General features: G+C 30.4%; 2 protein-coding genes across 2 annotated transcripts; one reads left to right on the top strand and one right to left on the bottom strand.

Moving 5' to 3' along the window:
* The first annotated feature begins 25,863 nt into the window (after window positions 1-25,863).
* Window positions 25,864-30,807, top strand: LOC119674813 (uncharacterized protein MAL13P1.304-like). The gene is made up of 3 exons (XM_038085969.1): window positions 25,864-25,897; window positions 25,973-29,760; window positions 29,959-30,807. Exons 1-3 carry the CDS (start codon window positions 25,864-25,866, stop codon window positions 30,805-30,807), a joined length of 4,671 nt encoding a protein of 1,556 aa, XP_037941897.1.
* Window positions 30,808-38,739: 7,932 nt separating this feature from the next.
* Window positions 38,740-45,590, bottom strand: LOC119674812 (uncharacterized threonine-rich GPI-anchored glycoprotein PJ4664.02-like). Its single transcript, XM_038085968.1, has 4 exons — window positions 45,564-45,590; window positions 42,744-44,388; window positions 41,274-42,671; window positions 38,740-41,066 (listed from the first exon to the last, which is right to left on the bottom strand). Exons 1-4 carry the CDS (start codon window positions 45,588-45,590, stop codon window positions 38,740-38,742), a joined length of 5,397 nt encoding a protein of 1,798 aa, XP_037941896.1.
* Between the last annotated feature and the right edge of the window lie 26,499 nt (window positions 45,591-72,089).

The raw sequence follows: 72,089 nt of genomic DNA, 5'->3' as shown, positions 1-72,089 counted from the left end.
AATTGGATCTCGCACCATTTTAATATTGATAATATATATGTAAAATCATATTTACTATAATACAACATTTCAATTCTCATATATTTATATGTCTTAAAAAAGTACTCAGAAATTTGAACTTATTTCTTGTCCAATGTTTAATTGGACAACAAACAGTGACAGTTAATAGCACTTGTGTATTTTTTTTCGAGGATTACGATTAACCAATAAATTTATTCCTTCAATGAGTTTGATCGAATATATATTATATTTTAAAAATTATATTTTTAAAATATAAATTCAATTTATTTTATTAATTGTGATTATTTTAAATAACCAGAACATTTTCTTATAAAAAATTTATACATAATATATGTAAAGAATATATAAAATAAAAATGTTATAAAAAAATATAAAAAAAAAATAATAAAATACTTTTAAAAAAGAAATTTATATTTACAAAAAATAAAATTCTTTTCGCTTTAGAACTTATTAATTATATATCGAATAGATTTCATTAAATTTCATTAGTAAGTAAGGTAGGTAGGTGAAGTAGAATATTGATAAGCTCTTTCTTAAAAAGCTAAGAGAGCAGGTAACATTTCCTGTAATTGTGGGTGGAAAGTTGGGCATATAAGTATTAAAAACCAACCAGACGATTTGATATATGCAAGTATATTGATATATTTGAAATATCGCTGTGTGAATTAATGAAGAGGGCACTCAAAACCATAACTCTGGACCTGGATAAGCCTGGACAGTGTTTAAATCCTATAATAAACAACTACTATATGAAATGGGTTATGGAATTATATGAAGAATTACCATTAAAAATTGGGATGTATGTAGAACTGATTTGTGTTTCGCATAGGTATAAAGGTTGATTGTTTGATGTTCTTTAATGCCTTTGTAAAAATTTGAGATTATCTGAAGTTAAGCAACGACTATTACATGTGATTGAAATACGAGTTGCACAAATTTTATCATAACATTGACATTGGTCAGTAAATTAAGATACGGTATTTCAGAAGGAAAATGTGTTTTAAAAAAGAAAGACATTGAGGAAGACAAAGTCTCTGATGCAGTGCTTAAAGAGAGAGCAAACAATAGTACTTGATGCACATACTGTGCAAAAACGTTTGAAGAGTAGTACATTATTAGGTCAACACCCGAAACATGGTTGTAAGCGTAAGTAACTATGTAAGTAAGTAGGAGTAAAATGTGAACTAATTTTAAGATAAAAATATTGTAATTAATTCTTTAAATAGTGCTTTTAAACAGTACTATTATTTCCGCCATTTTTTCATTGTTCACTATTACGTATTCCGCTAGTAGTTTGTCTGAGTTTTGCTTTTAATGATATTTTATTTTAATTCCATTAAACTTAAATCTATTACTAATGAACAGATTATTACTTTAATAATCAGGAAATTAATGTTTTGCATTTTCTAATTTGCAGAAAATTAATTTTTTTTTTGTAAAATAATAAACACAAAGAAAAAGTTTGCTTTGGCTTCGCCGAATTTGGAATACCATTCATACAGATAGCTGAATATATAATTACTTACTTTGTTAATACTAACCATATGAGTTGTAGACAATTTTTGGAGTCAGCAAAATACATTCATAAGTGTAATCAAAACGGACTTTACGAGAAGGCTCTACTGGGAAGGCTCTAACTGTATAAAACTCTTCTTTCGAACTATATAGAAAAGTGGAATGATAGTATCGGACTTTTAAATAAGTTGTGGTTAGGACTTTCGATAATCTACGAATGCAGTCTATATATGGAAGATACATCTTTATATATACTTGGATGTTTTTATTTAAATATTTATTAAATATAAATTTTTCAAAAACAATAATAAAAAAATATTGTTTATTTCTGCTTAACAAAATTTCTGCTCAATGTGTTTGTTTACAGAACAGCTGTTGTTTGCTTACACTTTATATATAAAACATATGACAAGTATTTCAATTTTGGTTATTTCCCTTAGGGGAAATTTATTTTTAAAAGTTTTGTTCGAGTTTTTTGGTCTAATTTTCCTTACTTTATTTTTAAGTAAGTTAAAAAGCGCTGAAGAATATTGTGTTTTTAATGAAATACAGCTACTTAGAAAGTTACACTAACCTATACTTACTATGCTTAAATCATTATGATTGCTAATTTAATGCATTTTTTTTTAACTGGTCTGAGACTTTAGTTATGACTGTAAAATGAGCTCATAAAATGTTTTAATTGAATATTAGTACCACTTCGAATTTTTCCTGACTTATACCTTAGAGCAGAATGTTTTAATGACTGCACTATGTACTAAATGTAGTCGTTTATAGTATCTGGCCAGATACTTTCGAAAGTAAATTTGAAACATCGAATTTTGCTGCAACAAGTTAAAACCATTTTATATAAAAATACAAGATCCTTTATTTGTCGCTAATCGGTACAGATTTAATGAACCCTGATCTATGTTATAAACATCCTACAAAACTTAGTGTGCTGTTTATTCGGATTTACGTGAAGGGTATAGAAACATAACTGTTAATTATATGCATATATAATATAAAATAAAAAATATAATAAATTGCACTGCTTCTCAACTCAAAACATATTTTCATCATAAATATTTTTTTAATTTCATAATTGCATTTTAGTGCGGTTAATTGATGTTGAACCATTTCCTAATTAAAACTTAGTTTGTGTTGAATTAATTAAATATGATTTGTATGTGAAAGAGCCAAAATCTGCACAAAATTGAAGCTTTAAAAATTAAGTTGAGAATCTACTTGAAATTAAATCATCAGAAAAGTATGCCAACACATTTGCAGCAATGCAAACCCGACCGCATTTTTTGGTTGATAATGGAAAGCACAGATGCACACATCCCACTCCAGAAAGTCCATACGAATGTTTACGGAATGTTGAAAAGCACAATTTAAATAAAATAAAAATTAAATGATATGAGGTAAAATAAAATAAATAAGCCAAAATATATGAGAAATGTGCAAAAAAGTTTTACTGAAGCACATCATAATTCAAATTAATTTCGGAGTGTGAAATCCGGCGCCAAGCATGCATATGTACGATTCTGATATGAGCATGAAAAACAATTGAGCTAAAAAGGATAAAGATACACTGCAAAAAAAAATCGAAAAATAAAACGGAAGCGATGAAACGAACCAAGAGATAGGAGTAGGGGCTGTTGCGAAAATATTGGTCTTAATGCCACCGCAACTACAATCCTAAAAAAAAACTTCATTTGAGTGGCTTTTGGACTTAAATTATTTATAAATGTGGAGCTGTTATTTCTGATTTGATGCATTAAATCGCAAGGATGTGCATATAATGTATTCATTCGAGCCCTCGTGTGGAGAAGTGAGCAAATAATTGGTTTATAAATGGCTTATGTTTCCACTGATTTGGGTTAAGTGCTACTTGCCGAGTGCAAGTTGATTTTAAATGGCTTGTGTTTCGGGCTTCAGAAGATTTTAATAAATTTTAATTAAATGGATTGGATAATTACTCAGAAAATGTTAAACAATTTCTTTTTATTCTTTATATAATTTAATATATATATCAATAATAAAATTAAATATTTTTGTATCTGATACTGCATAAACAACACGTCATTGTTGTACTAATCAGCCATTAAGATTATTTTATTAAACAATTTTCATACTTTTAAACTATTATGAAAAGGAATATGTAGTAGTTTCCTGAATCCCCAGAAAAAAAGAGTTTTTCACAATCTTTCTAAAATCTAACTTTGTTATCAGCAGCCTTATTTCAATCACTCTAAAATTTTCATCGATAGACAAGTGCCATATTAAGACAGGTCCTTCCGATCGTCGTACAGTATGGCAGAATAAAAAGTAACAATTAAAGTTTTGCTATTTATGGGAATCGGATTTCATCTACGTCATTGTCCCTTGCTTTCTGGCTTAGATGAATCCAGTCCACTAGATATTAAGTCTATCTACTTTCTCTCTCGCCTGATTACTGGAAAGAAGTTTCCATATTGCTGTGGGAATATTCTCCATTCATTCCTAAGAGGTGGTTTTAGTGGGTTCAAGTCTCACACTGTGTCTTTTGATGCTTTCTACCTACTGCAAAAAAAAAAACTGCGTTTGACCCACCTATTTCTTTTTCTTAATTTCTTCTGATTACACGTTTTTGATCGTAATGAAAGAGCTGAAGATTTTGTCGAATAACAGAAACAGATGGAAATGCTTTATTGAGACCCTATGCTCCAGAGGGAGATACAGGAACTGGTGATTATGATGATTTGTTTCTGATTTGTCATTTCTTCTTGCTACTATATTACAAAAGATTTTTTGACCATCCATACGAAGTAGATAACTATTCCACTAAAGTGCACAGCTTAATTTTAGCGGATTTTAGATTGATTGCGTGTAGTTCGTGATTGCAGCATTTCCAGAATCGCTTTTGCATGTCCAAAGTAGTACTTTTGTTACGTTGAAATTAAAAAATGCATTATTCCCTTTAGTGTTTGGAGTGGCTCATCATACTTATAACAAGTTTACCATAAACTGCGTTTTCAATATGAATTATGATATCTTCTTTAATTCCGATACAACAGTCAATGCCAATTTCGAGATAAATAAATCTTATATTTTAAAACTTTCAATGGAAACATATCATCACTGCATTGAAGAAAACTTTAATGTTATCTACAGATCTGATATATTTATTATTAAATTCCAATAAAATCACTAAATAGTTCTACGTCGTCATTTTCTATGATTCTTTTATTATATCTCAGAACATGATTTGTATTCTACGTGGAAGACAGTATTTGGTTATAAAGTTGATAACGAAATATTAAAATAATATATTAAGTACGATCATAGGTATATTTACACAATTCTTATATATATAATTTTACAAAGAATTAAATTGTAAATTTTAATAGCTCACAATAGCTCTTTTACAGCACTATTTTTATAAACTGTCTAAATGTTTTTCTAAATGTATTACTTATTATCATATTAAATTAAAATATTGTTAATACTTGGTCAGTTAATACCGGTTTCACTTCGTAAGTTACAGGTCTTGTCATCAATCCCTCTACTATAAATTAGAATACTGAGAGCGCTATGGCTAATGCAGAAGTTACTCATCTTATAATTAAGAAATCCTAATACGAAACAGGTTGTGCAGTGGAAAGATACAACTGTTGAAGGTGGTAATAGCGAAAATTATACGAAGAATATTAAGTGTAAACTTTTTTGCTCACGATTACAAAAATCGTGGTTGTGGGTACTGATAAAAATGGATTGAACACCGCAGTTGATGTCAAATGAAAGGGATGCGTGCTAGTGAAAAAAAAAATTAGCAGCTTCCGTCTTACCGGCAGGAGAGTAAAAGAGGGTTTTTAAGAAAATATATATATATATATATTATATACTGTAGTGGGGGAATAGGTTCAACTGGTTTGAAGAGTTTGGGATAATAGTCAATATCAAACGAAGTATATTGGGGCTAAACTCTGTGACAGAGGCACAAAAATTGCTGTAAAGGATATTGATTATTGACATATAATCGAAGAGGAATGACAGGCAATGCGTTATTTTAATATCCATAATTAAGATCAAATTAGAAAAATTCGTGCTTGTGTAAAGAAAGTCTGCAGGATTCTTCAAATAACCATATAGCAGCGGTTACCGGCGGACGAGTGCCAATCTTTTTTGTGTAGCATAAGCCAGAGAATGTGAAATTACTAACGATAGTTAATAAAGTTGTGAAGGACTTTGTGAGCCAATAGTCCCTATTTTTTCATTTAAGAAAACTAATTGCCATCTGTATGTTAAGTTGCTTATAGTAACTGAGTTTAAAATAACCAAATCACCTCAATTTTGACTGAGTAGTGCATTGATAAGTTCGTCATGCTTCAAAGTACTGTTTAAATTAATGATGCTAAGTTTCATTTGTTCTTAAGAGCATAACAGAGAGGTCTCGAATTTGCTTGCAATCTAAATTGAGGTGTTTTTGACCTCGAGATTGTCGTTGGGGTATGAAACCCTGACTACGATTTCAGCATTGGCTACTGGCTATTTCTGAGGTAATTAATTTAAACCTAGAAAGAAAGCTGAAGTGTGGGATGGCTATACGATAGGAATTAAAAGATTTTATAGAAGTAAGATGATTGTCAGTAAAGTAAATTTTTTTGACAGGATGAATTAGATTGTTTAAAGTGAGAGAGAAAAAAACCGACTTAAACCTGAAATTATTAGTCACACAGAAACAGTTTCACAACACCGCAAAGTGCCACGGGAACACCGAATTAGTGGAATTTGTTAGAAAGATCATCTTGCAAAATAATATCGAATATTGGTCCTATGGCCCTTTAAATACCAAAGCCAGTGTTAAAAGTCAATGCTAGTTATGGAAACCAAATAAACCTTATTTTCATAATATATCTTTTGATCAAAAAAATGTTTGAGATATAATATTGTAGTAAAAGAGATATTATATCATTTAAATATTAATGTTATTAAATATTATTTTAATAAATAATGTATAATTTATATTATTTTATTTCATTTATTATAATGAGTTTGTTTTAAAAATTACTTTTATTTTATTATATTATTATTAATATTGTTTTTTGTTTTTGTTTTGAGTTTATTTATATGTAATTAATTATTTATTAATTAACGGCTATTAATGTAAACTTTTGAAATACTAAATTGGGTATTTTTATAAATTTTTTATGTTTTTTTAAATTATATTTATATTTTTATATATTGTTTTAGTCGTTTTCTATATTAAATATTAGGTTATGAATGCAGTCCTACCTAAAAGATCTATTGTGCCCTTAGGCCCAACTAAAATAATTCTAGACTATTTATAAATCTCAAAATTGCTGTGCGATTTTTTTTCCATATTTTCTATATAAAGTTGCCATTGCTTGGAAATTTATATAGATTGGTGTTTGATATATGATTGTCACTGTTCTGCAAACGATAGTTGAGCAATTAGTCCAAAACAATTATATTTTTAATAAAATAAAATAATAAATATTTTAATAATGAAAATATATTAATACAAAATTATATTTTTTTTTTACAATAATTTTTAATTCGAATGTTGTTAATTCAAGGATTTTCACTTTAGGTTTTTTTATGGCTCAAATTTAAATATAAATGACAAACACATAATTTAAGGGTTTATGCTGTCAATTTCACTCAGTTATCACTCATTTAAATAAATTCAATAATTGTATGAACGTTCATAAAAAAAAAGAAATTGAAGTAAACAGCATTACTAAAATATCAAATGCTTGCCGTAACATACACACACACACTTGTAAGTTCATACATAATTGCAAGCAAACTATATTATTTTAGCATTAAATTTCATGGAATCAGAACTAATAATTATTATTGTCCAATTTATGCTTAAGGCTTGATATTGCAGTTTAAGTAAAACTACGTTTCATTTTCAATTTAGTTTAGTTTTTTGTTGTTTTATTTTATTGTCTGTGACACCTAACTGGACTCTGGTTAGGTAATTATTATGTTTAAATTGAGCTTAAGCTTTTGTAATTACTATTGCATATAAATACTATGTTTCATTTTTCATTTAGTTTTGTTTATCTATTTTTTGTTTTTTGTTGTTTTTGACACTTAACTGCTCTGAAGTGGGTGATTGGTTTGTTTTGCTTAAATTTCATTCAGTACTGGAGTGTGTTAAGTGTGATAAAAAGTGCGGAGGTATTAAATTTGATTTAAATGTTAATTTGAAATAAATATGTAGTCAATTAAGTAAATATGCAAGTTTAGTTTAAAATTAAATTTATTATTAAAATTTAAAATAGCGATTTACGAAAAGTGAATATTTTAATAATATATACGGCTTACGGTAAAAAGTTTTAAAAATATACATGCATATATCAGTGTCTTTTGTGTGAAATGAAAATCGTAGCGGTTTTGAAACGAAACAAGAACCTTTTGTAAGCAAGTAAGTCATATAATAGTCATATTACTATATTACCAAATTGTATATAATATAATAATTTAATATTAAGCATTCCCTTAAATATTAATTAATTAAATTGAAAAATACTTTTGATTTAAAAAAACATGTTATTTCCACAGAATGTTTCCACAGAATTTATTTCATCACGCAATTTCTATTTTTTTTCTTTGTTTCTTCTTTTACTGTTAGTGCTTTTTTATTGTTGTTATTATTGCTTTTGTTGTTGTTGAATAAAGTATGTTCAGTATGTTCAGTATGTATGCTTAAGTATAGACTACGTTCTATTGTTGTTGGTATGTTTCCTTAGGCACAGGTGTTGTTGCTATCGCTGTTGTTGTTGTAGTGTAATGAAGTGTGTACTTGATTTTTCAATAAGTTTACTGAATGGAGACGAAATAACAGATTTTAGTTTGTAAAAATAATTTTGTTATTTAGTATAAACTCCCTCAACTTTAATACACATATTCTAGCTTCGGTTATGTTAAAGTACCCGTCTTATACATTAAAGCCCACGTAATCAATAATAATGGACCACACGTTACTTATAATAATAAAAGAACAACCACCAAAAAATATATAAAGTCTAATATAGTTAGACAATGTCAGTTAGGACAATTTAGGCTTTACACTCTAATTTAATAAAAGTGCACCAATCTAATCACGCTACAAACTTGACTAAGTCCATATTAAGAAAAGCTGAGAAAAAAGAAGCACCAACAATTTTTAATCTTCTACTGGCTAAAACTGGACACTAATACGAAAAGTAATATGTGGTTCTCTTGTTCTTAACATTACACCCTAAAAGTCATTATAGTATAAACCAAGTCAATTTGTATGTCTGTGTATTACCGTGAACTGTCAGTGCCGATATTCCGGTACTAAATAGGTTGCGATTTAGTTACAGCAGCTCATTAGAGAGATTGTTGTTCAATTTGGACTAAGCCAATCATAGCAAGGGGGTTTATCTATCTATTTTTTACATATTCTTTAATACATTTATTCCAGAAATTCTTTAATTAATGGATTGCATATATATTTTGGTTTTTCGGAAAATTTATATAGTACTCTCCCACAGTAGCAGTAGTATTACATATGCATACTTGGCCTACTTCTAAACAGGAATTGACTTTAAACTCGAAATGTTTACATTATTGCTTAGCCCTGTATTGACTCGAGAATTCTTTTTGTCCCATTTGTTTAATCCTTTTGTTATATAATATGAAAAGAACTACAAATACGTTTACTTTGATTGGGATGTGGGTAGATAATGGTAGTGCGAGAGTGGAGAAATTTATGTAGGAGTAAAAATGGAGTGGGGGTGAACAGAATTTTAATTGAAGTTAATCTGGATCAAAGCGGAAATAGATAGTCACTTCTATGTGTCAGATCCAAAGATCGATTGAACACAAATTTGTGTATGCATTGCGATATAAAATGAAATGTGCGATATCATACTGGGTAAAGTTACAATTAGGGAACACATTGGGAATCGACTCATTTATGAGTGATAAGTAATTGTTTAGCACATGGCTATATCCTAATCTGAATTGAGCTAGATCAGTTTTTGTTGCAGATGGAAGGTATTGTTAAGCCCAAGCGATATTTGGCGAAGGTCTATTGAGGCGGATCCAAAGATCGATTGAGCACAAGTTTCTGTATGCATTGGAATATGAAAAGAAAAATGCGATATCTTACTGGGTAGAGCAGCAATTAGAGAAGACATTGGAAATCGACCCATTTATGCGTGCTAAGTAATTGTTTAGCACATGGCTATATCCTAATCTGAATTGAGTTAGATCAGTTTTTGTTGCAGATGGAAGGTATTGTTCATCGCAGGCGATTTTTGGCGAAGGCCTATTGAGAACTTTATGGCAGTGCAACTGTGGTCTCGAAGATAATATTATAGTTTTTTATGTGAAGGACAACGTATATCTCAAGAGCAGCCGGATTTACGTTTCAGATCTACTCTTTCAATTATACGACCGAATAGTGTTCAAAATTGCTAAAAGAGACTGGTACGTGTTTTGTCTTATTTAATAAAAAATTTTCTATTTGAATGCTCGTTTTGTATTGTAAATTAATACAACCTTAGTTTTTTAAAAACTAAATTTATTTCTTAATATTTTGGTTAGTGTACCCCACTAACAGTACAATGACTAATTTAATAGAGTTTTTTTGAAAATTATTTATATGAAACAATAGACCTAACCTAAGATATTTTAGTGGGAAGTGGAGTTGTTTGAACTTCAAAACCTTCTCTTCTTTAGTGTATCCTACTGGTTCTCGGCAGCTTATACCTTACTCTTTTTTTGTATGGCTCACTTATTCACTGTCTCTAATATAGTACCTAATATCAATCGTCGATCCTTGAATGCCTATTTAAAATTTATTTGAGTTCCAAATTCCCATGCATAGACCATTCTCTTTACTGTACTGTCTTTTTGCTCGGTCAATCGACGATCTTTCAATGAGTATTTATTTATTTGAATCCCAAAATCTCATGCATAAGCCATTGTGTTTACTGTAGTGTCTAATACTAAATATCTCTTGGTCAATTATTGATCTTCCAGTACCATATTTAATACTTTTGAGGCGATTTCTGATACTGACATAATTTTCGAATATTTTGTGTGGATCGTTGTAAGGCTTCACTTTTAAACAAAGGCGCTGGCTAATAATCTACTATGTTCATATAATATTATCATATATTATTAAAAAAAATAGAAATGTATTTAAGAACTCCCTTAGCACATGTAAACGCATAAAATTATCTTACTTGGGTTGTAAGAATCGCTTTAGAAAATTTTTTTAAGTAATTCTAAAATGCAAATTATATGTTGGGAAGATATTTGAGTATTTATTTTTTATTTAATATAAAATTAAAATACTTTCGCTGTTGTTGTTGCAACAGCTTGACTGTATTGTGTCCTGGCTGTTAATGTGGTTGTTTCTGCTTATAATTTCACGGCAACTCATTTAACGCGAATGCATTTTATTCACACTTAATTTAAATTTGACAATTTTTGGCTTTCACTGGAAGTGGCAGCCAATGTATGTGTGTATTTGTATATGAATGAGTGTGAATGTGTTTGTAAGTGCTTTGGCTTCCCCAAGCCGTCACAGCTATTTTGCATATTTGTGTGCATAAAATAAACTTCCGGTTAAGTATTGTACTCTCGCATAAGTATAATGGCTGCAATACGAGCGATGTCATCCCTGCATTATGAGTGTGTGTGTATGTGCGTGTGGGTGTCGCATCAGTTGGTGGTACTTGGTGCAGTGTGTAGTGTTGTGAAGTGGTTCATTAGTTTGGTTTTTCCTTCTATTTCAAATAAATTCCACATTAAATACTTTTGTCGCGTTGAATTTAATTTGTTTAGCAATAAATTAACTTGAACACATAATTTACGGAAATAAGCGCACATCTCATTTGCCGCCATTGCAGTGCAGCAGTGGAACAATGTTGCCTTGTTGTTGGGCTGATGTGTGAAATGTTGCATGTTAGTTATTTTGTATGCACATTGGCAACCCACTCATTGTTCGTTGGCTTGCTTGCTGCCTGTTTGTTGGAATGATTTTTATGTTTTTTGTTGTTATTGTTATTGTAATTGTAATTGTAATTGTTATTATGTGTTTAGGAATTATAAAATAGACAAATATTTTGTTAGTTCTCTTGTTTATGTTTTTAAAATAATTGTTGTTCAAATTGTTACTATTAGGTTTTTTATGCTTTAGTTGAGCCATACAAAATTTCAATTTTACTGTTTTCTATAGCTGAAGCGTGAATAATTACGCTTATTCACTCCACTAAACGCTATTATTATCCTTGCAGTTTTGTGCGAAATCCTGTGATATTTTTGTATTATTGATTTTAATGATAATTTTATTGTTCCAATTTGTTTATAAATAGTTCAATTGAATTGAGTATTTCGCTTCAGTTAACAATTTTCAATGAAAACAAAAACATTTCATGTGATATAATAACAATTAGTAATATTAAATTGAATACAATTAAATATACAAATATATGAAACCATAATAATAATGTATAAAATAAAATATAAAATACTTTTTTTATTTGTTTAAAAACATTTGGTATATATGTAAATTCCCAAAATTTTTTATAGTAAATACTTATAACACTAGCACCAAGTTACTTCCCTCAAAGTATTTGTTATTAATATATAAAGTGGAGCAGTTAAACTCTAACTAATCTTAAACTAATGGCAACACTGTCTATATTTCGTCTATCATAAGATCATTGGATATTTTAATTCTGTCATCCGATGTATGATCATGGTAGTTTCTTGCTCTATTTGGTCTATTTTAGTACATTTTTAGGACCCTAAATATAAAAAAATTTTCACTTCTGTGTGGATATGCCAATAAAATCATACAAAAATATACATATTACTTTTAATCGACGGAAATTTTTATATTATTGCTAAACAACCTTGTTTTAACCATCATGACTAGGCATCATGACACTAAGCCTCGTCATTTTTCTTTCTCGCGTTCTAAAGTTTTTAATTTATATTGAAAATGACAATTTCATATTCGACGTCACTATAACTTTTTGTATAACAGGGAGAGAAGCGCCTCTCCCTGAATAACAAGGAGAGACGCCGAACAATCTGTTTTTAGGGATCGGCTTGCTGTTCTTAACTGTCGGCTTACTTTACGTGACGGGTGCCAACGTGACGGGTACCAACGTGATGGGTGCCAACGTGACGGGTGCCAAACCCGTGGCACAACCCAAACTGGGGAGAGAACTCGCTGTATACACTACATATAAGTTACGTATGCTGGGTAACCATGCAAGGGTCTCAGGGCTGTGAGATAACTTGAGTTGAGAACAACAAGAATTGCGGTAGCTGTTTTCCAAGTTAAATAGAATCATATACGTTGCGTTATGTATGCGCGTTCAGCGGTTCGGGTCATAGGAAAAATTCAGGCAAATTGGATGTGATAAGGTCAAGAACCGTTTCGTTATGATCCATACTATGAATGAATGATCCATACAAACTAATGCACATTGGATTAGTGAAAATACACACCATTTCACTATTACTTGAAAGTAAAAGTTTGTTGTTGATAGTACAACCGATATACCAAAAAGTCCAAACTGCAGCTCTATCCCTCATGATGTCATCCATCTATTCTTTTATCCCTGTGCACACACTAATCTTTGTCTAATCGACCTTTGGATTTATCCCACTTGAGGTAACTAGGTTTCTATGGCTGGGCCCTGGTTGATTTCAGTTATATTCTCCCTTTCTCTTCCCATTACCCCTCAACTCTAACTCCACCTATTTACTTCCCTACTCATGTATTCATCTTGTAATTCTGATCTTGCATTTTAGATCCAGACGGGCTACAACAACAACAATATATAAAAAAGAATTTCAATTACTAATCCCAATAGAATACATTTATTTCAAAAATGTTCACACCTCACCGGCACAATTTCGAAAATGTTCTTTTAAAGATATTACATAAATTATCTGTGAATTATAAATATATATATGGTAATATAACTAAGTGAAGATTATTGAGAGTGTGACATATGAGGAGAAAATTTTTAAAAATTTTTTTGTTAATATATTCAGTTACTTGATAGTTTATACTTCTTTCGTTATTGTAATATTTATTTTAATTGTCTTTATTTTTAATGATCTGACCATATTGTAAACTATTCTAATTACTCAAAGGAATAAATTTTATTTGGCAATTCAAAATATTTTTACACAGTTAATTTACCAACTGAATAAATACATTTTCCTTTTAGCTTATTTAATTGCTTTACCCCAGTAAATATTCTTTGCATTGTGTTTTCGTATGCAATCCTTGAGGTTAGCTTTAACATATTTACTTTGCATATACACACATATTGTTGTAATTTCTTTTATAAATTTAAGTTTATATGTGTTATAGCTTATATGTATTTATGGCACACATAACTATTTACTTAGTTCCATTAACACTCCAAGTTTTGCCATTATTGCCCTTTGCGCTGTACACATATCAGCAATAAATCACACATTACAAATTGGGGTCAATTGTCAAGAATCGCCATTAAAATTAATATTTCAATTTAATGCTATGGATACATTTAACTTACATCTGCACATACATATGTACAAATTGATTTAAACATACAAGTATAAACAGTTAAAATTAATTGTGTTATGTACACAAGTGTATTGGGGGTAAGAGGCTTCCCATAATACCAACTTAAATTGCTAAAAAATTAATTGAGCGAAAACTCGCAGTTTCATTAAGAAACGAATTTTATATCCTGCGGTTTTATATAAACACTTTGAATTAATTCTGTAAGGAATTTTCTTAGCCAAAATTACGCTGAAATTAACTGGAGGCGTAAGCTGTGGTTATTTTGTTACATTAATTGGGCTTATGAAATTTTATCAGATTGATAACCTGATAGATTTACATTGTATTTGAAACTTTCAATTATAGAAATAAATTTAATGCTTTATACCTAATAATTATTTATTGTTTTCGAACACTGGTCTTCCGGTACACAAACAGTTTTTTTTTGACATATATTTAAAACTAAACAAAACTATTATTACTAATATATAAATAATATTTATATTTTATTATTGGTGTTAAGTAAATGCATTTCAAATTATTATTTTTAATTTTGCAGATTTTTTTTTACTTCTTTCTATTAAAGTATTTTAGTATAATTGATTTAAAGTTATTCCTCGTCTCGCCGAAAAGTATGCTATAATATTTAAGCATACTTGTCAAGGCAATATTCATGCCATTCAATCGCTGGCGACGTGTTATTCTTGCTTTTTTATGATCTAAATGGTTCCTCCTTTTATGATTGTCATAAAATTGTCCCAAATATTTTTGCGTTGTTTATCATTTTAATGCCTTTTTCCTTTTGTCATTACCGCACTCCTTACCACTGCTGCTTTTCTCGTCATAAATCAAAATATGTTGCCGACTTCAATGCGGATACTCATAAAATTTAAATGTGCTTGGCGTTTGGGTTAAAATGTATCTTGGACACACAAGTGCTAAGCATCAACAGCTTATTTTTATTATCAACCTTAAAGATCTAAAAGGCTTGACGGTTTATATTTAAATTTTAAGTGCACAACTACTTAGCAATCCAAACAATTACAACAGATTGTTAAACAGAAGGTAATTCCATTATGTCTCTTGCCTCTAATTTCTAATATAAGAAATATGGAGTTAGAAACAGAATTGATAAACATAATAATATTTATTTTAATTAGCTGATATTTGTATCTCACGCATACTCTACACTCACCAATATTAGCGTTACAATCAGTGTTCGGTATAGGCTCCGTGCTCTGTGTCTATATTCATCTCTCTTAAGGATGGCGTAAGTCCAAACATTCTGCGTAACGACATTCTTTTCGAACAGGTATAGGTACTTTCTATACCTATACCTGTTTAGTTGCCTTGTCCATCAAAGTCAATAGCTTTCACTTTTTTTCGAACCAGCTTCAAAATATAATTTGGATCACTATAGTGTTTATAAGACTCCAAAGAGTATATAACTAGAATATAAATATGTTTTTACTCTAGAAGTGGCAAGTGAAAACCGGGAGCAAACTATTGTAATATAGCATGAAAGATGGAATAATATAATGAAATAAAGAAAGAAATGTAAGGTTATATTGATACCTAATATAATCATTTGGCTCAAACGGAAATTGGAAAACACAAATCACTATCTGACTCAGGTGCTGAGTGAATATGTTACTTATGCAAGTACCTGTACTGCATGTAAAAAGCTGTAAAAAAAGCTGTTTGACTGCATATCAAACTTGAAGAAAAGATACAAGTCCATATTGGACCACTTAATCCCGAGAATATGGTTGAAAAGATTATAGTGAACCCAGAGAATTAGAGAATAATAGAGTCATATGTCATTAAAGTCATCAAATCGAATAGATTAGATCTAGAAAGAAGACATAGAAACTAGTCCAATAAATAGCGCTAAAAAATGAAGCTCTGAATGCAGATTGTAAATGCAAAGAGCATGGCTTGAATACCAATATAGAAAATATACTTTCTGAAGATATGCGAAAATGGTTCGGGGAAGGAATAATTTTCTCCGAAGAGTGGTTGTTTTTATCCGTATATTATACATTAATATATATAATATATTATACTATATTTATATATTTAGCATATTAATAGATATTAATATGCTAAAGAGTTGAGCACATGATTTGGACGACGGTCAATTTTACGCTAAATAGAATGTTTCATTTCTTTACCTATAAAAAAAAATATATATTATATTACATTACATATATATATGTGTAAGAAATAATAATAATACGCTTATTATTAAGTTCTAAATATTGTTTATTAAATGCTAAGTGATTATTGTTTGTTAAATGTTCAGTGATTATTGCAATACACTCTCCGACCAATCACACACGATCGACTCCCTACACCAACTATCAACAACTGCTTCGTTTCTCTTCTGTCACTATTGCTATCTGTCATGATTATAGTGATGCCACCCTGTTGCATATATATATATATTTAAACCCGGAGCTTAAAAGAGGTGCATGAGGTTTAAATATTACATCGAAATATCATTTATCGATAGTGGGCACTGTAGATAGAATTAAGTTTGATATTATCCATAATATGAGTAACTATATATCATATGTGATATATGTAAGATAATTAATTATATGGATGCATACGTTGAGAATATCGCGCAAAGATATTCCCAAATCGAATTGTGGAAACGATTACTAGTAGTAGTAGCATTATTGGTGTTGTCAATAATATTAATTCCAGTCATATCTCATATATAATTAATTATCGTATGTGGTGTATGCATAGTAATCATATAAATATATTAGTAGAATATCGTATAAAGCCATACCCAAAACGAATTATTTCAAAACGCTTGCTTAGGATTGATATAGTTTTTATAGCCTTTGACATTTTATTTGCTTTGTCAAAAAGATCACGTCAAGGCATGATTTTAATTTATCTAATTTCGTAAAATAAATCAAAAAAAAAAAAAACGAAGACTATTTAAGTTAAAAATATACACAAAAAAGTTAGTATCGTCGTTAAAAAAAAAAATAAAAAAATAAAAATAAATTAAAAGCATTCAGCAATAAAATAAGGGTTTTCATTACTAAAACAAAGACCAAGACAAGGTTAAGTAGTTTCATTTTCTTTATCAATGCAAATGCTTGAAAATTGACAATAATTTTGCACATTGTGTGAAAAAACAAAAGGAAAACTGATGTCAAATAGCTGACATTACAAATAAATAAAAATAAATTAGAAACATTCCCAACTTGCACAGACAAATTAATGTGAACAAGTACCAGGAGCTGCAGGATAAGAAAAACTGAAAATAATCAAACAAATGAATTGCAAATGGTGTCCTTGTTTGACATGAAAATAAAAAAAAAATAAAAAAAATATTGAAAAAAAGTGTCAAAAAGAATTACTGAGCAAATATAGCTGAGAGGCATAAATATTTTTGTTTTAAAGGACACAGGACTATCACGTTCATGTGCTTTAATTAAAATTGAACAATCCTGTGTTTGAAAATGAAATTTTTCAGAGTTTTACTAAAATTTTTTTTTGATCTTTAATTGTTTTTCATTTACATATGCTTTACTGTGCTTCATTGACTATTATGGTAGTTGGTTTTTAAAGAACAACGTTGTACATCATTTGCCTCTTGATGCAGAAATCCTTAAAACAAAAAGATGGTTTTCTCTACGAATTTGTCTACTCAAGTCGATGAAATTTATTATGCTTCAAGATTCTTTATCACATAGAGTTGCTAAAAAAGATGTTAGTATATATGTGTTAAGTATATGTACTAATTAATATATGTGTTAATTGAAAGTTAAGTTCTCGATAATCTTAGCCTCGAGTTCTATATACCTTTTGATCAAAAAAGAGCGAGAGGCCTACTTTTGAATTCTCGTGCTTATCCAATCGGTAAATTTTTATTATTTTCACGCTGGCAACACTATTATACACATTCTGCCATTTTGTTTGGCGTCCATACAAAAAGTAGAAAAATTTTGGTGTGTTATGTTATTAATGATCGCTATTTTATTATTTGGTTATTTAACTAATGCGTAAAATATTATTTGAGCTTTAGAAGTTTCGGGTATTCTCATATTCCAGTAAGTTCGTTGGGACTTATTTACCTAAATCATAGCTACCCATTTAAAAGTATTTGAAAACCATATTATGTATAAGCGTTTGCTGTTATTATGTCTTCTCTTTTCTTTGCTTAATGAAATCCGAGTTAGTGCCTAAGGTACTTGTGATCACTTTTGTGATCTACTAAAATAAGCACTCCGTTGAGTTCTGATATCCAGTATTCTTTTTAAGGTCAATTTACTATACAAAAGTATAGCTTAAAGCCCAGCATATCTTCCTGACAGAATATATTACATATTGAATTTGATTTAAGAGAGTGCAGTTTTGAATTAATGAGGTATTATTCTTTGAGTAATTCGAATATATTCATATGGCTTGATTATTTTCCAATATTTAAAGCAAAACAGATCTGCTTTCATTTAAAGTATTCGATTGCATAGTTCAAATACGAATATGGGTCATTCTTTTACAAACCGGACGGATTTTGGCAAAAAATGACCTCATGATCTCTGATTTGACCTTGACTTGAGCTTTTTTTTATGAGCTTGAGATATAGCCATTTGAAAATGTGTCTACTATGCCAATTCTCAAAACCCCATGGGTCCATATCTCCTAGGAAAAAAATTACAAAATTTTTTCCCGAGGTACGGGTCTTCTTATTGTATGAAAGGATCTCATAAAAAAAATTGAGTGACAAAATTTGAGAGATCGAGAGTAAATCTAGATTGAATTTAAATTCAACAATCGAAAACGTCATTACTTTTCAACTAATATATTCAAATTTTTTTTGCAGGTACAATCTGAAAATAAAACATATATTTATTCAAATATGAAAATCTCTCCAAAATCTAGAAAAGGTTCTAAAAAAGGTTCTGAAATTGGAATTTAAGAAGAACTTTTAGAAATTGTGTAAATATTTGGCTTAATATTAATTTAGTTTAATTAAATAGGTTGATATTATACAAAAACCCATTGGTGTTTTTTTATGAACTAATAATTAGTTCCTAGAAGTATCTTCTACTCTATTGTGTTTGATATAGAAATTTATAGAAATTGTTCAGTTAAATTCAGTAAAATTAATGTATAATTTTTTCAACAACACTGACTAGACTTTTGCTATTACATTTAAATTATATTCTCATTATATTCTTATTGTATTCTTCTTCTATTCTTATTATATTCTCCTTGCTTGGAAGTTAACTCTCATCATGATGTTTTTATTTTACATACAAAATGCATTTTAACACACAATTTTCTTGCTTTTATTTAAAAAAACTTTTATTGTATTTAGTTTCGTTTGTTTTGTATGCAATTTTATTTACATTTCATGTAAACGAGATGCATCTTTTTCTTTTCTTCTTCTTTTGCAATAATGAAGTAAATAAGCCATTTACACTCCATAGAACTTTAGTGCATTCCTTGAATAGAACAAGGAACGTCCTTTCTCCATCTTTAATGCACAATTTAAGAATTTAAATTGTTGAATCTGTTGACAACTGAACTGTCAATTGTGCATGACAATAAGAGTTGTAGATACCAAAAAGATACCAAAAAAATATTAAAACCGTTCAAAAACATCAAAAATAAAGATAACATAGTAGAGAAAAACTTTAGTAATGAGTGAAAGAAATATTGAAATAAAATCTTAGCAAAAAATGGTTATCCTGGAGTATTAATGACATAGCAAAACGACCCTTAGATATGTTAATATCACAAACCCTGCCACTTCACAGATTTTCCATGATTCATCCCAACGTGGCAGCACAATGACACTGCATACGAACTTTCACAAATGATCAAATGTCCAGACTTAAGTACAGGCATGCAGTCAAAAGGACTGGACTCGTTTTGTTGGAGTGAACATTTCATTTGTCGAAATTTGGAAGAGAAAGCAAAAAAAAGTTTACTTAGCATATCATTTGCAGAAAAAAAGTAACTTCGTTAAAACACGTCAGGAGATAAGAGGATAAGAGTAATGTATGCAATCATTATAATCGTCTCGGGTTGACTTTGGCATATTGCAGTGTGGACAAAGCACTTTAATTTGCAATGTCAGTGTCATTTTACTCTGGCATTCTCTATTTGGGCTACAAGCAAAAGCAAAAGTTGCTACTGTCGGATTGCCGCCTTTCATATATTTTATTCAACAGTTTTACATTAGGTGTTGACCTTTGTTTCGACTAAGGGGTACGAATTAAGAAGAGCAAAGCAAATGTAGTTGAAGGACTACACATTTGCATTGACAGTTAATTAACCAAATAAGCAGGCAAATATATTCTGTTAAGGAATCCATTTATTTAGAGCTTAGGAATATTAAATATCACATATAAGAGAAAACATATCAGCGGACACATAAGCTTCAGAGTGTATATGTTATTTATTAATTAATTAATTTAATTTAAGGAATATTGGTCTTATATTAAATTAATATTTAACGTCCGTTTTGATGTATGAAAACAAATACTTAATAAAAAATATTAATTATATCGAACATTAGGTTAGGTTAGGCTAGGTTACTGGGGCGTCCGAAGACTCACTTAGACCATGAGGTCCATTGTGATACCCTAAGAATTTGACACCTGTCCCTATAACCACTTGGTATTGGCTACAAAGCCATTGACACGAGCTATGGAAATAGAATCTAGCTCTCTTAATGAATAGAAAAAGTGTGACCCTAAGTAGGATAGTCTATGTCTTGCGAAGGCAGGATATCGAACATTATAACAACAACTTTTTATTATTTTTAGTAATATGTATGGTATTTTTGAGTGTTGTCTAGGAGTTATCTTGGAATTAATTATTATATTTATTTATTCGTAAGTAAATTTTTGAGACTGCAAGTAAGAAGGGTTGAACTCAGAGTCAGTGTTCATAATACAACTGACTCAAATCTATACTTGACTTATATGATTGAATTTAGAATTTTGGTAACATTCTGTAGAAGCTCACTAATTAATATGCTTGCTGTATTATATTAGAGCAAAATCATAAACCAGCTGTAGAATAATTGAATTAATTAATTATATATTTATTTGTTAAATTTCAATACTATTTTCTTGTAGAGGCATAATTTATCGCATGCTTTTATTACTCCTTCTTGAGTGACTCTTTCTTACCTTTTGTTGAGTATGATTTTAATAAAATTTTTTAAATTTTGATCTATTGTTTTTTCCACTTTGCAAAAAGTACCCGAAATTTATAATTCGAAAAACGCATGTCGAAAATACTGCAATAATTTTTTTTTTTTTAAGTTGGTAGTACTGTATGGTATTGATAATAACATCCCAGAAGTTGGTACCCGTTTCTAAAGTTCTATTAAGCAATATCTTCATATCAGTCTATTTTGCAAGGCATTCGTAGTGGAAGACTTTTTGTTAAAAAAAGCAACGAAAGCATTCGATGATGTGCCATAACCACTTCACATGATACAATATCATGTGAAGTGATACTGTTTTCTTTCAGAATCTAGTATGCCTTCCTTCCATATACCTGGACGCCTTCCCTATAGTTGGTAACTTTAAAGTAGTTGCAATCTATAAAAGAAGATTTGTTGAAGAAGTTGAACACTTAATTTGAATACGACAAAATATATTTATGGGTACATTGATTTATCTAAGAGAGACTTTTTACATATGCTATGGTTATTTGTGGATCTTCATTGTCACTGATGTAAGGCTTGTAATCACAAATTTACTTGAAGAGTGAGGAGTTAATTTTCAGATAAGGGCAGAAATATCATAAATGGAAAAAAATTGTTTTCGTTATTAAATAGTCCTAATGCATGATTAATAATTAATATAAATATAATATATGTAAATGTAATAAACTAGTATATGGGTATAAATATAATATTTTGATACCTTTTGAGTGAGACTTTTAGAGAGTTCTTCAAACTCTTTTCTCCTTTCTGGCTACTAACTAACGCGCCGGAGGCAATACTATTTGCATCTTTAAAGTTTGATCAAGATATAATCAAGAATCAATTAGAGTATTAGAAAAAATTTCTTGGTTTAGCTATTTCGGTATACTAAAATCTATTGTTGCACAACATCCGCTTATGAAACTGTAATCGTAATACAAACATCTTAGCTGTACAGAATTTGTTATCATAACAATTTATAGTTTACTATAGTTTCAGATTTTATAGATATGAAAATAATTCAATCTGTAAAGCTGATACATCTACAGAATTCATTTGAAAGCTGTTTCTTTTTTTCGAATATATTACTTCGGTACTCACATTAATAATGAAAAAGTAATTATTAATGCTAAAAAAGTGGATCACCACTTTCCTTCACTCTCTACAACATTTATACAACTGATATTCCAATATTAGGTTCCGATAGATTCCGATGACTCTGGGCTCTGAAAAGACTTTTCTAAGTTCCATGCTACATTGGGATGAATGACATCCTCAGGGACATCAAGATTGATCCCATCAAAAAATACAGAAAGGATAGAGCCCTAAAATTATTTACGAAAACTGACAGACTTACCAACACCGCTTTAACAAATCTCAGAATGGTTACAGGCTCCTCGGGGAGGTATGCAGATCTGAGGTCAATTATTGTTTAGTCTGATGAAGTGATAAACATAAATCCAGTCAAGGCGTAAAGAGCGGTTTTGAAAATACCTCGAGTTAAGAAAAAGTAGAAGTGCTTAAGTGCACTGGCTGAAATAGCTTCGACATAAAATGATATTAAAAGGTAGTCCATAAATGAAAAGAAGAGAAAATGGTCCTCTATAAATTTTAGTATTGATTTATTTAAATATTTTATTCTACTTTATTATTGTATATTATTAGAAAATAGAATATTCTAGGGTATTCTATTTATAAAAATATTTAATTTTATAGAAACTATTTTTGACTATATAAGTAATATATAGAACATAGAAGAACTTGTAGGTGAATTATTTTTTTAATTAGGGAAGATATTAAGTATAATAAAATACACATACATATATTCTGAAATGTAACTGTGCTTTTCTACTTCAAAAATAGAACCTTTCAGAATAGAACCTTTTTATAAAAAATGTATAATTTATTTAGAACATATTATATTTAATTTAATTTTGTTAAAAATATTTTGTTATACATATATTAAATGTTATAGATTTTTTGGATTTTCTATTTGCAAATATTTTTAACAAATATTTTAAATGAATTCCATTGTCTTGTATTTAAATTTGGACCAAATTTTTATCTATAAATATTATTCAACAACAACAACAATACTTATTATGAATACAAAATTTTGACAGAAAAAAGTTGAATAAAGTTACAGATTAAAAACAATGTTATTAAGATGAAATTATTCATTGGTCATCTTCTCCCTAAAGCACGAATATTTCTAAACATGAACTCATAAATAATTACGAAATACAGATGAAATGCTGAGAATATGGTGCATAGGAGAAGAAGTATCTCTTGGCCACAAATGGAAATTCATTTGACTTTACAAAAAAAAAAATGTTACGGAATATCTGAAGAATGGGATTTATTTAATTAGCATAATAAAAGGAATTAAAGTAAAGCTGTATAAATGTAAATATTTAACAATCTGAATGTACAACGAAATGAAAACAAATTCTATTGTTTAATGTTTGGATTTAATATTTATGATATCTCACATACAATAAAATATGTTCTCATTTTACACCAGTTAACAAAATAAATATTAAAGTATTTTTACTTTCGTTGGTACATTGCACTAGTAACAGATCGGAAAAAGAAAAACACCTTCAAAAAGTAACAGAGAGAGAGAGGAAGATTTAAGCAAGCAGTTAGTGTTGAACCAATCGATGTGGCATAAGATTGACTTCAATCATAAGAAGTCATTGTAGTAACAATGAATAAACCTAAAGAACATTAACTGGCTTTTGAGATTTTTAAGTATAGGGTCTCTTATTATAGCTTGGTAAATCTATTTGGCGCTTTTCTTAAGCAGACAATATATTACATGTCTGTATAAGTAATACCGGATAGGCACTTTAAGGGTCAACGAAATAAAGTTGTATTCTGACAAATGCAGTGATAAGATAGATCTGATAAGTAGCATTTTTCTTCTTATGGCTCACAACCATACATGTACGTAGTCGTCATGTTTGCACATATGATATAGTTAGTGCAGTTAACTATATTTCATTTGGAGCAGATATCTTAATCATTAGGTTATTTTGTTGCCATTTAATTGTGTGCACTTTATTTTATATTTAAAGATAGTATTTACATTCTCTTAGTGTTATTTCCAATATATATTTTTTGAATGTATTCTGTTTATATTCCTAGCTTTACTGATACCTAACTGATAAAATGGATAGCTAAATTCATGAGTTCAAAATTATACTATTTTTAACAACAAACGTATATTGTGCTAGAACCAATGTAAACTATAAACACACAGGGATACAATGCAATATACCTATTCAGATGACAGTACATCCTTCCTTAACATCAAACTTTATTTCTAATAAAATTCAGATAATCATTTATAGTCTATATCTATATCTACCAGATGAAATCTGTAAAATTAATATTCAAAGACTAATCAAAATTTTAGGGTTATGTTACGCAGGCGATAAAATAATCATCAATCACCACATTTTTAGTTTCTTGCCTTCAATGCCTTTAAGTTATCATTATATAGCAATCTTATTATTTCTACTCTTTTTACAGCGAATAATGTATATGAGTCAGAAGTACTAAATATCAGAAAAATCTTAAATATTATCTGAAATAAAAATTGAATAATTTTTATTTAATATATTGAATATAAAAACTTACTAAATCTTACTTAGTCGAAAATTAGCCCAAGGACGAGTTTGAAACTGTCAATGGTACCAAAGTGAAAAGAACCGAGAGCATAGCCAGAGAACGAGGTTACAATATCCTTATACAATATACAAACTTTGTTAAAATGAAGCAATAAAACTTAATAAATAAATATTTAAAATTAATACATAAATATTGTTTCCTGATTTTTTAAAAATTTATTGCAACAACTCAGGACCAACTATTGTAAAAAGGGACGAACATTCTGCGTCGTTACTATATATGAAAAAAATATTGTTGTACTAATCATCTGAAAACTGAAATACTTTTTATCATTTTATAAAAATGGGATTTATAAACATTATGTTTAGTATTATGCGACTGCTGTTATAAATATTTGTATTAATATCAAGATCAAGAAAACTAAAACCGGTGCTAGGTTTAAGTCTTCTTCAAAGCATCTCTCCATTGATCCCAATGTCAGTGTTTAGATAACACGTAAATATCTTTGGTGATATATATTTAACAATGAGTTTATTCTTCATTTATTATTTATGAATTTATTTATTACTCTTTATGGTGTTTTATTAATTTATTGTTTATTTCTTTGTGTTAAAAGTAGAAATGTGTTAACTAGTGTAGCTTAAGAACTGTTATTATTAGACTTTGAATTTCTGTGCTTTCTAAGAATTTTATTGAAACTTTTTGTGCTAAATACAGTTTAAATGTGTCAAATTCCACTATTTTGGTTGAGTATTGTTCAGACGACTTAACCTAATTAAAAGGTCTTTGTGTAACAGGCCATAAAATTGGTTGAATAACTAAGAATCGGTTTAGTCTGTAGTGGCCTTTACCTTTGAGTTATCAATGTGCAAGTGATTTTTTTTTTTTTTTTGAAACTATAAAAATGTTATTTTGTCACAAAAGTTTAGTGTATCTCGTTTTAATGATTATTTTCGTCTGTACGACACAGACATTGCGTAAGTAATATTTTTAATAAGTTAGTGAATTCATGGCACTAATAAACTTATGTCAATAAAATTGTTACTTCGCAGAAAAATCGCTGAACGCACAGCATGAGAAGTACCGAAAAGCTCATACGAAGTTCGCACAGAAGAAGCATTGGCGTCCAAATTTTGAGACGCAAACGGCGGCGCATCAGTTTAGTAACCTCGCAAATGTGGCGGCAGCGAACGATGTACAGTTTTACGCATTTAATAGACCAGTGAAGCGCAGATATAATCTACAAAGTTTACTAACTAGAAAGCCGCAAAACAGCGAAATTTATGCGGAGCATGATTTTGAGCGAAATGCGTCAATTACTGGGACTAAGGATATTGACTTGCACTCAGAATCCAATTACAATAGCGCCATGGAAAATGAAATACGTATACTACGTCTCATGGAAGAGCTTGTCAAAATGAGTAGCCTGGTGGACAAAGAGGTGACACCGCCCGAGGTTGTAGTAGTGAAAACTACTGCAGAAATTGGTTCAGAAATAAAGGATGAAGGCGCACCAAAAGTTGACAAAAACAATTCATTAAATGACAGCACAGCAAAAACTACGAGTGAAAATTTGAACAAAAGCACAACAAATTTAATTAGGGAAAGCACAGTTGAGTTTGTGAATGAAGTGCAAAATTATACAGAAAATGCAAACAGGACAATAGAAATGAACAATTTGATTAATGAAGCACAAAATGCAACAACATCAGAAGCAACTAACAATGCAGCTAAGAAGGGAACAACCGCACTGGAAGATAACTTGGAAGTATTGTTGGACTCGCGACAGGACTTGGATGAGAGTAAAAGGAAGGTGTATACTAAACATGAAGTTAGTAGTCATCCTTTAAATAATACAAGTACATTGCAGAAGGAAACGAATAGTGCTGAAGAACAAGAAATGTCAAAAGTTATTAATTATGCTAATGTAAATGACAATAAAAATAGAATCAACAATGACTTCGATAAAAAAGTGGAACTGGATAAAACATTAGTTAATGAAGAAAATGCAATAAATTTAATTTATACGAAACCAATTAAACAGACAGTAAAAGTGGGATTGGAAGATTTAATTGATGAATTGGAAGCAATTATTGATAATACGAGCGAAGAAGTGCAGAACGAAACTGTTAATGAAACAGATACTAATAAGTCACTAGAGGTACTACAAAATCCTGAGTTGGTTATAAAGAAAGAATTAGATAAGGTTAAGCTAAAGCATCAATTGGATTATTTGCAGTTGAATGGTCCACAAATAAAGGAGCAAAAGGATGTTATGGATAGGAACACAGATCAAATTGATGGAGAAATTTTAAATACTTCTGAGGAAAGTACACAGACCATGTTAGAAAATGGTTTTACTTTGGAATCAAATACAACGGATCAAGAAGTAGATAAGTTTTTGAATGAAGCATTAGAAAACTATCAGAAACAAACGAAGCAAAAAGTGTTGGAAAGTGCAATGAATTCAAGTAATGTGGAAAAGGATGAGTTTGTAGGAATGCAAAGTGCAGTAAATGCAAGTAGTGTGTTGGATAACGAGTTAGTTTTTATAAATAAGAACGTTGAAGAAATTGAAGAAGCAATAAGCAGTGACAGTGAAAGAAATAAATTTAAAAATAAATATACAAATACAATTCTTTATAATCCTTTAGCAGAAGTAAAAAAAATAGATGGTTATTTACATGGAAACGAAACGGATGGAAGTCTTGGAAAAATAAGTGCGAAGGACACTTTTATAAATATGGCAAATTCAACTACAGGATATTTAAGCGAAAATATTGGGATTAATGGAACAAATGTTAAAGAAACATTTACGGCTAATTCAACTATAGGATATTTAATTGAAAATATTGGAAGTAATGAAACAAATGTTAATGAAAAGATACTTAAAGAAGACCCTAAGACTGAAATGCTTTCAAATGATAATTTCAATGTACAGAAAATTATTCTAAATACACCACTAACAAATAAAGTAATCAAAATGGGAGATTATTTAGTTGACAATAAAGCAGTTCCTACTGTTAATATAAATGCATCTATACAAAATACTCAAATGTCTAATAATTCTGATTTAGGATTATCAAAAACTGTCAAGCAGCCAATGAACTCAATGGATTTTGCCATTAAAGCAATTGAAAAAAATCTTACAGCAATTGACATTGTAAATGGTACAAATCTCATTACAGATAAGAGTAGCAATAATTTCATGAAAATCAGTAATTTAACAATAAATTCCCTTTCAGACAAAAACAATTTGTTGCATGCAGCGAACTACGAAGACAACATAAATTCAACAAAAATGAATGCTGCTGTCATGGCGAACGATTTTAAGGGTATCTCTAGTAATAAAAATAGCGCGACAGCAAATCTTGAAGTCAATAACTTCGACATTAAATCAAATACAAGTGAGAAAATGGAAGATTTATTTACAACTATTGCAACACCTACAGCAAACGGTACGACATTGTTTGGAAATGTGACTTGGTCAAGCGCAACAAATCCAATTGTGAAAGTAATCGATGAAACAAGTGTTAAGATATTAGAAGGGAACACAAAGTATGTTGCAGGTGTTGACAATTCAAGCACAAAGTTGGAGGAAGAAATAGTAGCTATAAGTTATTCACCTACTTTAGAGAATAACAATCAAACGAGTAGTCAACTTAATCCAAGTGAAAAAGGAACTGGATATAATAAGTTAAAATTCAATAATATTACTAATAATGCACAATATCAACACGATTCTATATATCATAACTTTAACATAAGCGCAGATATCGATGTGGATATGACTGCTATACATAAAATATCTGCAATGCTAGATACAACTGCTGCTATACCAATTCCTAATGTTCTAAATTTAAGCTCCATAATCGAAGACTTAAAGCAAATTGAAACAACTACACAAATAAACTCGAATGAGCAGTTGCAAATACCAAATATTGCAGTAACTGATAACATAAGCAGCACAAATGGCCCCACAACCGATACAATGTTATCAAATAAGCCAGTTATCCAGAAAAATGGTACTTTCTATCCGGTGGTAAGAGATGAACAACAAAATCATTTGGAACATGTAACAACAGAACGCACTGTTACATTGCCCATAAATTCCATTGCACCTACAGCAAGTATTGTAGTTGGTAGCCACATACAGTACGCTAAAAACAACAGTGAATCTACTGAATTGTTGTCTCCCGTAGGGAATCCACTAAAATTACCTGTAACATATGCAACAGTCGGTATAGAACAAACAAACGAAAATGGAACATTCGTCACCAACACATCAGTTACACCAGTTACACCAGACACATCATCCACAACAGTCATATCAACTACAGAGAAGGAACTGGAGCACTTGGCTAGTTTAATAGAAAAGTACATAATGCAAGAGACTAGCAATATTGAGAGTTCAGAACTTATTGAACAACAACAATCAACAGCCAGTGCAAATGACAAGGCTGCGGCTAGCAAAATCCACTTGAAAAATGATGGCAATGCAAATATTAATACTACTTCTGCTCCATCTCTTTCTACTGTTGACAAAAATAATAAAAATATTATTATGACAGCTGCAATTAAAGCTGAAAATAGAAATGACACTGAAAAACATAATAAAACCATTTTAAAAACGCTACGAGAAGAGGTGACCTCCACTGTAAATTGCTATACCAACACAGACGTGACCGATTTGGCAGCGGCAAGTGACAGTGCTGCAACAATTAAAGATGAAAAAAGTTCCATTGAAACTATTAAAGACAATGACACTGTGGGTAACGACAATGTTGAAAACGATAACAGTCACACACTTCAGCAGGAGCATAAAGTGGACTACATTGATGTTGCTAATGATAATAATGATAATGATAATACTCATGATAATAATAATGATAATGATGATAATGATAATGATACTGTTGATATTGTTGCTGTTGAGGATGAAGAAGATGACGATGACGATGGCGATGACGATGACGATGACGAAGTGGACCATTTTAGAGACTACACATATAACATTAATACTGAATACAAACATGAGCCAGCAAATGTCAAAGAAATGCCCTATAAGGACATCAACGTGCAAGTGCATAAAAAAAATAGTGACAGCATAACACGTACAAGTGGTAAAGAAATGGAAACAAATAAAATGTCAACAATTGAAAATGAAAAAGAATCAATAGACATTTCCAGTGAGGATAACAAACAAACATATGACACTCAAAACGATAAAAATCAGAAAAATAATGATGATAATGCTTTTAGCAATAATCCTGAGCAGCCTAATATGTCACATGACATTAATCAAGATGATACAGAATTTGGTAGTGGTGACGATAGTGATGATAGTGACGATGAGGATGATAATAAGAAATCTTATTATACTCTAACTTTTGACAACACTGTTGCACGGAACTCTTATGGTCATTTGTTGAGTAGTGCAAAAAATACAGAAACTGAACTGCCAAATATCAGCGTTAATAGTGCGAAAAACACTAATAACAAATCCTTTGAGTTAAAGAAAAATCAAAACCAATTCAATACCGACAACGATACCACAACAGCTCAGTTGCATATAGAAAGCAGTAGTCCAATATCAGATAGTGTTGCTACTACACCGTATAGCAGTGGTGACAAACGCATAAAAAGTCAAGCGGAAATTGCACCGACAAATTGGTGGCGTACGTTACCATATGCGGAAATTAGAAAATTTTTGAATACCATATTCGATAGTGCAGCCGAAGAATTGTATGAGGAAATCGCACGGAAATCAAAGGAAATACGAAAGGGACACAAACTTAACAATCAAGAAGATTCGCTGGATGCAACATTGACACATAAGACGAATAGTGAGAATGGTGGTTACTGGTCATATTTGTTTAGTAGGTGATTTCCGTTTTTATATACTTTTCAAATGCACATAAAACGAAAAGGGACTGATTTTTAGTTTAAATATTAAGATAAGAATAGCAACAATTTTATAAAAATTTATATTAAAATAAAATGTATTCATAGATATTTTCGTTTTTTTTTTTGTATTATAAAAAAATTTTTTTTAAATTATTATTTTAAAAGAAAAAAATAGAGGTTAACTAAAATATGCTTTGAGACAAATATTGGAAATAAGTAACTGAAATAGAAATAGTAGGTTTTTAAAATATATGAAGTGGACGTGGATGGTAAAAAATACAGTTCTGTTAAGACTTGCTTAGGAAAACATTTTAGTAATAAATAAATTGAATGAATGCAGTATATTTTTAAACAATTATTAAATTAAATTTATCAATTTATTTAACAAAAATACTCATTCTAATTATATCCCATACATTCACAATTAGAGATGTGGTATTAGCCCAGATTGAAGCAATAAGTCCCTAAAATATAATGAAAAAGATGAGAGCGAACGCACAGAATTGGCGAACGATAGAGTGATAATCTCAGGACAGATACCAAAATATGCAGTGAAATAGTGAAGGTCTGAACACAGGTCGAAAATTTTAGTAATAAATAAATTGAATGAATGTAGTATATTTTTAAACAATTATTAAATTAAATTTATCAATTTATTTAACAAAAATACGCATTCCAATTATATCCCATACATTCACAATTAAAGAAGTGGTATTAGTCTGGATTGAACCAATAAGTCCCGAAAATATAGTGAAAAAAATAAAAGCGAACGCACAGAATTGGCGAACGATAGCGTGATAATCAGGGCAGATACCAAAATATGCAGTGAAATAGTGAAGGTCTGAACGCAGATCGAAAATTAATATCATATAATTTTTGCAAACAACTAAAAATTAGATTAAACTATGTTTAATATGCTATAAATATGTTAAGAGTATTGTACATAGAATGACTACTTTTAACTCCAGAGATGTAGTCATTTTCATGACTGCATGATGTTCCAGATATATCTTATGTATATATCAGGTATATCCCTTGGTACTTTATACAGTGATGAATATTGAAAATAAAAGTAAGTCTAATTTAATCAGTTATGGTAAACAATAACGATGTCCATTTGTAGATCAGATGAATAATCACCATTACTAATAGATGCTACTATGGAGCATAGTAGGTAGTTGGGATGTAGAGCTCTCTCTCAACAAACAAAACTTACGCTCAATAGGTCGTTCATCCTACTTGTGCTTCTGTATGGCTCAATAGCATGAACGTTATCGCAGAATGATGAAGCAGCACTGGGAGTTTTCATGAGAAAAGTTTTATATAAGATCTTTGGTCCTCTACAAATTGATGCATGAGCTTTATCACGACATTGATATAATTCAGTGAATTAACATCTAGCTGCTTCAGTGGCTAGGTCATGTCGTAAGAATTGTTAAAGAAGATATATTTTGTCCAGTGAAAAAGTTATTTGAAGCAGTAGTTGGGGAAGAAGGTGATCACTTCTATATCTGGTGAAGTGATCAACATCAAGAAAAATGCTGCGTCGGGCTGAATACCGTTAAGGGTTATTAAAGCCAAATTAGTAAGTAATTAAATATACTTCACATCTACGTTCCTCCAAATTTTTACTACTTAATCTACTGAGCTCATATTTAGATATTTTATTAGTTTTGTATCCTTAACGTCTTAAGCTAACTATGAGATCCAAATACTTGTAGATGCTGGTTAAAATTTTGAGTTTTTCTTGAAAAATTCAGTTAAGCTTCTGTTTCTTTAGATTATTTAGAATCGTTTTGAATATTTAGAGGTATTTTGTAAAAGTTCGTTCTATTTTCATTAGTTTTGTATTGTTTATTTAATTGGATAATTTATTTTGCCCAAAAAAAAATTCTTTTCCTTTTATCATTTCGGAAATAATCGCTTGTTTTGTATGAAAGACGTTTTTTGAAAATTCCTTAAGTAAATGGGTACGTGTAGAAAACAGTAAGTCGACTAAGTATTTGGGATATTTTTTTCAATGTTTGATCTTATTATTTTTCTTAATATTATTGACGATTTCTATTTTATAATTTTATTATAATTAAAAAATAGACGTATAGAAATGAGCTAAAATACAGAATAAAATATATGTTCATATGTGTGAATTATTTTAACTAAATTTGCTATACTAAATAGATTTCTTTAAAAAATTTTACAAACATACATATATCTAAATGAGCTTGTCTTAATAAAATATATAACTCTAGATATGATTAAATGCTAAGAGAAATTAATTTGCATAAATTTATTAAGAAAATTTATTTATTATAACAGTTTCTTCTCCAACGGGTCAACGATTTCTGCACACAAGACTGTATTCCACACATAAAGTCTGTTGTTATTGAAAAATTATAGATACGAGTCTGTCTTTTGTTTAAAATTTTTGGTTTCTTTTTTTATATCTCAACAATTTAAATATTTTAATCTTGTTCTTCATCTGTCGAGCATAAAAATTCTTCTTGCGGATGAGTCTCGGCTTTCGCTTTGCTGAGTTGAAAATTGTTATTGCCGGCTTTGTAAGCGTCAACAAAGCCGATATTGGCAGCAGCCCGGCTAAAACCTGATCGACATGAACCCATGTAAAATTTCTATTCCAGTGTAGAGATGAAGTGGTGGCTTCTGTCAACTTTTTATTGCTTCTAACTTTGTAAATGAGTTGAGCATTTGTTTTATTTGTTTTTGCTGCTGAGTGTGGATTTAGATGAAGTGGCCGTTCTGTGCTCAAACTCAGTTGTGGTGCTGCTACATTTGACGCCATAGTTACATCTTTATTAGATTTTATTATTGTTGTAATATTTGCTATTGCATTGTTGGATTCCGTCAAAGTTGCTGCAGTTACCGCTGAGTTCAGTGCTGAAGTTTGATTTGACGTTACATTTACTGCAGCGGTGGTTTGTTTGTCTATTGAAAGCTGCTTCATATGTTGAAATGGATATGGTAAAATGAGTGGCGGATATATAAGGATTTCATATTGACTCGGAATTGCAAATAAGCCATTTATGCCACTCATATTGGAATAGTTTCCATATTCAAAGTTTCTTTTTGCTGTCAAGTTTTTTAGTAGCAGTAAATAGAGCAAAAATTTAAGTATCATTGCCTTAGATTCTAATATTAATAGAAATATTATTACGTTATTTTTTTTATACTTGGTTTAATTTAATTTTTATAATCATTTTTTATGTGAATTGATATACAATTTTAAAAATTTCATGTAAAATTCTTTTGTTTATTAAATTTGAAAAATTTTTGCTGACAACTTAAAGAACATGATTATTACACAAAATGCTTTAGAAAACTAACAAGATTTGATAGCTTGACAAAATTACTATATATAAAACAAACATTTTTATTATATTTTCATTTATAGTTAAATTTGATTCAACATAGTGTTTGTATTGTTTTTTTCTCATCATATAAGCAATTTCAATACATTTTTGTAAATGGAAGCAGATTTAAATAACAATAAAAATTGCCGTTGGCACGCACCAAAGAAACTTTTATTATTTGTGAGTTTGTAAATATAAAATTCCACACATTTCAAGAGAAATACTTAAGTTGTGTAAAAAACATACTTTACATCTCAAGAACTTGTTTTCTGAACTCGCCTTGGGCTCTTGTCAATATATTGACCTTTTCCTAAGCCGAAAATTGCGTGCACTTTAAAATCTTCTACTAGCCCGGATTATAAAAAGATATAAACAGAAGTTTAAAGAGCAAAGTTTATATTTTATGTTAGGTAAGTGCATTGAACTTTAAACAAATATTAAAAACTATTAAATATATTGTTTAAATATACGTTTTTATATCCATTGAGTAAACGAAAAACTTATAGCCACTTTATAGATAAATTCGGAAAATGATTCTTCAATCCAAAATATAAAAATATTTTAATTGGTGGTGTATTTATAGCATTAATTTAGATACAGAATACCAAAGACGATTAAAAATATTTTTTAAAAAATTAAATTTGAACCACCAAAATTCAAAAAAAAGCATCAACCGTAGGGATAAATGATCTTAATAGGTAATTTTAAGTTATTTGCATGAATTGTAATTGAGATATTTGATTATTTTTGCGTTTTTGTGCAACTCCTTGATATTTTGTATCTCAAGACTAGCTATAGTAGCTGGCTATAGTAGCTGGCTATAGTGGGTGACTATAGTGGCTGACTATAGTGGCTGACTATAGTGGCTGACTATAGTGGCTGACTATAGTGGCTGACTATAGTGGCTGACTATAGTGGCTGACTATAGTGGCTGACTAACTATATAGGCTGACTATGGGCTGACTATAGGCTGACTATAGTGGCTGACTATAGTTGGTGACTATAGTGGCTGACTATAGTGGCTGACTATAGTGGCTGACTATAGTGGCTGACTATAGTGGCTGACCTATAGTGCTGACTTAGTGTGGCTGACTATAGTGGCTGACTATAGTGGCTGACTATAGTGGCTGACTATAGTGGCTGACTATAGTGGCTGACTATAGTGGCTGACTATAGTGGCTGACTATAGTGGCTGGCTATAGTGGCTGGCTATAGTAGCTGGCTATAGTAGCTGGCTATAGTAGCTGGCTATAGTAGCTGGCTATAGTAGCTGGCTGTAGTACCTGGCTATATTAGCTGGCTATAGTAGCTAGCTGTAGTAGCTGGCTATAGTAGCTGGCTATAGTACTTATTAACAGTAATCACATTAAATCATTACTCAGCTGGAAAAATCAAATTATATCCAGTGAACCTATTAAGCGATGCCTTCTTCCACAATGCCACATTTTCTGTATTTCTAACTATTCTAACCAGCAGATTAAATAACTGCAGCTGCAGGCTTTGGACATAATATCCGGTTATAATATGGATTTGAGCACATAGGGATTTTAAAATTAGGAAGAATCATATTTGAACCAGTAGCAGAAGAAAAAAGCAAACTACATACAAATTGAACGCAAATGTGAAATTTAGGCAAAGTGTGTCAGCTCGCAGTTTAATAAGCGGATGGCCACATTTACCTACTTTTACGCACCTCTTGCTCTAAAGGCAACAAGGCATGAACAAATCCAGATACAGATTTCTCATATTTCAGTATAACTCCTTTAAGACTGGCATAAAATACCCAAAAAACGTTGTTTTTCCCAATTGCTAAGGAATATCTACCTCTTTCATGGGGATGTCATAAGAAATTAAATATGTTCTATTTTTCAATAATAAGAGAAAAACGCAGTGAGATGAAAGAGATATATACGCAGTTTGTGGAGAAGAAATTTTACGACATGAAACAATCAAAAATGATTCCTTTTCTTTTGCTTTGGAAATATGTCTATGTTGGACACCTAGAAAACAGCTGTGTGAGTAGTTACAATTTCGACCTGTGCAATACCGAGGGAATATTTCATAGTCGTTAATTAAGTCTTATATCTGACTTAAGTATGTATTAATTGAGTTAAGTTGATGACTTTAGTTATATTAAAGTCTGCAAGTCTAAAAAAGGCGTTTGTATATGATAAAGTAGTATGAAATTTGATTGATAAACTTAATATGATATCTGATTTTTTCTGGAATTATTTAGTCTTAATGCAATAGCAGAAAGAAATTTAATATAAGTGGTCATAAACAATTAAATTTGGTACACATGGTACACATTTTTTGTACTCCGTAGAAAATTATTGCTGTGATTGAAAAGATTTGATATATTCTCCAGCCATTAGATTAGCAGTTTATTACTTATTCTCATTTATTACTTATTACTTCTCTATTCTTAAAATACTCTTTCTGTTGTAAAATTTATTTAATCTTAAAAATAAGGACTAAGGAAAGCTACTGTGCTAATTTTTTACATATAATCACAAAATTCTGAAATTCTACTATAAATGGATATAGATTTCAAATGTCTGAAGTGGATAAAAAAAGTTGATTATTTGAATAGTTAATTCATATTTAATATTTAAGAGCTAATTACTTCTTCATCTTTATATTACTTTATATCCATCATTGCAAAAATCTATCGTCTCCGCATTCCTTCTCTAATATAAAAAGCGGGCTTCTTACGTATGTACCTGTCTAAGAGCTTGCAATTTATTCAAAATCAGTTCTTCTTTAAAAATGTAGAACTAATAATTTATTTTAATAATTGTTTATTTTAATAAAAATAATTTAATATAAATTTTACAAAAATTAATAAATACAATTATATTTTATTTGATTTTATTTCAACGATTATAGTTATAAACTCTAAGTCATATAGCTTAAGAGCTTTCCGTAGTCTTTTTACTTGAGTCTATGACAACTTTACTGTCTTCAGCGACACGCAGTGAAGCTGAATTTTTACGCTTATTAATCACTGGAACAACATTGAATTGTACTTCTGGAGTGTCTTTATTCGCATCGATCACAATATCCGTTTGTTCTGCATCTTCAGTAGATTCTACAGTCTCTTTAATTGGCGTTACTGGTTGCATATTACCGATATTACCACCTAATAAAAAGTTTGTGTTATTTGCTTCGGCAGTAGGATTTTGCAGAGCAGATAATAAACCCTTCAAGAATTCAATGGTTAATTGTGGGTTTGCTTGTATCTGATCAAGTTGTGTCATCATTGGTGCATAAGTCAAAGAATTAAAAACTGGATTTGGTAATGTAAGGGTTATTGTGCCCGGTTGTGCGGGTTGACATAATGTTGGCACTGCTGGAAGATTTAATGGCCATTGTTGTAGTGTTGGCTTGGCTTCTGGTTGTTCAATTGGTTTTAATTGTTGTTTCTTCTGAGCGGTTTGTTTTTTATTGATTCTCTTACGATTGATTTTGGTAATTCTTTTATTTGGTAAGACATCTAAGTGTTCACCTCTTTTACTATTATATTGATCTCTATATGGACGTCTAGTTGGGCTCACACGATTTTGTGGATTTCTAATATTTTTTCTATTGTTATTATTTCTTTTTTGATTTTTGTTAACATAGCGAATTCTTTGAGGACGCAAATGGTTAATTAAATTACTATTACTCAAAGGTCGAAAGTCATCATTTTCAACATCGCTAACATCATCTTCATCGTCGAATTGTAGCACATAGGATGCGACAACTTCTGGTTGATAATTGATTAAGGAGTTTCGATTCACAGTTTGCGTTGCTGGTTTGATCAAACGATTTCTGACAATTTTTAAAGGTTTGGGTTCGCGTTTAACATGTTTTTTTACGATAACCGGGGGATTTGATTGGGGCACTTGTGGCGTTTCTTCACTTTTCACTTCAAATGTTGGTTTATTTGTTGTGCTAGGACTTGCAGTTTGATGATTTACATTAGATACTGTAACTGTTATAGTTTGTACACCGGCTGTACTTGAATTACTTAGTTGTATACTATCAGTTTTCGTTAAAGTTACGGCACTTATGTTAACTACTGAGCATATAATTAGTAAAAATCCCAAGTGTATGATATACATTTTGTGTGATTCTTTATTTATATTAAAAACGAAACATTAAAATGCACGAAAGCGAAGTGAATTTATGCTGAACGAGTTCAAAGTAAAACTAACCAACAAAAATGATGATTTTTGCATATTTATATGTTCGGTATCTATTTTTGAAATAAAATTTCACATCTTTGACCTCTTACACCCGTAACGAATGCGATAATAGAGAAGTATCTATAAACAACTCAAATTTAACCCATTTGGCAGCGTCGAGCAAATCGAAAATAAATAGCAAAGACATTTGAGTGGAGCTTGAAGAGCTGGAAGAGCTTGAAGCAGTTGACCAGTTGAAGATAGCAATATTTCTGTCAAAATGTATGTCTGTGTGTTGGTTCTTATATTCGCATATTAACCAAATATTTGATGCTGAATTAGCCGGTATTTTTGATTGAAGTTAAACTGAAATATTTAAACAAAAACGTTCTGGTTGGGAGTTCGCAAGAAGAAAACGAAGTATGCCGCTGGCTGTTTGTAAGTTTTGCGTTGTGCTAGCAAAATCATTAAGTTCTCGTCGCATTGGGAAGGTGCTTCCAAGCAACGGCGGTTTGATGTAGCAACGCTAGTTGAATCAGTTTGTACCGGAGTTGACACATGCTGAGTTTTGGTTCCTTTAATGGGCTTCTCTTTTTTGCTGACTTTTTGTTGGTTTGCTTCAGATACCAGTAAACTATCTTCGGGAGTGGTGATATTTCCATCAGCTTTTGTATTTTGTTCTGAGTTGCTATTTGTGCTGTTAGTGTTAGATGAGATTTTAGTACCTGTAAGCGTTTGATGAAGCTTCGAAATATTTTCATTTAGAATAGAGTTTGTCGTTGATGCTATTAAGTTTTCAAAATGTGTAATTGGCATAGTTTGTCTCATTGATGTTCCTGAAACAGCAATGGATTCAGTATCTGAATTGGTAGCAGTTTTATTTTCACTTGAAATATTTTCAAATAATTCATTGAAATTCTTATTTGCTTTGATGTTTGAAAGTAACTGACTATTATTGCTATTATTACTTATAAGAGATAAATTTGTGCTCATTAAGTCAGCAGAAGATTTAATATCCATGCAAGGTGTAGTTGATGTATTAATATCAACTATTTCAGAATGATGTTTTGAGTTATTTAAATCGCCAAAAGATTTAATATATGTATCTGATTTTATATCTAACCATATTATGTTCGAATCTTTATTAGCTAAATTGGATGTGGTTTGATTACTTAAACTGCTGTCTTCTTCATTAGTTGGTATTGTAATTTTAGTATGTATTCCTCTATCAACATCTGCAACTTTCTCGTAGTCAACTTTGTCTGAAGAAAAGCTAACTTGTGCTAGAGGATTTGGTGTTTCTGTATTCGAATTTTGTTCAGCTTTATCATTATTGTTATTGTAATCATTTGTTTCATTTACATTTTCATGAGAATTGTAAGTTGCATCCATTTCATCAGATTTTAAAGTAACCATGGTTGAACTGTCAAGAATGCTTACGTTTTGACTACTATAGTTCATCATATCGTTCTTCTCTGTAGTTATTTGGTTTTTCTCAGTTAAGGTATTTAGTTCTGTTTGAGTTTCTATTTGAGAGTTTTTCGTGGTACCAGTTTTACTGTCTGGTAAAATTGTAGTGATCCAGCCATTCATTGAATATTCATTTTCATCTGGCAATATGGTGGTTTGGGTATTTTTATCAGGTAATGTTGTAGTTGTAGTATATTCAGCAGGTAATGTGGTAGTTGTAGTATATTCAGCAGCTAAAGTGGTAGTTGTAGTATTTTCATCAGACAATGTGTCAGGTGTTGTGTCTTCAGCGTATAACATATCAGCTTTATTTAAAGTTACTACATTAGTTTCGATGATTGTAGATAAGTCTAAGGATTTATTTTCAGTAGAATCCATATCTGTTACTTTTTCATCATCATTCGGTTTCTTTGATAGTGGTTTCATTTTCTGCAACATCAGAGTAACAGAAGGGTTACTCACTTCTGTTGTTGTAAACTGCTCTGTTGGTGTATCAGTTGTTGTTGTATGCATGCTTTCTGTTTCATGATCCACGATTGTAGAAGATAACTCTATAACCTCAGCTGGTTTAGGTGTAATTGGCACTAGTAACATAAAATTATCTTCTTTATTGCTATTATCTGATACAGCTGTTGTTATAGTTTCATTTTCAGTGAAAGTATTCTCATCTTCAATAGGATTTATTGTAGAATTCGCAATAATGTGCTCCAAATTAACAGTAATTGATAGGTTAGGATTTTCTTCAGTAATAGGTTCTATGGTTGAAACGTCAACACTATCTTCCATTCCAGTACTAAGTAGAGGTGTAGTTATAGTTTTATCTTCTTCTAGTTCACCTAATGTTGTAGTTATATTTCCTGTTAGTGCAGTTTCTATAAGATTAGCGGTTTTATTTGACTTATCAACATTGCTCTCCAAATTTTTATCAACTTTTGATACAAATTCATTAAGATCTGATTGTATACTAGTAACATTTTCTAAGTCATATGTTTCATTAGGCTCTGTGGTTGTAAATACGTCGGTAGTTGTGGCTTCACTCTCTAGTTGTTGTAAAGCTACTGTAGTCATATCAGTTATATCCTCTTCTGTTATAGGTGCTTTGTTTGGGTTCAAAGTGCTTGTTGAATTTTTATTATTGTTATGTTTTGGTGTTGCTATTAATTTGTCTCTGACATCGTCTGTTTTAGTAAATATTGTAGATGTGAATATATTCCTATCTTCTGTGCTATTATCTGTTAGCAATAAATTTATACTTTCATTTCGATTATGATCGCTAATAACTGGGCTGGAATTGTCTTCATATACATTTATTTCCGAAAATATTATTGGTTTTAAGATATTTGAATTGAAATTATTTCCTATCGTAGAAACTGTGGGCTGGACGGTTGTTATCATAGTATTGTGTACTGCTTCATTGTTTAAAGTAGTAGAACTTTCACTCTCAGTTTGAGCCAAAATTAAATTTTCTGCTGCAAAAATTTCTGTTGTCAAGTCAGGTTTTATGCTGGATATATGCATATTGAAATCAATATCTTCATTAAATGAAGTTGGGCTTGTATCCTTATTTCCACTTTGTTGAAATAGTGTGAATGAGTATTTTACTGTTGTCACATCTGTAGGTTCTGTTGACCCTTTATCATTTGGTAAATCCATATTGTCATTCTGATCAAATGCTGTGATAATTATATTTGCTGGTGTGATACCTTCAACAGATTCCAATATTGGTTCTGTAGATATTCTCATATTTAAGTCACTTTTTGGATTAAGTAAAATTGAATTTGGAATTTCATTCTTGTTTTGTTCTAATAGTACTGAAGTTAAAAGTATTGAGTTACTAGTTTGGTCTTCATTAGGTGTTAAAGTTGTAGTATAATGTACTTCTTTTACGTCTTCTACTGAGGGATTGTCAGTGGTTTCTATAATATTTCCAATAATTTCAGTTGTAAGATTTGAAATTCCAGGTACTGTACTTTTATCTTCGTTGTATGTTAATGTTGGTTTTTCTTCCACTTTTTCACCACTATCTTCCATGAGTTTTGTAATAGATTCTGTAGTGAATAACCTATCAGCTTCCTCGGTTCCAATATCAAATAAATCAGATGTAGTTTTTTTTTTGTTATATTCTAATACTGTTGATGTTTCTGTTTTATTGACCGGCTGTTCCGCTGTTAGTACTCTCTTAGATAATATAGGATTATGGTTAACATCCGTGGTTCTCATAGTTGTTGTTAGATTTTCAGATATATATTGCTCTAAAATAGTAGTTGTTTCTGTAATTGGCTTTGTTGTAGCTTCTTGAGGAAATAGATGATAAACTTTTTGACTTACATTATTGAACTTGGGTGATGAAGTTGTTTCGTTTTCAATATTCTCCAATGTTATAGTAGATATAGGTTCATGTATTGGCTGAGTGATTACTAATGTGGTCACACTGTTATCATTGATTGATAAAGGATTCTCATTATTGTTATGTGTTAATATAGCTGAAGTGTCAGAATTTAAGTAACGGTTGGATGTAGTTTCATATGTATTAGTTTCTAATCTTGGAACAGTTGTGAAATCATCTATGTCAGCTTCAATTAATTTTGTTATACTCTCTGGCTCTGAAATGCTTACATTGGTGGTAGTATTTGATGTATTTGATAGAGTAACTTTGTTTATATTTTGCATCAATATGGTTGTAGATTCAACTGATTCTGCTGTGGTATAAGATAAATCATCATTAGTTTCTTTTTCAAGCTTTACTAAAGATGACAAAGTAGGTTTACTTTCATTAGGTGCCAATGTGGTAATTAATGTGGAAAAATCTTCTTCATATTCAGGTACATCCATTTGCACTTTTCTGTTAGGCATAATATTGTTAATATTAGATATACTGGTATCTAATAAAATATTTTCGCTTCCATTGCTTTCCCATAAAAATGTGGTATCAACAGGCTTTATAGTATTCTCTGTGGTAAATAACATAAGTAAAGGTGAATTTGTAGTTTTAGGTGAATTTAGTGGTTTTGTACTCTCTGTGGTGAATAACATAGCTTGAGATGAACTTGCCGATTCAATTGCTTTTGTCGTACTCTCTGTGGTGAATGCAATAGGTAAATTTGTATTTTCATTTTCTTTGATATCCGATTCAGCTTCGATATCTGGTGTTATTGTAGTTTTAAGATTCATTGCAGTTAACATAAGAAAAGATGAAGTGATTGTTTCAACTGGCTTTGCCGTGCTTTCTGTGATGAATGTCGTAGACAGAGGTGAAGTTTTATTTTCATTTTCATTGGAATTTAAATATGTCACCATTGTGGATTCAGCTTCGATATCTGGCATTGATGTAGTTTCATTCATCAAAAACAAATTGTTCATTACGGAACTGGTATTCATTATAGTTGAGATAGGAAGAGGTGAAGTTGTGTTTGTCGTGCTTTCTGTGGTGAATGATATAGACAGAGGTGAAGTTTTATTTTCATTTTCATTGGAATCGAAATCAATAATCATTGTGGAATCAGCTTCGGCATCTGGTCCTATTGTAGTTTCAGTATTCGATAATAAATTATTAAATTCAGAGCTAGTATTCATTGTAGTTAACATAAGAAAAGGTGAAGTTGTAATATCAACTGGCTTTGTCATACTCTCTGTGGTGAATGACGTAGGTAAAGGTGAAGGTTTGTTTGCATTTTCATTAAGTTCCAATTCTGCAACCATTGTTGATTCAGCTTCAGTTTCAGTATCTGGTATTGTTGTGGCTTCAATAATCAATAATAAATTATTAACTTCATTGCTAGTATTCATTGTAGTTGATAAATTATTTTTATTCGCATTAAGTTCCAGTATGACTGTAGTGTCAAGAGTTGGTGTTGTTGTTGGCATATTATTTAAGTCAGTTCCTATATTAGGTAATATTGTACTTTCAGTTTTATTTAATACTAAGCTTGATACTGTTGTAATTCCTTCTTTAATTGGATTGATTGTACTTTCTGTGGTTGCTATGGGATTACTGGTAGTAGTGTTTGGTGTAAAGTGTGGAATATTTTCATTATTATTATGTTCCATTATGTTAGTGATTGCAATTGGTTTGTCTGTAGTTTCAGGCGTTTCCATGGAACTACTAACGTTGGTGCTAGTGTTCGTAATATTTGATGACACATCTATCGGCAAGATTGCAGTCGCTGCAGTAGTAGATTCTGTGGTGTTTGTTATGATATTAGCAGCTGTCGTTGAAGATACATGAATAGGTTTATTTAATGTTTCCGCTGAAGGTTTGATATTTTCAATCAAATTAGATGTATTAATGGTTGATATGGTTGGGTGTGGTTTTTGATTTATATTTGGAGTTAAAGTAGTAGAAGGAAATTGATTGTATATATTATTTGGATTATAATACCAATATATTGGATAATAGTTTGGTAAGTAATAAGGATTGTTAGTGAATGGATAATTGCTTGGTATATATTGTAACACTGGGCCTTGTTTCACAGCATGTTTTTTCTTAATATTGAGTTGTCTTCTTTTAGCAGGTTTCTTAACTCGAACATGACGATACGGATTTTGATTTTGTTTCTGTTTTTGTTTATTGTAATTATTTGGTGTATATATTTGTTTAGGTGAATCATAATTTAATATCAGAAATGTTTTACGAGGCGTTCTTTCTGGCCAATACTGACTGTCTGTTTGTTGCACTGGTTGTGCACTAATAAATGCAATGATGATGCTTAAAATATATATAACACTGGTATAAAGCATAATTATTTAATTTTTTTGTAGTTATTAATTTAATTTAAATAAATGTAGAAACGAAATTTTTGGTGTACTAGTAAAATTGTCACTGATCACTATTTATTGGTCACTTGAATACATTTTCACTTTAACCATAAATTATAGTTTTTCGTACTCGTAGTTTTGACAAAAAAAAATATGTTTTATGATTCTTTTCAGAATTCATCAATAAACTGAATTTTAAGCTAAGCTCGACATGTGTTTTATACACTTCATTTTTATTATTTTGCTGTTTATTTGCCTACGGTTTCAAATAGTTCATTCACATTTTAAATTTACTAAATTCTTTAATAATTCTTTTGAACTTGCTTTAAGCAACAAAATTTAGAAAAAAAAGTTGTCTATTATGTATTCCGAGATCCATTGTTCTCTATTCGAATTAAAAACTGTAACTTTTTGTATGGTATGTTCGAAGTTGACCAGACAATCAGTTTATAATTTTTTTTTTTTTAATATGAAAATTTAGTTTATTATGGCAATAAAGCAAAATTATTAAAAATATTTTTATTTAATATTAATTTCATCATTGTGCAAATCTAACGAATTTTACATAGTCAATTTTGTTCTAAACTATTCACATTATTATCGAAAAATAACGCTTTTAAGTTGGAAGAACTGTTCTATATTAACAAGTGTATTAGAGGTTTGTTTCATTCATATACCAAATGTAATCCATCAATAAATTTTTAGTTTTTTATTCAACCTATAGAGAAGAGAGAGAGAAAGAGAGTATGCGGTTTATGCATACCAAGTGCTATGAGAGTGCCCGGCACTGTTGCATAAACGAAAGAAACACCTAGGAGGGTATTTCATGGAACATAGGGATTCAAGACTAGGAAAAATAGAGTCTACACTGAGAAATCGGACTTTGAGAAACATACCAATCCGACTAAGGGGCACAATAGTTCTTTTAGGTCGCAGTGTACTAACTCTTTTTTTCACAACAAAATAAATTCAACCTGGAATTTATAATTAACTTTGATCATTTATTTGGACTAATAACCAATATTGGTTTAAGTAATGGTCTCAGATGTGGGGCCAAATAAAACTCCCACACATATTCTAAGTAAAATATACCTATAAAGCTGACTTTAAAAACAGAAAATTTAATTACCTTTAATCTATCATTTGATTTGAATAATAAAATATATTATAGCTTTTCGCTAAAATATTTTTTCTATTTACGAGAGAGAAATCATAATATAGTTGATAACTAATATCAGATAAGCTTGCGGATTGATTATTCTTTGGTTAATTCAAAAACACTGCGCTCTCTGCTCTTGGTCGGTTCTTTCCTATAAAAACTTGATCAATGTAAATCACAAAAATTGTTAAAAAATATTCCATAATGACTAAACCAAATTATAGTGCTATTAACAACAATTTTTAAACAAAATTTAAACTATTAAAGTTTTTTCTCACACCATTGACTTAAAAAATAGTAGAAACTTGTTAAAGATTTTTTTCTGAGTAAATTAATTTACATCTTTTTAGTGGGAATAGTATCTTGTCATGTAATGCAAAAAATATTCAAATGAGGTAAATAATTAGGCCAATTAGGCTAATAAGGCTAAAAAGACACATCGGACAGACCAGTTTTCAATATCTTAACATAAAATCTTAGCAAAAATAAGTGGGACAAAGAAATAAAAAATTGATTTAATTAGACTTAATCACAAAAAACTAGAACTAAGAATAAATTAACAGATTGGCGGAGTTTATATACAAATGAATTTTACGAAATTCGCATAGTATTGTAAAGTGTAGTAAAGTGTTTCAAACAAGAGCAACAGCAACTAAAAGGATATATAACTAACAAAATCAATTAAAAAATAATAATAAAATGTGTTCAAAATACTTAAGTTATTTGTTTCTGACAATTTTCCTAACATGTGTGCTAGCGGAGGAACAACCATTGGAAAGAGAAGAAGTGATTGTCAAAGCAGTACCAGTGACTTTAAATGATTTGCAGAAACTATTTGCAAGTCAATTAGCAGCGAATGAACTGACTGATAAAAACAAAACTCCACAAATTAATGTGGATAAGGAAGCAAATCCAATTTTCCCACTTAACGGTTATCCATCCATGCCACCATTACCATTTCTAAATTCCTATCCATACCCACAACCACAATTGTATCCAAATTTCTACCCATACATTCGACCACAATCATATCCACAATTTAATCCCTCTTCATTCCCATTTTATCCTTACTCCTATCCATTGTCACAATTTTCTGCATCACCGTACGCACTACCATTAGCGCCACAATATAATATGCCATCCCCATTTTGGTCATCATTTAATTTACCTTTGACACCTTCGTTCAGTATGAACAGACCGAATAAAATGGAAACAACTGTACCAACAACAACCAATCCTGCACAATTGTTGCCACTGCTGCCACCTTGGTCACCGGTCAACTTACTATTCGCACCATACGGTATGCAAAAGCCAATGAGTGAGCAATCTCCAAGAGCTGCTGGACCAGCTGTAAGCGTTGCTGAAGACATGGGAATGTATGGATTGGAAGAAAATAAATAATTTTCGCTTAATTAAGTCATTTAGAGAATCTGTGTAATGAATATAAATTAACTTATAACGATATTATTTAAGAGTGTTTACTTTTTATTCGGTAGTTTTTTTAAGTACTATGATTTGAGTACTATGATCCGTTTCTCACAGAAAATTGAAACTTCTGCATTAATTCTTAACGCCATAGCACGCTATACATCCAGACGGGTTTCAATATTTGATCATGTATTATACATTTGGAGTGAATTGAAGGAAATTAGTATTTTCCTATGGCATTCTGGCTTTCGTTTCGCGAAACCACTGATTTACATCGTGTGTATGAGTGTCTTTGAGTTCTCCATACCATAGAAAATAATTTGCTAATGGAGTTGTAGATCATATTTCATTCAATCAGTTAATGAAAAGAAATAGGTCAAACGCTATTATAGTTGTGTTGCATATAGAAAGCTGCTAGCCCTACTATCCAGAAGCTGTAAGTTGCTCAAAGTCAGGTTCTCCAAAGACTCTACAAAGTTTCATGGTATAGCCCCACGAATGACATGCTAAGAGACCTTAAAATAGATCCGGTCAAAAGATACATAAGGGACAGAGCCCTGAAGCTATTTGCGAAAACCGACAGTCTGCCTTATTTAGCACTATCTAATCTCAGAGTAATCACTAATCAGTCATGGCGGTACGCAGATCTTAGATTAGTTATTGAATAATCACGAAGCTTATAAGGAATGCACAAATAAGTCAATGAGATAAGTGGGACTCTGCAGAAACCTCTCAGTTATCAAAGAATAAAGGTGCTCAGATGCTCTAACTCAGAAAAGGCTCAACATTAGACTTTGGATGCAAAATAATATATTTTGATTAAAATTTTAATAAAATTTTATATATTAATTATAAATTTTTTTTATATATCCATAATTTGTGTTGTATGTACTTCAGTAACAATAACAAGATATAATGAAATTGTGTGATGTACTTAGTTGATTCTTAATTTATATTGTTTAGTTGAAACTAAACTGTTTTGATATGAATTAAAAAAAGTATTACACTGACATACTTAAAATTTCAATAGCATCAAACATAAATGAAATTTATCAATCCTTACTGTTTTTGTTGGGAGTTAAGAGCTGACTCCTTCTCTAATATTATTTCAGAAAAGGATTTCCTTCTAGTTGTTAAACTTTCTCACATTTTTTATATAATCTTAATACACTATTTATTACAACATCCATTAAAAATATTTTACTTTAGGTCAAATAATTATAATAATAATTTTTTGTCGTAACTCACGTTAGCCTAAATCATCTCACAAAGCCCAGATGTCAGTAAACAAAATTTCAATTAACAATAGTTACTTTAAAAGCAAATAAAAAAGAAAACCTTAGAAAATAGTCGAATAATAAAAATTTCAACCAAAAAAAGTTAGGACCGACACCCACCGACTCCGACCGACACAGAGAAAAACAGAAAACTTCAACAGCAAACTTTAATTTTGCAAAAATGCATTTTATGTTGATTTTAGTTAAATGTACGGAGTTAAAGCTTTCCGAACTGCCATCAGGGAAGAATGGTTTTTTCTTTCCAAAACTAGTAACTGAAATTCAACCATAAAGTAGAACAAAGCAATTTTGTAAAAAGTTTTGAAATGTAATTATTAAGTAATATGCGAAACCTTGTTTTCTCTGTTTTTCAGTGCTCTAAGTCTCGGAGGATGCATTCCATTTTCGCGTTATGTTGTGGTAACTTTTAATAGAAGTAGTACAAAGATATGTATAAACATTTTAGAAATTCATAAAAATGGCTACTGAAATGTTAGCATGCTAAGTACCTAACTACATTTTGCGAATTTAATATTTTTTTATATTAAATGCGGACAACGACGAAATTTGTTGTTACCACATTAGGCATATAATTATAAAGAGTTTTATATGAAAGTAGTTTGACCATAAAAGGAATTCTCCAACTTTTTCTTAGATTTATCGATCCTCCAGCATATTTTTATATTGATTTTGTATGGATTTTGTATGAAAAATTGAACATATGAAATGGACTGCATTATGATGAGTTGAGTATAATAATCTACACATATAAAAATTTAATTCTGTTAAAAAACTAAAAATTGTAGACCTATGACAACACAGACGACTCATAAGATGAGACTGATATCAATGTGATAATTTTCCGTTTATGAAACTAATACAATTGACATGGTTTGAAAGTTTAAATCTAAAAAATCTGTTATATTTCTCCAGAGTAGAGAACTTTATTATTACAGGAAGTTGATAATTTACTCTTATGTATATTGTGTGGCCCCAAGTAGCCCTACTAAAATGAATGATTAGCCGAAGTAGACCACGAAACAACTTGGATCCTTTTTCGTCCATCGATTCTTGAATGTTGTTATTGAGTTAAAGCTAAAATAGCTTCCGTTCGCATAATTATATCTCTTTTTATTGCAAGCAGCTCACTTAGCTTGAGGTTGGCAGACAAGTCATCACCAACTCAATGGTGTTCCAAGACAGTCATCGTCCTGCTTGCCAGTACTGAACATCGGCACAATATATGCATCTTTGTTTGCTTTTCTTCTAGACATAGTCTGCTCTAGTCATGTTGTAGCTTAATGGCATTCTGGGTTCTGGGCCGCAGAAGTTATAGCTTGATATTTTTATACACTCTTAATTCACCTCTAATTTAATTTAATTCTCATTTGCTTTAGTCAAAAACGTTTAAATATATATGCTTGCATAACATATAGATTGATTTTTGTTAATGGTTTAATAGTATAAGATTTAAATGAAATTCAAGTACTTCATCTCCTGGTTTGCATGACATTGTTGCGATTGTTATGCTATATCTTATTATTTTTAGTTAAAACTTATAGAGTACTTAAAAATATGACCTTTTAAAGTTTGAATGTATGTTAAAAGTCTTAAAAGGGAAAGGAGACTAATTTGATTGGGTTTGGATGACTGTCACTCATGGGCAATAGTTGGACATGGATGAGGTTAAATATGTTCAACCTTATAATTCTCATTAACTTTAGTTAAAAGAGTTTAAAATTTTTTAAAAATATATTGCAGACTCGTTATCATTTAATGTTTAATATAAAATATTTAAATGTAAGTGATTCATATTGCTTTGTTCTTCATTCTGTGATTTTTATTATTGAAACGATTATTAAAATAAAAAAAAAAGTGTCCAGTAATTTGTTGGCTTCTTCACTTGTATTCTGGTGAAGTCTTTGATGATGAGACACAGCCAATTTATTAATTTTTATAGTGACGGTTGTTACATTGATCGATCGTTTACTATTGATCGAAGTACTTTATTCCGGAAGCGCTACGTTACTTCTATATTAGTTTTGTTTGTACAAACCCATAACTCTGCGTCATACATCTAGACTGGCTTTAATACTTGTTTGTATATGGTTAACTTGTATTGAACTGACAGAAACTGACTACGTTTCTGCCATTGATGGTTTCGAAGTTTCATTTAAATTTTTTTTTTTTATTTAAGCTTCATGTCTAGAGTCATTTCGATGTACTTTGCTCTATTTGAATATGGTATTTGTTTGCCATTAAAACTAATTTATTGATTTTTTGATATCGACTAATGTACTTAATATACATTTTTAATAATATACGTAGGGCAATTTGTACTTTCTTTTAAAGATTTTTTCATTCATATTCGACTATGTGGACTTTTTAACTTTTTAAATCCACAACGATGAATAATTCGTAGTCACTTAACATCTCTTATCAAACGCTTTTAGAACATTTCACTCTCATGTGTTATAAGGACTTTTATACTATTAACTTAAGTTTACTTCATAAATTACAGTTCTTCAATTTGAAATATTTCTTAACAAGTTTTTCTATTCCTTACTAAAAAGTGATTGAATATAAGTTGTCTATGGAAATCAAATAGAGTATGCAATTTATATATATTAGTACATGACAAAATTTTATTTATTTCTATAATTATTTATTGAGTGTCAGGTGTATTGACAGATTGACTTTCTTCAATAGTTTTCAACCATTATTTATGAAGTTGGTGTAAGTCTATTAATTACATGTTGTAATAATTAATATTGTCATATAAATATTACACTAAACCACAGAATTTTTAAAACTAATAGATTTAAGTCAGTTTAACTCACTTCTGTATCTATTCTTAAGTATTACTTATGTCTTTATGTCTCACTTTTTTCCCTTAATTTTCTGTTCAGATGCCTATAATCTCAGAATAACTTATTTGTAAACAACTTTTCTTTCTAAATTTAATCAGCCCAGTCCTATTTAATTGAAGACCGTTGTTATTGATACATATTTGACAGAAATTGTTATATAATTGTATGTAATTAGTGGATCAGTTATTATTGTAAGTCTTTTCTTAAAAAAGGGCTCAATTAATAAAAGAAATATTATACAAAAACACAACTAATCCAAAGACTTCAAAAGTAATATTATTAGATTTGTGCACAATTACTTCCTTTACATATAAAAAAATTCAATTTTAGTTGTAATAAAATACTTAATATACGAGCTTCTATTAAATACACTTCGTAGCTGTAATAAAATAACTCAATAAATATTGAAATTGATAGTTAAAAGTTATATATCTAACATAAGAAGATAATAAATTTCTTTGCTTTAAAGATACTGTAGATATTTTATTACCAATTGAACATTGCTCATCCATCTTTAAATATAGATTTCTCTCCAACCATTTTATGTTATTAAAGCCAACCCATAATTTACAATTAATCAATTTTGTTTTTTTTTTTCGGGACAGGAATGTTATTAAAATGTTTTCGGTTATCAAAAATACATCAAACCGCCTTAAATTATACTCAAATAAGCACATTTCTTGTTCGCCCATTAAACTTTTTAACTAAATTTTCTTATTTCATGTTCCTTTTAACAAACCCATCTGTACGCCTTTCACCCTTCATTTGTCATACCATTTTTATTAGTATTATTTTTTTATTTTATATTTGCATAAAAGACGTAATTTTTTGCCATTTGTAGGCAAAATAAAAATCCGCCTTAGGCTCTGTAGATTTTTTAAAGCATTTATTTCATGTTGTAGACTTTTAGGCGCTGTTAATTAAATATCGATGCCTTGATTCTTATATTGCTGTATGATTTTCCTAGTACAATTCTGTTACAATGTTAAATTTGTAATTTTTGTTAGTCGAAAAAACTTTTAGCTACAAATAATTTGACTAAACATGAATTTGTACGCCTATAAATATGCTAGAATATTGTACATTAAAGCAGTTGACCATGACAGAAAAAAATACAATAGTTGTTTGGTTGTCAGTTGTTTTTTAGAGCAGAAATGATTTTGATTAAATTGATTGCTTTTTTTTAGTTGGATATTAATATTATTAAAAAGGAAGCTGTTTTCTAATAAAAATTATAAAAAAATCTATAAACATAAATTTTATCAGAAGTTTTATTTGCATGGGAAATATGAAAAAGAGAAGAATATGTAGTAGTGAAATATATTTCGCTTAAGAAATGTCAATATAATGAAATAACATACAAATACTTATAGTCTGATAGTTTAATAAGTAGTGTATAAGTTTTCTCTGGTGCAGCGAAATGTTGACATATTAGGTACCGATCAAGAAACTCTGAATTTAAAAAAAAAACCATGAAAAAAACGTAACAATAAATCAATGTCATTAAACTTTTCGAATTGTTGGTTAGTTTCTCAAACTACGTTCCTTATCAGAATCGTTACTGTTCATGATATGGTATTGAGTGAAGAAAACTGGCTGAAGGCGACAGTGACAGTATATATAAGTGAGGTCTCTGTTTTATCTGACTCCTCTCCAATAAACCAAAAACCAATAATAACTGCCATCCAGGAATAAAAACTTTGCCTCTATTCCTGTTTACAATGATAATATTTGCTCAAGACTACATACTCGTCCACTATGAATGTACTGTCAATGGTCAATATGTAGTATTATAGGAACAGATTCTTTTTCCCTTTTAAGATGTAATTTTTGCCATATGAATTGATGACTAAATGAAGTGCCTGAAACGATTTTAGCATTACTCATACTATTTTTTGGAATTGTGTTCTTTGGAACCATTATGTATGAAACCATACATAATGGTATATATATATAATTATGTATGGAACCAATATATTCGTTGCATCGTTTTATTTTTTAAAAGCTATTGTACTATCAATTAATTGATTGAGAAAAGAGAATGCAAGTTCTTCTTGTAATTATTATTATGGTTAAACTAATTTGTTGGAACGGCACTTATGTGTTAGAACTATGGCATACAGGATCAGTGTTCAAACCCCAATAAGATCTGCTTTAAAAAATTATTAAACTCGAGTTTAAGAAAATCGTCAAGTTATATATCTGAATTAGAGTACCGAATAATTTTTTAAAGCATGTTTTCAAGCAAATGTTTTCTCAAAAAATCTACGGTTAACTTCAACTGCTACAGTCAGATTCTAATAGATCTATACTTGGTGCACTGTCAGTCAAATCAACGTAATAGTGCTTGAAGATCTTGTTCGAAATGATTACTTAAGGTAAGTGAGGAATAAATATAGTATGCCTATCAGATTACTGGGAATAAGTAACAGATAAAGTTTCTTGAACTGATTATTGACGTAAGGTATGAAATGCTTATATTGGGAGTTTTTTTAGCTTCATGAGAACTTATAATGATAACACAAAACAGAAATTTTGTTGGAATGAAATTATTTTATTATAATCCGGTAGATAATTTAATGGTATTAATTTTGTGAATATAATTTCCGGCATATATCCGCCGCGTCTACGAGTTACATGGTCCATTCGATCAGTTTAATTTGTTGCTATTTCTTGCAATAAATATGGCTTCCAGGAGTTTTTGGTTTGTCGGCATAAACTTAACCTGATAATGATTTGACATCGCCCATAAAAAGTAATCGTTAAAAAGAGCCATTATCGCGAGAACGAGGGGGCCAGTTAATAGGATCAGTTCTGGTCTTAAATAAAATGTTTACCAAACTGATTTCGTAATAAATCGATTGTTAAGTGTGTTGTATGGCAAGTTGCACTATCTTGTTGGAGCCAAATCTCGTCGATGTTTGATGATTAAATTCTGTAAACAATTAGCGAAATTCAGACAGCATGACTCCTCATAATGTTGATTTGTTAACGGCTTGAGGACTATCTTATTGACGTAGTAGTATGTTGACTGTAAAATGGAGGAAGAGCTCCATGAACTTTGCGAACAGATTTATTTTTCTCAAATCAAATTTTAATCAAGCTTGGAAGCTTTGTTCTACCATTAAACGATTAATGATGAATTGTCAAATCTTACTGTACGCAGATCTTAGATCAATCATGGAAAAATAAAGAGGATTATGAGGAATACTCAAATTAGTCAGTGAGATGGGTGGGACTCTGCAGAAACCCCCTATCCATCATAGAGTAAAAGTGCCCAGATGCACTAAGTCGGAAAGGCTCAACATTAAACAGTTTGACATTCCCAGCTGTCAAACCATAGTTAATGATATCGATAGTTCTTATACAGTTAAAAAATCACTCGATATATAATTTTCATTTATATTTGCAGCAAATTGGATATATAATCGCTTCAAAGAAATGTTATTAAAATAGAAAAGTTGATTAAAAATGAATTCATTTTGATTCAGTTTTATAATTTAAATTCCATAAAAGAAGCGCTCTTCTAATTATTAGAAAATATTTTTTACCTAAATGTAATAATCCTTTAGAATTACTTATTTGGAGCAATTGTTAAAATGGTATTTCTCTGGGTCAAACATTTCTGAACACAATCACTAATTAAAGCAACATTCCTGCAATATTTTCTGCTCGTTATATTTGCTTTGAATGAAGCAATTTTGTATTCGAAATTGCGGTTGGAATTGAATTAAAATAGCTAATTTTTTACTCCTTTCTTCGGTTTGGGTTTTGAATTTCGAATGTATTTTTAAATGTAGAATTGCAACCAAAACTTCTCAAAAATATGCAAGAAACTATTTCGCTGGGCATTTATTGTGGCGCAGCCGTTTTATTTAACCAAAAATGCCAAAAATGGTATGCCAGATGCTCGAAAAAGAAACAATAATAATGAATTCTGGGAAAAAAGCAAGGAATCGCGTACGGCTGCAAAGTTTCAGTTTAGCTAGTAATGTGACTTCAGGCTGCTGTTTCCTAGCTTCAGTATTTAACGCGGAACAAATATGGAAAAAGGAAAAATAATGGCGAAATGATGGCGGAATTTTAAGCGGGCACAATATAAAGAAATAGTTTATGGCTTGCGGGTTGGCAGCACAACAGCAATGACCAAGTTAAGCCAGGAATATTTATTGCGAACAGCATGTTTCCTTTTATTGAATTAATACCGAAGCCAACACCATCGGAACCAGCAACTACAAGCCGCAACCAACTCCCGTAACAGTTCCAATCAGCAACGCAACAACACCGAAACAGAGAACTACAGAAAAAATAATGAACAATTCTCTTCATAGAACTGCAACGGTGGCATACTTATGAGATACAATGTAAGTGAATTTTTATGAAATAAAGAAAATGAGTTATGACCACTGCTGCACTGCAAAACAAAAAAAAATGGAGTAAAATAGTGCCTAAAAGAATTGCAAGACGCTTTGATGCCACTGACTATGCTGCCCAGTACGTTTCGCTCTCCTCAAATAAGGAAAATTTATAATCAATTTAGTTGTTTTTCTCTGTTTAGGTTACCTTGGGGTCATTTAATTTCAGAATTTATGGGGAAATTGAAAATACCACAAACAACACAAATTGATTGAAAGTTTGAAAGTGGATAAGTAGAGCAATCAAAAAATTATTCCGTTTCAAGTTAAAAAGTTAAGGTAGTAAATTCGGATAAATTTCTTCAATAGATGGAAGAATTTAATAAAAAATCGGTCAATCAAAAGGGTTTAAGAGTATGTATCTAATTGACTTTTTTGTTATTAATTACGGATGAGTACGATTCTTATTTTTAAAAAGAAAATTGTTTTTAAAACTCAAAAAGTTACTTAATATTTCCAGTTTATATACCGGATGGGTTTTAAGAATGACCTATGATTATTCAATAAATTTAGGCCATGTTTGCTAATTCCACATGATTGTTTAATATTTCTTTTAAAATTAACGATTTTCAATCCTCAGCTTTGATCATAATTTTGTATTCGTAAGAATAAGCAACATAACTAAAAAAATGAATTTATTGGTACATCAATAATTGGTAGACATTAAACCTTATCTAATGTTTCATTTTATAATCGTTATTTACTTAAATTAACAGAATATATCATATTGTCTGAGATTTAATATAGAATATTATATGCTATCATTTGATTAGAAGGACTGCCAATAATTTTATATGAACAATAATTCTTTGTACACGAGATTAAATACATTTGTCTTTATAATTCTCATTTGCTTTAGTTGAAATAGTTTTAATATATATGCTTGCATAATATAAGGGTTGGTTTTTGTTCACAGTTTAATAATACAAAATTAAAATGGAAGTTCAAGTACTTCATCTCCTGGTTTGCATGACATTGTTGCTGTTGTTATGAACGATGATTGGATATGAAAAATAGTTCGTGATATATCTTATTATTTTTGGTTACGGAATAACCAAATACGGAGTATTTAAAAATGCATTCTTATATGAGGTTAAATATATGTTAGAAGACTTGAAAGGGAATGAAAAACTTATTTTGTTGGGCTTGGGCGACATTGTATATGAATGTGAATGAAATTAAACATGTTTATCATTATAATTCTTATTGACTTTAGTTAATAGAGTCTATAAAATTATCTTTGAATATAAGGTAGGGTGATTATTTATTTATGTTTCATATAAAATATTTAAGTGCCATTAAATCGTTTCCTAATTTACTTGACATTTTAATTATCTTGAGCTGTTAATGTCAAGCAATTTGTTGGCGAAGTCTTTTATGATGAGACACCTCTAAATTACTTATTTCTAGTGTTGCTGTACCATTATCTACTATTTTCTCTTGATTGGAGCACATTTTTCTGAAACACTGTAGAATTTCTTTAATAGTTTTGTTGGCACAACCTCATAGCTATGCGCCATACATCCAGACTTGGTTCAATATTTGTTTGCATATAGTTGACTTGTATTTAACTGACAGATGTAAATTTATTCCTAAAAGCCATTGATGGTTTGGAAGTTTCATTTCTAATTCGTTTTTTTCTTAATTTGATATGTTCTTTCCATTTAATCTTTGTCGAGAGCCATTCTGACGTACTTTGCTGTGTCTGAATACGGTATTTGTTTGCCATTTATACTAATTTGTTTATACGACACTTTTTTCTTTGTTAAATTGACATAAGTTAATTTCAAATCATTCAAAGCAATTTTCCATCTTGACCAACAAACTATTTTATCAACGGCATTTTAAAGTTACTGTGTGGACTCAATTTCTGTGTCTGTTGAAGTAATAATAGTAGTATCATCTGCGAAGATGGCTATGACTGAATTTGTGAGTAATGGGTTGTCGTATGTGTAGAGTAGGTATATAGTAGGTCCAAGTATACTGCCTTATGCAACATCTGCTTTGATGGACTTAAGCTCGGAGTAGCAGTTTTCATATTTCACATCATTTCGAGCGATATTTTCGATAATAATTCTTGTATTTTAATTGCATCTTATATATTTTTTAATACAATAAAAATAGTTTCAATAAGGAAATATTTTATATTTATTATGTTGAAGGTATTTGAGCCAGTGCACTTGAGCTCTTTTACTCTCTATTAACTGCGTGGTATCTTCAAAGCCTCTCTTTACGCCTTGACTGAATCATTGTTTATCACTTTATTAGACTAAGCAATAATTAACCTTAGATTTGCATACCTCGCTGAGGAGCCCGTAACCATTTTGAGATTTGATAAGACGGTGTTGGTAAGTCTATCAGTTTTTGTAAGAAATTTCAGGGCTCTATCCTTGATGTATTTTTTGATCGGATTAATTTTGAAGTCCCTGAGGATGTTAATCGTCCTAATTTACCATGGTACCTTGAAAAATCTTCTCGGAGCCTGGTTTTGTGTAACTCAACTAAATTATTGACTAAAGGAATTATTAAGGAAATATTATTGAGGAAATAAAAGCACTAAAGAAGTGAAGTAATGTTATAGATAGTTAATAATAAACGAAAATAGTTTATTGGTATATGTGGCGATTTTGTATTGCCATAAGTTAATGCAAACATAGATCTTAGTATGCATTTAAATTTTATATTAAACATTTGGATTAGTTAATTAATTTAAATTAAATAATAATTAATAAAATGTTTTTATTTATTTTAAAACTACACAAAAGTTTTTGTCTACTCTTAGATAGTGAATGTTATTGAAGTTTAGTTTAGTACCAATATTTTTCTCTTATTAGTGCATTCAAAGCTATCTAAGTCCATAATTGTAAATAATTTTGCCTTGGTTTTTTGTATATAAGTGTATAATAATTATATTAATGAAATTATCATAAAAGAATGTATATATTTTCAACTTATTGCGGTGACCCTGTAAAAATGCGGTGTAAAACATTAGAATGTTATAATCATTGAAAAGTACTTAACTTTATAAAGCCTTAGTAATGCAATTAATGCAAAATTAAATTAAATTCACGACAATTAAAAAACTGAAAGTGGATTATATTATAAAACCAAAACATCAATTAAAAGTATTGAGTAAATTCAATGCCAAATGTAATTAAATTCTAAAATATTTATGCTTCCGTGAATTTTAATTTCGCTTTTCAAGTGTCACGGGCTCGTAAATATTTTATTCAAAATCCAAAAAGAAAATGCAATCAAATTTATTTAGAAACTGCAATAAATTGAACGAAACCACAGCTGCAAGCGTTGAATTTTAACTAATACATCACGGATTTATGCAAATCAATAATAAATTTGACATCTGGCAACATTACATAGCATAATAAATCCAATAAAATCCAAAATTGCAATGGCTTTTCAATCAAAAAGATATTTTAATTACAGCAGACAATATTACATCTTATTTATTTATTTATATATATGTTAGTATATACACATTTAACATATATTAGAATATATGCCTTCTGCTCAAAAAGTACTCGGATTTTGTAAATAAAACACTCAAATTTAAATTTTATTCCAAATTTATATTATCTCCTTCAAAATATGCTTCTTCTGAAGCGATACACATATGCCAATGCTTGACCCAATCTTCCATACACTTTTCGTAGGCCCGTGAAGGTATGGCTTTTAGTGCCTTCAGCGAATTCTCTTTTACCGATTCAATCGACTCAAAACGCTTACCAAAAAGGGACAATTTGAGTTTCGGGAACAGGAAAAATTCGCACGGATTCAGATCTGGCGAATATGGTGCCTGAGCGATGACAGTTTACCTTTTTTGAAGAAGGTCTATTACTGAAGGAGTAGTTAACAAACAACAAAATACGGATACTTTTTGAGCAGAAGATATCTCATACAAAAGGTTCTTAAATTATTTTGTTTTAATTTCAATATTTTACCTATAGTAATATTTTGAAAAACTTTTAAGATAATATTTCGTAGGATAGAAATAGTTTAACTCAAGTAAAATATATATTTAACAGCAGCATAGGTTAGGTTGGGTTGAGATGGTTGTGCTAATATAACTCTCAGCATATTAGCTGGCACTATACATTTAATGTCCATTGTGATGCCCTTAAAGCTGTTTAGAAAACCAAACTAGACTAACCGTTGTTATCTCTGTGTACTGTCAGCGTACGAATAATGCTGAAAGGCACCATTCCTCCATACAAGTGGAAGTAAACTAACCTGACAACTCTGTAAATTTGGTTTGGTTGATTATTTTCCAGAATATCAGCTCTAGCAGGTCGGTAAGAAACGTTGTCCTGTAGACATCTTCTCTTATTTAATGATAGATATTGAGAGACTTTGAAGTGAAGTATAGTTTCCTTTTAATCCACAGAGCTGCATCTACGACAATTGTTATCATAAGATAGACCCAGCGTCATGGCATGTTTTCCTAGTATGCGATAAGTCTTTAGCATACATAGCGTAATGCTGAATAGGTTACTCCTTAGCAGAAGCAGTTGATTGGTTTCGTGTTTACTTTGAATCTGGTCGATTTTGAGATCTGACACGAAAATTTTGTTTAGCTATGTTAAAATTTTTTAGTTTTTTTGTCAGTTTGGCTGTGGCTGTGGCGAGTGAAGTACCAATATCTAAGAAATGAATGTCTGGGAGCAAAATGCCTGCCCTCGCAAGCTCGTTTACCTTACAGTTGACAGAGATGTCTCTCGTGTGAGCTGGACAGTGATATATGTCTAGTTAACACGTTAATAGAAACCCAACATTCTCTAAATGCTAAGATTAGATGTAGATGGATGATGATATTAGATGTAATTGGAGTTTTTAGACCAGAGTTTTAAGTCAGTTGACTGTACGAGTAGATTACGATATATACATCAGGGTTAATGATTAATATTGGTGTATTTGAGTACAATAAATGTTTCGTATGCGAATAAGAGGATGTGCTCAGTGTAGTTTTTATAAGACATATGAGGTTTCAGCAAAAAACGCCCTAATATAGAAACAAAAATATCTGAAAATGACTTATCTGGAAAACTCTATTATTTATAAGAATGTGAGCTATCAGAAAAAAAAATTCGATTTTAGAAATAACGGTATCTAACGTATTTATGTAGAATACTGAACTATCTTATATGCAAATCTTTCGAAAATAAAGTTTAACTAAGGTCTTCTAAAAATCGGGTGCTAGAAATTTGTCTCAGTTGCCGATTTATTGAGTCGGTCCCGTAAGTCATATATAAAATCACAGATAATTCTTATTAATGGTAATATTTATTTATTTATTTTTATAGTAAACTTGATTTTAATGTCAGTTATGACGGTAGTGAAATTTTTACTTAATGTGTATTATTGTATTTAATGGAGACGTTTCTAACAGTAGTGAATTGCAACAACAAAATTTTTTATATATGTTTTTTAAATTTAAGTTTTGGCTGATAATACAGCTGTTGCGAGTATTGCTATGATGTCAATTTGGCAATATTCGAAGCAGCTGTATGATCAGCTAAAATTTCAGTCAAGCAAAAATAATTAAAAAATTTGTTGTTGCAATTCCCTACTGTTTAAAACCTCTTTTTTTTTTTTTTTGTAATAGTTGGAATTTTGCTGAAAGTTTTAGTAAATCATGAGATCTCCTTGAACCTAAACTGTATTAATAACAATTTGTATATATTTTTACAAACAAATTCCCAACTAAAAGACTTAACAAAATTAGTTTCTGAAGAAACTACTTAATATTACCTCATGTCGTGCTAAAATTTACATCGGTTCAACAAAAAATCATTGACTATGATTTAGTTTTATCGAAAATAAAATAAAATAAAATAATTCAGGAAGTTTGCCAATAAATTTATGTTTATGCATGCATTTTTCTTTTTTGATTTTTTTGTATTCGAAGTCAACCTGCATTTCTCTAAAAATAATAAATCAATTTAAGGTTGTTACGCCAAATGCTGACACTTCAACCTTCTTGTGCATGTTATTACTTGATAAATTACCTGCACTTAAAGTGCTGCACGATTGCCATGTGAGTTCAGTGGCAAAAAGTGCAACATGACAGTTTTTCTTAACCTACAAACTTATACAAACAACATTTCCATATATTTAGGAACACGCCACCAGAAGGTATTAAAAATATTGCCGAACGGTATGCAGCTATCAAAAGGACACAACCTCAAGTTTAAGCAGCAGCTGCAGATACAAATACGAGCACGCACTCGCAAATACCAACCGGCAAATGCAGATGGAAATTGCTGGGTTGAAAGGAAATCTACAAACAAACTTCAAAGGGAGGGAAACTTTTTGGGAAAGCTTACACATTTGCGAGTTGATATAATTCAACAATTCCGGAAAGAAATCCAACGAAAAACTACTAAAATGCAAACAAACAAATTCAGGTGGAAATTAAGTTCCAATAAAGTTGTGCACACAAGAAAAAGTCAATAAATTTGCGCGAATATACAAAAAAAAAAAAAATTGAAAGATCGAAAAGAAAATGCAAAAGAAAATTTATTTGCGAAAAAAGAAAATCCTTTATTTAAAAATATGCAACTGCCAATGCTGCCAGACAAATGAACACGATTTCAGTAACTCAGAACATGAAAAATAAAATGCCAAACGTTAAAAATTTATAACTTTTTCTGGTATACTTTTTGGCGCTAAGCTACTTGGACTACAGATAATCTTATGCAAGGGTTGCCCAATTAGTTCGCGAAATACGTATTCATTTACAAAGTGAAAACCATTGAGAAAATATGTTCGAAGAAAACAGTTGGCAACTCCATTTTTTATGCATTTACGCGACGTATTAAACACCTCAGCGGAAATAAATGCACTTTTTGTCTTACATCCAACAGCTCGAAATTAACTTCGGGTTTTATTGGACTACTGAGGAGAGCATGGCGCCATACACTTCTACGGTCTGGTGTAACTCAAGAGGTATATCGCAGACCACAATAAAAATATTTCCGGATACTCTTATGAGCTGTTTTTGTTAAGGGGAATATTTTGCGCTAAATGCAGAAAATTTAAAAGTTACCTTGTTCCGTTTATGTGGTACATAAATGGAGGGCATGATTAGTTTCATACAAAGCATGCGCGAAAGTTAACAAGATAAGAAGAGCAAAAATGTTTTGGTTTAGTAAAACCGATTTATATTAGCTAAATTCAATAGAATAATTGGGACCACTTTCCTGACTCAATACAGTGATATACACCACAGATCTAAAAAGCATTTCTTTGGATCTTAGATATAAGGATTTATAGATCTTTTCTCGAAGAGATGACTACTAATAAATGTTTATTCCTAATAACAATTATTTTTATTACATTGTTTTAGTTCCATTTTTCCTTCAAATTTCTAATTTATATGCCTATTATTTACTGTGTTGATTGTATTCTGTTATCACAGATCGTATACAGAGATTTATTTAGAACCAAACTGAGTACTGATAGCCTCTATTTTCTATTAAATATAATTGCAATCATATTATTTTAATATAATTCCCTAAATTTCCAATTTATTTTGTTAGGGTCATATACAGATTTTCATTTAAGGTAGGAACTGTGTTGACTACTGATAACCCACACTTTCCATTAACCATAATTCAAATTATATTATTATAGTTTTTATTTTCTTTTTTAGTTGCTATTTTTATATATATGTTATATTATATATATTATTTTCTCTGTTTTGATTTTGTACTGTCAAGGTTGTATACAGATATTAATGTGAAGCAGGAATTGTGGTGACTACTTATAGCACCTAGTTTCTGGTAACTATAATGGTGATTACATTATTTTTGATATCATTTACTCTTCCCTGATTAAATAATATACTGTCAGAGGTGCATATAGAAGCAGTCTGAATGGGTTAATAATACTAATTCATATAAAAACCTTTATTTAAAAATTTCTTTTATAACATATCTACTATCATACTATCCTACATATTCTACTGTAGAATAATTCAAAATAAAAAAAGCGGATGGCTGGTTTCCAATAGACCGGAATACTTTTAACCATAATTGATCTTTTGTGTTGCTTTCTTAACTGAATAGGAGGATAAGAACTCCTGAACTATTAGTTTTTTTCTAACTCAGATTAAAGTCAAATATTCAGAAATTATTAGAATTAGAAGAAAATTAGATGAAACGATGAGCTATAACGCGACATTGAAATAGGTAAGCGGATAAAAATTCAGCGACTTCACTGGCTTATTAAAGTCGTACGAATAGAAGAAACTGCTGTGGCCAGAAAGGTGTTTAATTCGATACCCGCAAGTGGAAAATGTTAGGATCTTCGGTGGAAGCAGCAGGTGACCAACGATTTAAGGGCGCTTGGTACTACCAACTGGCGATAGCAAGCAACTAATCGGGCTGCCTGGCGGAAACTATTCGACGCGTCCAAGGCCGACTCATGTCTGTAATGGCCAACTAAGTAAGTAAATAGTCAAAATGTGTACTACTAGAGTATGTGACTCTTTCACGTTCAAGTAGAGACATTATTTTGTGCTCTAACGCAACGCAAGTCATGATAACTCATTAGATAACGTGCCTATAATTTTAGTTCTGTTCTAATAAGAAAGGACATCACTGTTGCATCAGTTCTTTTGGTTTATTCCGTCTATTTTTACATATCTATTGTAAAATTGTCAGACATATTTCAGTGTGGTTTTGGGCTAGAAATTCTATGGCTGTATATGCCATCGTATACTATAACTTAAAAGTACAGATGACAGATAATCTTTGTCTGTATCTTTGTGTTTTTCTGTATTTTCTTCTATGATATATAATTTTACTAATCTTCTATGATAATTTTAACTAATAATTTTTTTTTTACAAAAAATTCTGAATTTCAATAAAGAAGATCTATTTATTAGGCCTCAACAATTCCTCTAAATTTTACTATGTTGCCTGCTTTTCTCGTAATTTGATTTCACAAGTACTGTGCGCCTTTAAGCTCCTGGTCCACGGTTCTTCACCATTTCTTACCTGTGTTTTCAGGCAGACTGAGGTCTTGTGGACTCTAACGTAGGGCTTGAAATCGTTTAAGTTTGAATTGATTATTTGTTTCCTAATCTATCGTTCTTCATATAAAGTGTAAGTATATAACGTCTGACTAAGAAATATGTCAAATCTATAGCAGAGTTATAGAAACTAAGTTGTTGTACTTCTGCGTTGCAGATATGCAGATAAGATTTGGCTATATCAAAAAGATACAACTATATATATTAAATGGTTCACAGCCGTGCAAGTCGAAATTACCCTGTACCAAGCAGTGACTCTTTGCAATCAGAACTAATATATATTTAGATTCCCTAGATTGTTCTATATATTTATTTTTATATATAGATTAACATGTTATTTATCATATTTTTCATGAGAAGAGTTGAAAAGACTTACTGTAGCGTTATTGGGTACACCTATAGACCCTCCACAAAAGCAAAAAAAAACATTTCGCAACAAAAAGCATAAAAATGGATTTACTGCTTATTAAGCTGAATCCACGCGTTGAAAAAACAAATTGGCTATTAGCCATGATTACGGATATGTTGAACAATATGCGCCGTTCAGAGAGTAATCCAAAGCTAAGATCCTTTACATCCTGTACATGTTGAAACTTATTTAAAGGTATTTTACGAACATAATTATTACAAAAGCAGAAGTAGAGAAATGTGCAAATTTTTTCGTAATTTGATATTTTTCAAATTGTGAATGCAAAGGAAAAAGAAAGGTGCAAAATGTAATGTAATTTTCGGTAAATTGGGTTAAAGGTCATTTATTGTAATAAAATGAAAATATAATTTAAGTTCGTTATCTTTAATATGATTGCAAATTTATTAAAGTCCTAAATTCAAAAGAATGTTGAGCTGGATTTTAGTAGCAAGAAAAAACATTATTTGAATTTACGTAGATTTATCTCTAATTAATTCATGAAATATTATATTTACTTCAATAAAGTATCTTGAAGATACATACACAACTAACATAATAAGTAAATTTCAAATTTCCTTGAAATATTTAATAATTTAATAATTAGAAAATTTTTTAATTTTATTCATAAATATTTACTTGGATTTATGTTTAATTAAATTAATTACTTGAAGATATATAACTCCACTACAAAACTTCAAATATTTTAGGAATTAAAAATTGTCTTATTTTTACTTCCATTTATGAATGCTTATTGAATTTCTGTGTGTTTTATAAAATTTAATAATTACTTGAAATATTAATTTCAATTCTCTTTAAAATTTGAATAAAAGGCATTAAGATTTATTTTAATTTGATTATAGAGTTTCTTAAAAGATTAAAGTATAGTTCTGAAAATAAAGCGAGGGTCACTCGTTTTATATTATAAACCTAATAATGAAAAAATACTACATTGTCGTTGAAAATTAATTTATTATTATATTGAAGCTAGTTGTATCAGTGCACTTTAGTAGTTTTTATCTCTAACCCCTCTCTACGCCTTGACTGGGTTACTGTCTATGACTTCATCAGACTAAGCAATAATTCATCTCAGATCTGCATACCTCGCCGAGGTGCCTGTAACCATTCTGAGATTCGATAACGCGGTGCTGGAAAGTCCGTCAGTTTTCGTAAATAATTTCGGGGCTCTATCTTTTATGTATTGATTCATTGTTTCTCGAAGTATTCTTTTTTATGATTAATACACTTTTGTATGCGTTAAAACTAATTGTCAAAGCTTTTCTTCCAGTCTTCTTCAGACACCTCCAAAACATGGTTTTTACATGCAACAATGGTTTCTTCCACCGACAAAAAAAATAGTCCACTTAATTTTTTCTTGACGTTCAGAAACAAGAAAAAGTTACTGGGTACCAAATTAGAAATGTACGGTGGATGACCAATCAATTGACCTATTGATTTTTTGAATATTTAAATAGTCGGTTGTTAGATGAGCTATATGAGTACCTGCATTGTCTTGATGAAGACGGAAAATGATACGACAGCGCTTGTTTATTTTCCGTATTTAACTGAAAACTTCCGGTAAACAAATGGTTGTATACTATTCGGAATTAGCTGTTTTACGTTCCTGCAATGGTACTCGATTAGTTGCCGTATGATCAGTTTTCCCAAAAAACAAACGACCATTTGTTTCGAAGTGCTTCGAGCTCGAACAACTTTTGTTGGATTTGATTCATCTTAAAACACTCATACAGTCGAATGCTGTTCATAGAGCACTTTGTTTATTTTAGGGTTAACATAATCAGTCTACAGAAAATCAACTGGTGCAGTTATAAATCGTGTTCTCGATTGAAAACAATCAAAATTGACTGTTTGGTGCAGTTTACTCGCTGGCGGTATCATCGATCCTTCTTTTTTTCCGAAATGAGGAAAAAGTTACCGTTACGGTGAAAAACGAGCGCTGTCGACCCCTGCTGACTGAATTTTTGTTTCTAACAATTAATCAGTTAAACATAGCCAAATGTGACATTTGGTTTCAAAAAGACGGTGCAACAATCGATTTATTTCGAAATCAATTTTACAATTTGGTGACAAGTTTGTATCCAGAAGTGGTTTTGTTAACTGGCCCCTTAGTTCGTGCGATTTAACGCCTCTCCATTTCCTTTTGTGACCCATGTTGTCGTTATTAGGTAGGTTAAGTTTAAATTTGCAACTCTTGATGCATTAGAAACCAATGTTCATGCCACCATATACGCCATACGTCCACATTTATTGCAAAAAATAATTTGATCTCAAAAATTGTACTGATGGAACGGACCATGTTACTCGTAGCCGCTGTGGAACATATACCGGAAATTATATTCAAAAAATAATATTACATATGTCACTAAATTATTTGAAAGATTATAATAAAAAACATTTCATTCCAAAAATATTTCTATCATGTATTATCATTTTAAGTTCTCAAGTTCTCAATCTTTCATCTTTCTTCATAAGTACATAAATTTATATACGTAAAGATATGTGGAAGAGTTGAACTATATCTAAATCTTATTATAATTAATTTATTCAGCTCTGAAAAAAATCGATAAAAAAATATACTCTGGTGTATCCACCCTTGGCAAAATAGTAGTACTGCTTTATATGGACAGATATAGAGGAAACAGTTTCTTACTATTTGTTTCCTTCTATATTTCGAAAGAATTTAAACTAAAATTACTTGATACTTTATTAAAAAACCAAATATTGAAAATAGTGAAGACTTTTATAAAAGCTATAAAGGACCTCATAACAGACTCGTACATACCCATGTTAGTGCGAAAAACAAAAAGCTTATCTACATACAGATTATTAGACCAGCACTACTTTATGGGTGTGTCGCGTATAGCAAAGTTGCCAACTCTACTATCCAGAAGCTGCAATTTGCTCAAAGTCAGGTTCTCCAAAGAAGGCTATTCAAAGTGCCATGGTATATCCGCTGAATGACATGCTAAAAGATCTTAGAATAGATCCGGTCAAAAGACACATAAGGGACAGAAAGCTATATGCGAAAACCGACAGGCTGCTCTACTTAGCACTATCTAATCTCAGAGTAATCACTAACCGGACGGGGTGGTACGCAGATCTTAGATTAGTCATTTAATAATCACGAAGCTTACGAGGAATACACAAATTAGTCATTGAGGTGGGTTGGACTCTGCAGAAACCTCTCAGTTGTTTGATAACTGAGTAAAAGTGCCCAGATGCACTAACTCGTAAAAGGCTCAACATTAGACGTACTCATATATTTTAATTGCTTATAATTCGGTTGTCAATCTAATTTAGTAAATAAAAATCTAAATTAAAAATAAATTTTTTTAATTTTCATTGAATAAATAATATAATTGTATTTGTTTTCAAAAATTTTAATTAAAGGAATAATGCACCAAAAATAAAAATGCTAAGTGCCATACTAAAGTGGCAATTAAAAAACCAATAATTGCAATTCGGTTGATATTCCCTGTCAATTATTAATATCGAAATTGACAAAGCATCGAACACAATTAAAAATTTTGCAAAATGTCTTCAAAGCGTAGTAGGTGTCTACTTTTAGCGTTGTTATCATTATTTGTCAGTCACTTTTTTATTTGGGATCTTCTTTTTAGTCTTCAATTTATAATTTTCGTTTATATCATTTCAATTATTTTCTTTTACTTCTCTCTGATACTATTGGACCGGCCGAACTTTACGTTTAAGTATCAATCGAAAATTGAATTTATAATTCTCGACGCTGCTGTTGGCCCCATTACTTTCCATTAACTTTTTGCGGCCATTCACATTTTGTCATGGATTCCAAGCCCAAATTGCTTTAAGTGTCCTTTTCGCTGTGCTTTACTTTATTTTACTGTACCAATAACAAATAATAATACAATTTTTATAGTCTGGCCTGCGGATATGGCGGTGCACTCAGCGGAACCAACGGAAAGCCAACATTCACACCAAAGGCTGGTGGACAACGACCGTCTCGTTGATTGCCAGGACCAAAATTTCGTTACTGCTGACTTAGTGAATAGCAGTAAAGTAAAAGGGCCATGGCGCGAACACAAAAAAAGGAATGTTTATCAAACAAATGTGTATTAAAAAAATGTTTCAAGTAAGGAATAAAATTTCAGATATAAAATTATAAGAAAATAACAGAAAACAGCAATCGAATCCATTGTTAATGGCGTTAACAAACCAATTTCTATTTATGTTCCGTGGTCTTTGAAATGAAGTCGTCCACAGTGAAGCTTCAAAAAAAAATTGCACAATGGTTCCTTGCGAAGTAGAAAGAGTGGTTTATGAGGAGAGAATGTGATAGCAAGATTTTCGCGTTCGGAAGAGTTCATTAAATGTTGTAGTTAGAAATGGTTTTTCTTTTATTCAATATTTTTATTTTTTTGTAAAATACTATACTTCCTTATTTTCTCTTAATATTGATAAATAAACAAAAGACGGGCTTTCTTTAGAATATCGCTACTGACCTAAGGCGTTTTTGTAGCAGAATTTCTGGCGAACCAATATTGGATAGGGTTTCAAAATTATTTATAAAGACTATAATGGTTTCTTATGATATACATAATGGTTTCTTAAATAGCATTTCTGTGAATGAATATAAAAATAAAATTTCAAAATAGTACTTAAATAGGATTATTTAGTTTTTAGAAGTACGCAATCTGATATTTGGAACATGATGCCCTTTAGTAGTATTTTTAATAGTGTTGTATATACCTATGTTGTATGATTGCTGGATGTAAAAATAAGCTAAAAAATAGTAAAAAAATATTTTTTACGATAGATTAAAATGAAGACTAATCGGTTATAAAATCAGGTACTTAGAAACCTGAGTTCGATTATAGTAAAAGGTTGTTAATTTCGAAGATAATTGATATAAACAACAAACTATGTTATTATTAAAGAATTTCGAACAGATTTTAAGATGGGTTGGGAACTTGTCACAACGTCACTGCATCCTTTAAGGGGATTATTGTGACATACCCACTTCAGTTCCATAGACGAGTAGCAGTTAAGAACGCAATTATCTCCTTTGGAGAAATGTTGCTTAATTCCGTTGTAAGTGGATAGACAGTGGATAAGTACCGAAGTCTGAGTCCGGCGAGATTGTCACAGTGACGTAGAATGTGTTCTGTTGTTTCCTCTTCTTCGCAACATAGGTTATTATGTCGTCCCGTTTTTCAGTATTTAATAATGTTTAAGTATATACTAATAATTTCAGTAAAATATTTTACTCTTAGTTTTATTTAGTTACTTTGTGGTTAATTTGTTGTAAATATCTTTAAAAATTTTCCTAAAATTTATCCATTTATTTTGCCTTATTAGAAGTGAACCCGTCGGCTATATTAACAAAATGTCTGGAATTTTTTTCTTTTATTGATTTTGTAGTTAATAAATATTGAGTAAGAATTTTTTATATATGAAATTTAGCTGTCAAACATTAAAAATCGCCAATATTAAGTCAACAAAAATGCAATAAAAATTTTGATATGACAACACGTGTCAGTTTTAAATAAACAACGCTTAAAAGCAATCACAGCTACAAACAGGAAACAAAAAAAATTGAAACACATCCGGTTGTCCTTGTTAGCCAAAAATATAAATGGGAAGCGAAGTGAAGCTGAAAATATTGAAAGCTCATGAAAACTTTTTGGCTTCCTGTACGCGCACAGAAAATCAAAAATACTCGCATAAATCGTAAAATATTTTTTAAACTCATTCTAACGCAGTGGGCGGAAATGGAGTGCAGATGACTCTATATGGACTATAATGCCAGGAAGAGCATTAAAAAATATGCATTAAAACCAAAAATTGACCAACTTTTTAAGGCTCGTAAAAATGCCATTAAGCAGCTGCGGAATATGTGTGCGGCAATACTCCGGCTTAAGTTTTAATTTTCTTCTAGTGTCCTCAAATGACTTCAGTTTTCATTTCCGAGTTTCAGAGTTTCCGACTTTCCGAGTTGTACGCAGTATGAGTGGCATAGGCAGCTTTCATGTGTTCCATCGGAAACGTGTCAGTTGGTATGTGTGAGAAATGTAATACTTTGAGTGATGGCGTAGCTTTTAAAGAAATTAAAAAGTTGTAACTACAGACATTCTTTTATTTATTTATCCCTGTTTTCTGTGTTTTTTGTTTCTCGGTCGCAAGTTGCTCCATATTTTGTATACAACTACATTCGAGATGTGGTTTAATACTAACGATATTTCAGAGTGACAAAGGTGCTGTATGAAATACTGTTTATGCTTCCTTTTTACGCAGAAAAACCCTATAAGAGGGTTAGTTTGAAGACCATAAAACGAAAGTTGTCCTTAAATGAAAGAGATGTCAAAAGAAACTAACTTTTCTTTGACCAAATCAACAAAAATTTATATGTGTACATACATATAAACAGTATTTTCTATATACTTTCTGTAAACTCCTGAACTGATGCCTTAATAAAAGAAAGGAGAAAACCAATGGGAAGTGTTGGTGATGCCATTTTCAAAGTTACCAAGATAAGGAGTATCAAAAAAAATTTTCTTGTAGACGTACTTAAACATGTCATTAAATTACTTTCAATATCATAAACAGTTTTAATTGGACATAATTTTTAAGATTGATTAAATAGCACTTATTTTAATAATTAATTACTTATTCAATCTTGTTTGGAAATGTGTTCAGAAAAATGATCGTTCCAAAATAATTTTTTTGGGAAATGTTCGATCATATGTGCCAAGAATCTCATTTAAACTTCAGGTGAAGTAATATTGGAAGTCATCACTCGTAATGATGCTGTAACTTATCTGGTAGTAGATAACATAAACAATGGGATTTGCATTCGTTTGAGTTCAGTCCAATTTACATTGAGGACATATAGGACT

Source organism: Teleopsis dalmanni, chromosome 2 (assembly GCF_002237135.1).
Source record: "Teleopsis dalmanni isolate 2A chromosome 2, ASM223713v2, whole genome shotgun sequence".
Classification (NCBI taxonomy): Eukaryota; Metazoa; Arthropoda; class Insecta; order Diptera; family Diopsidae; genus Teleopsis; species Teleopsis dalmanni.
This window is presented reverse-complemented; position numbering and strand designations above follow the sequence as displayed.

Bases quoted from the DNA above. Each gene is read 5' to 3' on its own strand.
- LOC119674812 (XM_038085968.1), bottom strand. From the start codon at position 45,590: ATGATCAAAGTTAATTATAAATTCCAG. The intron at 44,389-45,563 runs GTTGAATTTATT...AAACAAAAACAG, and splicing joins AAGTTAATTATAAATTCCAG to AAACAAAATCAAAATCCGTA. The intron at 42,672-42,743 runs GCAATGGAAGCG...CTAACAGAAAAG, and splicing joins TACCACATTTTTATGGGAAA to TGCAAATGGATGTACCTGAA.
- LOC119674813 (XM_038085969.1), top strand. From the start codon at position 25,864: ATGATTATTTTCGTCTGTACGACACAGACATTGC. The intron at 25,898-25,972 runs GTAAGTAATATT...GTTACTTCGCAG, and splicing joins CTGTACGACACAGACATTGC to AAAAATCGCTGAACGCACAG. The intron at 29,761-29,958 runs GTTGCTAATGAT...TACAAACATGAG, and splicing joins ATAAAGTGGACTACATTGAT to CCAGCAAATGTCAAAGAAAT.